The sequence below is a fragment of the Columba livia genome, chromosome 3 (genome assembly GCF_036013475.1).
Source record: "Columba livia isolate bColLiv1 breed racing homer chromosome 3, bColLiv1.pat.W.v2, whole genome shotgun sequence".
Lineage (NCBI taxonomy): Eukaryota > Metazoa > Chordata > Aves > Columbiformes > Columbidae > Columba > Columba livia.
In genome coordinates, this window is record NC_088604.1 from 18,608,205 (window position 1) to 18,680,293 (window position 72,089).

General features: G+C 39.0%; 1 protein-coding gene and 1 long non-coding RNA gene across 2 annotated transcripts; one reads left to right on the top strand and one right to left on the bottom strand.

Annotated features, from left to right (window-relative positions):
* Window positions 1–15,896: 15,896 nt before the first annotated feature.
* Window positions 15,897–18,358, bottom strand: SOX11 (SRY-box transcription factor 11). The gene has a single exon (XM_021293584.2). The coding sequence runs from the start codon at window positions 18,047–18,049 to the stop codon at window positions 16,838–16,840; it is 1,212 nt and encodes a 403-aa protein (XP_021149259.2). The 5' UTR covers window positions 18,050–18,358; the 3' UTR covers window positions 15,897–16,837.
* Window positions 18,359–18,832: 474 nt separating this feature from the next.
* Window positions 18,833–20,999, top strand: LOC110362118 (uncharacterized). Its single transcript, XR_002419180.2, has 2 exons — window positions 18,833–19,248; window positions 19,389–20,999. It is a non-coding gene; the product is annotated as an uncharacterized LOC110362118 (long non-coding RNA).
* The last annotated feature ends 51,090 nt before the right edge of the window (window positions 21,000–72,089 follow it).

Below are 72,089 nucleotides of genomic sequence, written 5' to 3' on the forward strand. Positions count from 1 at the left end.
TCTTGCTTTTGTTATTATGCATGTATTTCATGTATTCTTTTAAAAAATTGTTGTTATTCTCCTGATTTTTTTCCTTTTTTTTTTTCCATTTAATTATTTATCTCTCAGTCATTTTATATATCAAGTACATGTTTCTTTGCATGACTTTTAAGTTTATATGCGAGTCTGCCTCAAGCACATTCTTCTGCTTAGTCTTTCTAGCCATGTTTAAAAAAAAAAAAGACTGGTACATTGTAAGTGGAATTAGGGGCACTTGGAAAGCACTGAATGAGACAGAGATGAATCAAATTCAAAGGATGGTATTTCTCGTATCTGTATTTCCTTATGACCATTGCCTAGTACCACAGAGACTAGTTAAAGCTTGATAAATATTATCATTTATACATTTTACGCTGCAAAAACCTACTTGTTCTTAAAATAAAACTTTTGTACTGTTATTACACCCTTATTTGTGTAGATTCTTAATTTTTTTTTTCCTCTTTTTCCTGTTGTATTTAATTTTGCTTTATTTATTTCGTTTTTCTCCTGGGTAATTGAAAGAATGAAAGAGGTCTAGGATGTTTTCTCACTTTTTCCATTATCCTTCTAACAGTCTATAACTTTTCAAAACTTCCTTAACTTTGGAAAAAATTAAAGAGAAAATAAGCAAAATGAAAGTAAGCTTGTCACTCTACAACTTTTCAAAAATATGAAAACACTTTTTAAAATGTAACAGAGAGACAAAGTTATAGAATTTGAGTTTTCTGTTGCTTTATACTTTTCCAGAGCTAAAGTTTTTAAATTTACAGAGCTGAAAAAAGCAAAACAAAAGAATAAGGAAGAGGAAGGACAGAGGACACCATTTTTAATGCATGTTTTATAGAAAGAGAAAGCTAAGGAGCAAAAAGGTTGGGCAAAAAAGGGATGAAAAGTCAGGTCTGAACCTATGTAAAGAAAATTGCATCACTTTGTTCACTATAGAGTAAAAAACAAATCAAAACAAAAACCACCAGAATTTCCACTTACTTCATTATTGTTTTAACAACTTCAGTCTTCACTGTAACCAGGATCTATGGACCACTGGAAAGCAGTCTACAAGGTCCCAATTCAGAAAAGCACACATCCAAATTTATCTTTACATTTACCAGCTTGCAGGCTCTGGCACTCAGTGGGAGACTGTAAATAGCAGTGAAGTTCATTGACAAACAAGACACAGCATTCTCAGGGGCCTCGGCTGTGAACGCACTTCCCCAGGCACTAAATTTAAACAGGAATCTCATCACCCTCTAGCCCAAGAGGAAGACACGTTTCTTTGATGCTGCCATGATTTACACAAATAACTGTAGGACAGTAAATATATTGCTGCACATATTTTTGCTTCACCTGCCCCCCTGAATCTCGTGCTGGGTGCTAGTGGCCCAGGTCCAGCTATGGGGAGGGGGATCTACCCCAGCCCATGGAGCATCTCCAGAGTCTCCACTCAAGATCTGCAGCCCAAGAAAGCCACCAGAGAAAGACCTCTCACTTAGAAAAACAATCTTGCCAGGAAGGAACTGTATGAATGATGTAACTTTGTGCTAAACATAATGACTTGGTTGACCCCTCTTTTTTAACCCTTCTGAACTACCAGAAAACCCAGATTCCTGATTTCCACGGTGCTCCCTTGACCAAAGCTGCACATGTTGTACGGCCTCTGCGTTGGTCTTAGGGGAACCTCCTGTCCCAGCATGGGATTTTAATCACCTGCAGTGACTGGGGCTGAATGGTCTGATACCAAAAGACTTAATCTTCTCAGCAGGAACCTGGGTGGCTGTAAAGAGTCTGAATCCCACCCCAAATCTGCAAAGTCCCAAGAGATGCAGACACCTAAATCCCAAAATGATTTTTGAGACCATTCTCAGGAGACTGTTCATGAGGCGGGAAGGCTGTTTTCCTGAGGCTTGTCCTGTGGCCTGGGGGTTGGAGGTGGTGGCTTCATGCAGAAACCTCCCTTTTGAACAGCTGGAGCCTGGCCACATTCAGCCTCTGTGCATCAAGTCCTTACAAACCACAAGTTATTCCATGCCTGCTGGGACCAGGGGAGTATTTCAATATTGTATTTGAAAACAAACAAACACCATAGTCATGTATGGTTCTATAAAAAAGATATATGAAAGTGACTGTATTGAGTTGGATTTCTTTAAGCTCATTGTGTACCCATCAGCTGTAACTCTGAAGGAAGAAATATAAATAAGGGTTTCTTTTTGTTTGTTTTTCAGATGACAATGCTTTACCTGTGAAGCTGGAAAGACTGTAGGCGGTGATCCAGATTACGGGATAAATAATGCATATTTAAGAATATGACTCCAGCTGTCCCTTTTGCTGGTTCTTCATTTTGTTGAATGATTTATTTGTAGGATGCCTGTGAATCTCGTTGCCTCTGAGAGTGATGTCATCTTTCTCATGTCTTACACATGCTGCACCTCAGGGATAAAGGCAGCAATATGTCTCACCTTCTACTATTTCTCATTCCTCTTAGCGCATAGAGTTTATATACATAGTTGTTTCATCTGCCACTGGAGCATCTATTCAAAAATATATATTTATAGAAAAAGAGGAAAATTACAGATGCCTGTTCAAGTTTGTTTTCTTTATCACTGACATTTCAGATAGCAGACAAACTATTCTGTTTGTGTCATTCACATAAGCCTTGTTTGCAACATTATTCCCGTAGTACTTTATGTGTTTGATGGCTAACACTTAGCTTTAGAGAGGTTAATCAATCCAAAGCTAAATGGTGATAGCATGAAAGTAGCGAAGTAGCTAGTAGCAAAAAAGACTGAAGAAGACAAACAATCACACAAAAAATCATAGCTTCTCCTGCTGCCAATTTCCCAAAGGAAAAAAGACGGAAAGGAGGCTTGTTTAAAATCTGTCTGGTTTTCTCAGTAAGAGGTCAATGCTTACATTTTTAATGCTACTTTATTTACTTTTGATTCTATTACATACATGAAATATGTAAATCTTTGAATCCCATTGCAAACTTACCAGAAAGTAGGAAGACAAACACCAATTAAAATACCTTTCTGTATTTTTGAGGCAAAATCTATTTCTCTATGGTGCACTGGAAAACCCATCCCACACATTAACCTCCCTGTTGAGCAGGTTTACAAGCACCTCGTGGGAGGCAAGGAGAATTTCCAGTCCCTGTGAACTTTTGTGAGCCGGAAACTGATGCAGATAAACCATGGTTTCCCTTGGAGAAAATATTTTTTATTTCCTTGCCACCCTGTCATTTCTTACCAGATATTCCCTCTGTTTCAAGGCTTTTCAAAACTCATGATGGATTCAGACCTTTATGGTTTTATTGTTGTTGTTTGTGGGGTTTTGTTGTTGTTGTTTTGTGTGTGGTTTTGTTTGTTTTCTGCAGCTGTAACATACAAGTCATCATGTATAGCTGGAATTAAGTTCCTGGTTTAAAACACAGTTCATATAAATTAAATTGAAAATAGCTTTTATAATAATATATTTCTATGTGGCACCTCAAGTAACTGCTTTCTGTTTCCCATAAAGGACAAAATTCTGAATTCTGGGAATCTTTTCTCAAAGATCTGGTTTGATGTATATCAGTTCAAACGTCTCAGTTCTCTTAAATGCAAAAGTGACATTAATATGAATGAGAGTGACTTGTACAGAGAGAACACTCTTAGAATCAAGATGCATTAAAAGGTTCTTAAAGGAGAATTTAAGACAGAGAAAAAAAAATTGTGGAATTATTCAGTGAATACAGATTTGACTAGACAGGATCTTAATATGAGGTATACAGTAAGTGGTTGTTGATTTTTAATACAATATCCTAAACGAATCCTTGTTTGACCAACTGGTGAATATCTCTTTTAAATCTTCTATATCTGAAAATATTTGAGTTAAAATTTATGAGTATTTTACTTTTTAAATATCAATAGCATTATATATAAACATTTCTAATTTTATTAAGTAAAAATATATGAGACAGAAAAATGTATGTGTCATCACTGAGGAAAAGAGCTAGCTAAGCTTCAGATAAATATATAAGTTTCTGTTTGGGAAGCCTGAATCCATTAGTGAACTCAACTAATAGGTCAAGGAAAGTAATAGCCAAATAAATATTTTATTAGCATTTTGTGAAACTTGCTAATGGCTAATCCTACTAATCCTACACTAGTGGGAATCTTCATTCAATATCAGGTCATTATTCAATAGTTATTGTCTCCAATTTCATACAAAGTGACTTTCTGGGCATGACGGAAGAAAGGTATTTTCACATTAATTGAATTCTTTAGGATACAATGGAAGAAATCTGATGATGGTGTAACTTTTCTGTTAGTTAACTGATCATGGGGAATCAAGCAGCTGTATCAAGCTGCAGCCAAAAAATATGTCACACTTATTTTTCATCAGTTTTCATAAGTAAGTTTTATCTTGAAAGAGCAAATATGGAAAATGTTGGTGTCAGGCAGGAGGAATATCCCTCAGGCTCAAGGTTTCATTTTGCAAAAGTGCAGTGTGGAGACACAGCCCTCCAAGCACCTCCAGTGGTCAAGGACAGGAGCTGTCTACAAATCCCAGCATGGATATGGGATTGCATATCCCTGTCCTTTTCCCTTGTAGAACCAGGTTTTAACTTCTAGAGACATCATGTCCTCCCTTTAGGGCCAACTCTTTCACTATGAGAGACTGAGGTTGCCATGTGCCCCATGTGACACCGGGGACTGGGCAGCCACAGTTTATCTTGCTGGCTGATGCCCTTGGCACGTTCATTTCTTGGAAATGCCAACTAAGTAGGACTTATCCTGATGGACCTACCAGCAGAGGCAGCTCCCCAGTGTTCAGGGCACTTTGGGAATTATCCTGTTGAGGCAGCTTTCTCATAAAAGTGCTAAAATACAGAGTACAGACCTCAGTGGGCATCTCTTTGTAGGCAAGCTGTCTGTCTTGTCCTTCTCTTTTAAATTTGCTGGTTTTGATTCTTTTTCCCCAAGTCAGGCCTGCTCTGTTTTTTTCTGTTATCCACGGGCATTTAAACTTAGATGGCGTTTATTCTGTGAACAACACTGTCATACTGGCAGAACATGCATGGAGCAAGAAATCATTGAACATCAGAAAAGGCACTAAGATCTGGTGTGCTGCAGATGTACATTTTTTTCAATACTGGTATAATCTAAATGAGTCTGAAACTTGTATCCTGCTTTATGCTTTTCTAGCTTTAAGTTCATGCCTTATCCTTAGCATTTAAGAAAGAAAGAAACAAACAAAAAAACCACCTATGTTTGAAGGAAGGACTTTTGTGATGAGGTGATCACTGAGGTTAGACCATAACACTGTTGTGAGAATTCCCTTCTCAGGACACTAAATCAATTTTTCTAAATTATTTTATTATTTAAGCAAGAAAAATCCTTAATGATTCCCTTTTATCTAGTCCAGATGGATTGATTTCTTTTCCTAAGCGTGAAGTTTATGAAAATATTGTCTAAACTAACTGTGAGAGTGCTAGAAGAACATACACTGTAAGGTTCTTATGTATAATTTAAATAGCAATTTCAAGGCTCCAGTTCTACAGCTGTTGAACATATAAAATTCTCACTCAGCTCTGCAGTTGGAGGGGATTCAATAGAAGTGATTCTACAATTGATTTCAGTAGGTGTTTTGACTACAAGGGGAGAACAAAATTGGCCAACGGTATTTGTAAAGTGCTTTTGGATTCCTGTGAGTAAAGGCACTGCAGTGTAAATTGTTATCATTTTTATTAGCCAGAGCACTCTTCCCATCCTAAATTCTATAAGAAATTTGCCAGTTTTAAAAAATTTGTAGCCATGGTCTCATTCTGTGGTCCTCCTGTTAAACATGTAAACAGGATTGCCACAGTTGCAGAACTGACACCGTGTATAACAAGGGGCAGTATGGATCAGTTATACAGGAGAAAGGGGTTTAGGGCAAATTCCTCTTTGCTTTGCCTCTGGCCTCATGCCTTTTGGACTCCAGCTGTAGACAGTGGTGACAGCTTCTCTGCAAGAGTATTCCACAGATTGAGGCTAAGGTACTCTCCAAAATTATAGGAACCTTATGGTCAAAGTCCTGCAGAAGTAGGGTTTGTAACCTGTAGCTACATCTATGCCAGTAAATTAAACCAGGGTCTGTTCCTTGCTCTGAGGCCAGCTGGCATGATCTGGCCACATCTATGCTATTAAACTCTCTTACTTTCCAAAACAGAGTGGCTGAATCCAAGCTGCCTATTGGGAATGATCTTTGGCCCATGATAATTTCCAAATTGTTCCAGTGATTTTTTGGAAGAGTGCTAGCATTCACCAGCCAAAACGGTGTCAGGGATTTTTTTCTAACAATTTAACAATACAGACAGCTGAGTTCCAGTGCCTGGACTATGTGCTGACTCTGTTTAAATTTCTTAGCCTAGATGTGCTTTCTATCTCTTCCCTGTGCTTTCTATTTCCTGAGCAAAAGTTCTACCTACAGGATACCATACCAGTGGAAAGAATTTGTCATCTGTCATCAGAATAAAACCATGAACTCACTTGATGTCTTGAGTGGACAGGGATGTGTACTGTGAAATCCTGAGTCAGGTGTTGGAGACACCAAACACATCCCATTTTTACAGCTGGGCTGTAGACAGCTCCTCACCCAGCATGAATGCTGAGTTCAAAAATCTACCATGGATGGCCAGCTGGAGCCAAGTCCCTAAATTCTAGGTACTGCATCACTCAATGCACGTGCTCTCATGTCAGTATATTTATTAAAAAGAATTTGAATAGAGCTGCAAATGCATTTTTTTTCCTACATTGTTCCTTAACTTCATATGGCTGATAGAGCAGCTTTAGTAATGATTGTTTGTATTTGTGCATGAAAGACTGTGATACATATCAATATTTACATCTGTCCATTTATATATAAAATATATGCTCAGGGAAGGGCTGAAGGGAGAACATGTGTGCAAAAGGTTGCCATAAGGAAAGCAAAGATAAGTATTTTTGAAAATCTATTGCCATAGTCTTCTCAAGTGTTTTTAGTATTATAGTAAATACTTTCCAAATTTATGTTACTTCGTGTGTATATTTCCTTGTCTTCCAAATTCATAATACATTTGTGGAAAAATGCAATATTCTACATCTGACAAATATAGCAAAAAAAATGTAAAAATGTCTAGTCACAAAGGCTCTTTGAGGCTGGAGAAGACTGAAATCATCATGGCTACATCAAGATTTACATTTAAAACAAGCAATTATCTGGGGGAGCAGGTATTTTTGCTGCTGTTATTTCCCCTTATACAGACACTAATACCCCACTATTCTGTTTACAGATGAATTCACATTGACTTCAGGCAAAATCAGGATGAATAGTTTTAACAGTTTAAGTAGGCGCTTTTCATAAATGTGGTTGACTCCAGATGAATCTTCCTGTCTTTCAGCCTGCAGAACTATTGGCCTTGATAACCCACAGTTGATGAATGGCCACATACAGCTGAGGAATGCAAAGCTCATTTTGGGCTATGGCTGTCAACAGCCTAAAAAAGAGGTAGTGGTAGAACTTTCCAAGGACATAAACATATGGAAGGTAAGCAGTTCTCCATGATTTTCTACCCTTGAAAAGAGAAGGAAAGCACAGCAGTGCTACTGTCAGGGGAGCAGTTTGGTTATGATCTCTAAAGAGTATGATCGCTAAAAGTCAATGAACAAGGTGAATGAAATTAGGTGAATGAAAGTCAGGCTTTACAGAAATTCAGGGAATATCAGTACAATAAGGTTGTGCAGACAAATGAGGTCTCTCATCAAGTAAAGGCTAGGTGCAAATGCAAGCTACATTATAAACACACAAAAGACAAGTTCTTAGTTATAGTACTGACTTGAAAAAAGCAATGTGAACACAAAAATTTGTCGCAGAGTTTTAACTATGCATATTTGGTGTATTAGAGAAAAAAATACTTACGCATATGAAAGAGCAAAATGTCACATTAAAATGAAACTTAATGGAACAATTATAACTGAGGTCTAGAGTTTCTATTTTACTATGCATTTCTTGGATTGCATGTTGTGCTTGCGTGCAGATGAATCCTGCCTCACTCCCTACGTACCCTTCAGTATTTATTAACATTATAATTTGATAAAGTAAGACTTGTGTTTTAAAGTATATACATGAGTCAATTTTGGTTGAAGATAATAATCATCTTTTAAGTGAATTTACAGAATTGTAGAAAAAGTGATCTATCATAGACTCTTTAGCTTATGAAAATGTCAGAGTAATGCAAATAAATGTAAACGTCAGATTTTAAGGGAAAGAGCCAAGATCCTTTGACTACGGTGGGAATTGTAATTTCTAGAGCTGAAGATATTTGTGTGGTAGGTGTTTGTTTCATTTTGTTTTTTTTTTTTTTTCCTACTATTCTACCAACATTTTAATAGGCTGTGTAAATATTATCTTAAAAACTCTGAAACTCCAGGGATAATGCTTTAAGTCCAACAGATGAAAATCTTCTGAAGTTCTCAGAACCTTAGAGTATAGATTTTAATGGACACTACATTCCAGCCATTTACAGTGATTCAGCAAGCATTTCAATGAAAACACAACTACATATGTGTGAGCTTGTGTTAACTCTGTAATGACACAAATGTTTTTGGGTGTTTGCATGGCTTTATGTTACTTATATTCCATGTTTTCATGCATTTCATTTAGGGTTAGACCTTACATTCAAACCTGAGAACATATTAATCAAAACTGAAATGCCAAGTAAATATTTTTTCTTCTTTTCACCAAAAACATGCTTCTACCGTTTCATATAAAACTGAGCCAACAATTAGGCCACACAATACCTCCCCAATTATAGTTCTAGGATGTGATAGCTTGTGGTTTACCAATCCAAAAACACTTTCCAAAACTGGATAAGAAAGATTCCCAATGTGTCATGCAGAAATTCTCTCTGACAATAATAAGACTTGATATAGCAGAACTGAAACTGAGCTTCTTAATGTGATAATGATACTTCACACTCAGGAGGAACCAAACAGAAGACTTCACCTAGAGACATTTAAGATAGTATGGAGATAACCTTAGTCTGTTCTAGAAGAATCCTAGTTTGTGTTTGGTAATATACAATAGGACTTGAATAAACAAACTCTACAGGAACTAGGGAAAAAAAAAGCACCACCAACAAAAACCACACCACCATGGAATACTCTCGATGCATTGTTTCAAAACCTTCTAAAATGCCTTAAAAATGCTTTTTAGAAAAATTTCGATATGTACAGAAAGGATAGTGGTATGATGGCTGTATATAAAGATTTTATTTCACGGATTTACAACGACCAGTTTAAACTTCCTATTTTTACTATGACATGTCACATTCAAATCCTTACTTCACATCAGTTGCACATCTCCATTCACACAAAAAATAGTACTACAACAGACTTTTGAAATTATATAGATTGTTTCCAGTGTTCTCAATAGGTTTGATAAGTTAAACAGAAATCAGTACTTGTCATCCAAGAAGTATATTTTGGGGAAAGGATCTATTCAGCTAACTCTGTTGGGACAAGGAAAGAACAGGAACAATGGGAAGAGCTGTGCTCAAGAGTCATACAAAACTATCTGGAACTTTTTTATTTGGTGAATTGACTCTTCCCAGGTTTAAAGGCTCATATCAGCTGCAGCTGAAGTTGATTAGAATTTTTCTGTTATTTCTTGGATATTAGGGGTAACCAACAACCCTCCAGTGGGAAGGTATTGATTGATACTTTCACCCCTAGGTAAACTTGCAAAAGTATAGACATTAAATATGAGCAATAGAGAGATGTGCCTTGTATACTTTTTGGAATATAGGAATATGCCTACAGGAATAGATGGCTTGTATTAATTGCAAATTTTGAATTTGTAACAATATAATTCCACCATTTCTATAAAACAATATTTAATATACAACAAACTTTCACCACGTAAACACATTAATAACATCTTTTTATAGTTCCAGTAATTGATTACAGGGTTCCCATAAAAACATTTTCATAACTAGAATCTTAATACAGAATGACTTTTTTCTATGTCAAAATACATTTAGATGGTAAATTGTAGAAAAAGATACAGAGAGAAATGGGGTTTGCTGGCATATAATCCATCTTATTTCATTCATTCATGGTCAACTTTAAAGCAACATCTAAAATGTTTATCATGAAATACTTTATTGTTTTATCCAGAGTCTTAACTAAAAAAAAAAAAAAAAAAAAAATTAAGTTAATTGGCTTATTCTCTGTCTCAGTGCCTCCCAGGTGTGCTCAGAATAGCACTTACCCTCTGTACATACTACTTTGACCATAACTACGTGTTGAGGGTGTTTTTGAAAGACATTCCCATTGACTTTAAGATTTGGGTGCCCACAGAATGAAAAATGGATTCAGTATAGCAGCTGAACTGCATTTACCAAATGCAACAATGGAAAAAAAAATCCACATAAAAACACATAGGAAGATTGATCACACAATTTTATTAGAGTCTTTTGAACAATTGCATTATGTTGTTCCTTTATTTAAAAACTCTTGCAAAAAAGGACATTGGAGTGGACTGGTTTCAACCCTGAGCATTAACACTGCATATCAAGTACTGTAGTAAAGAAGCTGGTTAAGTTTGTAGCACTAGCACAAGTCACTGATATTAATCCTCTAGGTGATCAGGTTTTTACAAAAAAAATACATAGTTTTCAATAAATAATGCTTAATTTTACAACTTTGATACAGCAATGTCATACACTGTTTTGACACATACTAAACTCTGCATGCTATATAGTCTACTAGAAGACAAAACTTTGCCATGCATTTTCTTATTCTAGTGCTAGAAAACACTTTGTCCTCCAGTGCATTGCCTCAAGCAGCCTCACCATATTCCTTCTCTCACAGCAATAGGCCGTGCACTGGCATGCAAAAACCTCACGAAAAGGTTTCCCCCCCACCATCACTCAGACTTCTAAACAAAAGTACTTTTCAGCTTTCCCCCCCCCAAGACCTGGAGTGGCTATGAAAACTAATTTCATGTGGCCTTGAAAAGTCTTTGAAATTACATATTTTAAAAGTGTCATGCTTGAAAAACTGCTCTAAAACATTCAATTTCCCCCACCTGTGGCCATCATGCAACATCATCGAAATGTTGTAACCATCAAAAGTCCCACACTGGAAAACAGGCCTCCATTTTAAAACAGCCCACCAAGAAAATAAAAGGAAAGAAGAAAAAGAAGTATCACAGCATTTATGTAAAGACTCCAAAACGCCAACATATGTACAAGAGCAAAACCAGATACAAATTGTAAATGAAGTAACAATGGCATATAACTCTTCTCCCTGGCTTTGCCAGGAGTTGAGGCAAGTTGGTTTTGGAGATAAGCAGGATGATGGAAACAAAAACAAATTGTGACAATGGGAGTTCCTGGATTAATCATTATTATTTGATCAAATTTCTTCAAGTGGTAAATCAGTGTCTTGATTTTCTTGGAAGTGGGAATTACCAAAATCAAAAGCCCTAATTAATAACACATAATTTTGTTAGGGAATAGACTGCCTTAGCTTATTGAATTATTTTTTATATCAAACCTGCTTGCGTGTATTCACAAGTCGTACAAGTCTAGCGCCCTTGCACTTTTTCATCCCGCAAGATTGCACTTCACAGAAAACTCAGATGTTGTAGCTAACCACAAAAGAAGAAATTTGATTAATTAATAAGGATTGAAACCTCCATTCTCACACTTCCAGGTTGTTGTTCATCATTGAAAACCATTCACCCCTTCATATCCATATTGCTTTAGGGGTTTCCTTGTACCTACAGAAGTCATTCCTTTGAAATTCCTGTCAATCACAATTTTCTAAGAGTTTTTAAAATATTCCTATCTTTGCACTGGCATAAGTATTGGGTTTTCTAAGAGAATATCAACCCAAAGAAGGTATTACTTTTATACATGAAATATTATGAACTTTTGTTTCCCTTTTTGTAAGTCATTCTACACTTTCTGCACATTTGTGCTTTATATTGAATATAAAAATAGGTCTTTAAAACTCTATTTACTTTAAACTCACTAAAAAACTACTTGCTTGTGAAATTCTCTTACAAATTCACTGCATCCATGTAGAGAAAACTAATTAGGCAGTTAATTGGTATAGGTAGTGTGCAAAAAAATAAGAAAACCAGAAACAATCACAGCCTTAGATGTGGGTGAGGGGAAAGGAAATAAATCAAAGGAATACAACTGTCTAATAGGGGAAATGTAAGGCAACTCATTGTATTAAGCTTTTGTTGTTTGTTTGTTTGTTTGTTTCCTGGCCATGCTTACAAATGAAGGTTAGGAGGAACTAAGACACCTATTCTGTCAGGAGCCCTTGAGGCAAAAATTCCCATTAAGCTCAGTGGGAATTTTTTTTTAACCAGTGCAGGTTTAAGGCCTTACTAGGCAACAATTGTGAAGATGTAAAAAGGAACTTCATGAACTGCATTGATTATTAAATACCTAAAAATTATGTGGCCCTGACTTTGACCCCACACCAGTTTTACCTTGGTGTAACAACAGAGTTGCACTTTCCTCAAACAGGCATGAGTGAAGGATCAGACTGCACACATACAAATCACATTCAATAGACTTGAAGAAGTTTCACCTGAATGACATCGAATGCCTAATGAGCATGTAGCACTTATAGGATGCTTGGAATGAGTGTTTCTACCACATTCATAAAAGACTGCACTTAAAAGAAGAAAATATTTCTTAGCTGTGGTTCTTTTAAAAGCAAGAGAGGAAAAACATAGTAAAAACAACAAAAGGGGAAAAATGATAGGTTTGCAAAAAAAGTTCACTTTAAAATTAAAAAGAATCATCATGTTTGACTAAGTTTTACACTGAGTTGACATCTTCGGTGTTACCAAGTAAATTGTCTTTCCACATAAAAAGCTTATTTTTCTCCCGTCTGTTACTAAGTCCTATTACACTTGGAGTAGTATTGTACAGAGACAAATGCAAAGAATGTGGAAAAAAAGGCCACAGGAGATACTAAGTGTGCAACAGAACTGCTCTAGCATGTCAATAAGAATTGCTACATACAGTAAAAAATAAAAAGAAAGAGAAACAGAAGGTATGAGTATTATTAGATGTGACAAAAGCAAAAAAAAAAAATAAAAATAAAAGAGAGTAGCTTAACAGATGCTATTTTTCATGGTTAGAAGATTGTTTTCTGCCCTTACTGAGATCAGCAGGAGCTTAGGCATTCAACAGCATCAAACTTCAGCCCTAACAGTGTAGTGGTTTAAACCAAACACTACCTAATTTTTCCTTGAGCAATATGCAACAATAAACTCTGAAATAAAAGAAACTCAACTGTCTGGACAAAAATGTCTCCCTGCACCACATACCTTCACTCAAAATATTCCTCTGATATAATATTGTATAATTCCCATCTAGAAGATATACTTCTGAGCGGGTATTATATTCTTTGACTAAAGTAAACCTGTTGCTCTTTTAAAATATGCCCAACTGCTCTATACTTGGATCCTTTAAATCAGTTATCCTTGACTAATATTTTAAATGGTAACTTTAAAAACATCTTCCAAAAATATACAGAAGTCAAAACTTTCGTAGGCTGAGACACAGACCTTATTACAATGCAAACTAAATGCAGCCCATATTCAACCATAATCATTCATAACTCATTGAACATCTGTAAAGCACAAATGTTTAATGACACTGCCTATTATCACTTTAATAAACAAGGATGCGTATCAGAAGGACGGGACTGGAAGTACAAGTCCCCATACTCATAATAGCTTGAAGAATTGCTAAGAGAATTTTGGCTCAGTTTTAAGACTTAGAACCTGATCAACTTACTCCATCACCCTAGCCCCAAACCAGATTTTTGATAGCAGGAGAGTGAATGGCTATGCTAGAGCACTTCAGTGTTATCTATTTTCTTTCACTCTTTTGCCTTAGAAGAGATAAATGTCATTTGTTTTCAATCTGTTTTCTAAGTTATTACATGGAGAACACACTAATCATTTGAGACCAAAAACTGAAAATTCAAGAAACTCTGTTTTATTGAGGACTATCCATTGCCAAGGATATCTTGTATATTGTAATTAAGTTTGTTTTAAAACACAGTTTCTCATAAAGAATTATCACAATGCAAGACATAAATTTGAGTTCCCAGATATGCTAATCTCTTTTCTGATAGCAAAGATTTAGGCCAAACAACTTTTATTTAGAATCATGAGTGTTTTATTATTATTATTAGAAAGAGATCAGATTATATTAATCATTTTACTACCAGTTTAACTAACCTAAAGTAAGATATCTCACCACTTAAATGCCTAAGAGTTGTCTTTGATTAAACATAACATGCATGCAGGTTTTAATGTTATGTTTTATTATGCCTTACAAATGTGTATGCAGGATTTTCATTTCAGCAAGTCTGAAAGCCTGTAGCAGTGGTTGCCATCAAAACACCAGCACAGTGAATTGTCCCTGTAAACAGCTGGATCATTAATTAGTGGGGAAGGAAAAAAAAAAAAAAAAAAACAAAAACAAAAACAAACAAAAAGAGTTTACCAATGCCTATCAGATAAAATGTAAACTTGAGAAACTAACTTCCACCTTGTGAGTCTGTTTATTGCCATCAGCAGTTATTTCAGAGCGCAAACTGAAATCTGATGGCTCCTAAGATTTAAAAGAAAAAAAAAAAAAAGTAGACACTGACAAAGTCTGCTCACCTACAGCAAAAGCTCGTACCTCCCTTCCTGCCCATGCCCCTGCCCGGGGCTGCTCCCCCGAGAGGGGCTGGGGCCGCCCCGCCGGGCGCTGTCCCGGTGCGGAGGAGACGCAGCACCGCTACTCCGAGCATCTCCGCCTCACGTCTGGCCCAGGCTATTCATCCAAGAAAAAGGGAGGGGGAGGCTAAAGAAGCGTAGCGCGGGGAGGACCGGAGGCAAACGGAGGAGAGGGAGCCGCGTTCCCCGTGGCAGCGGGCACCCCGCTCGGTGCCCGCCTCCCTGGAAATAGGATGCAGGGGACGGTGGGGCGGCCCCCGGGGAAGCCGGCCTCATGCACCGCCAGCTGGGGGGAGGCGGGGGAGCCGAAAATACCCGGGGCGAGCCAACCTGCCGCCGCCCGGCCCAGCCCAGGCCGCAGCGAGCGATCCCCGGCCGCGCCTGACGGTGACCCCTCCGCCGGCGGGCACCCACCAGGGCCCCGCGGAGCAAAGTGGAGGGCAAAAAGGCAGAGGGGTGGGGAAGTGTGGTAAAGGAAGAGAAAAAGAAGCAGTCCTTACTCTCCTGCTCCCCTAACCTGTGGTCATGCACAACAGCCTACAGCTATCGCTCCTCCGCGGGCGAGGGGTGAGAGCACGGCATCTCCAGCGTTACCTCTACAGACACTAATAGCGATACGAGTTTCTATCAGTTCCAGCTGATTTATTAAAATTGTCAAGATACAGACTTTCAGCATTAAAAAAAAAAAAAAAAAAAAAAAAATCCAAAACAGGCTATGATGTTGACAGTGCATAAGTCTGCTTTTGCCATCATTTGCTACAAAATATGCAGATGGTCTGTACTTTAGATTATATTGCACAACATGAGAAACTTTTTAAACTATGTGCCTTTTTTTCTTTTTTTTTTTTTCTTTTTTTTTTTTTGCTAAAATCGAGAATCCAGTTTCATACCTTCCATCTGGGGCCCCATCCACATATCACAGCGTATGAGATACATAAAGTCCTACTATAGTACAGTACATATACAATCTTTTAAACTAAGATAACAGCTCTGAGGTCTATATCACCATTTTCAATAAATCTTTACCTACAAATATTGAACAAATCTGAACTATAGCTGTACAAAAAAAGTGTTCTTTTTTTTTTTAACCACAAGGCCTTTAGATGCAAGGATTATTTTTTTAAAATTTTAATCCTTTTAAAACCAGGACGTAACGTACCAACAAACTTGCATGCTAAAAACAGAGAAAAAAAAGAAAATAAAAGGGAAGAAGTGCCTGAAAAGTCTTACTGAAAAAACACAGCAAGAATGTTCCCTTTTCACTGTACAAAAATACGCCTGAAAATATATTAATTTTTAAAAAAGACTGAGGTCTGTTATGTATCAAAAATGTTTCAATACCTTTTTGTACTGAGGTCTAGGCTGTCTGGTATTCAATCAAGGAGGTATAAGGGAACAAGTTACAAAAAAAAAAAAAGTTGGCAAGTAGAAATCACATTTGTAAAACCATAAACAATTTGATCTGAAAAGTAAACTCTGATCTTAAGTCAGTTCAGTTATTTGTAAGCGTTTGTACAGTCTGCATTTTTTCAAGCTCCCTGCAGCTTTGTTAAGAATCGGATGCATAGAAGACATCAGTTTTCTCCCTCCAAAAAAAGTTGCAATGGTCCCTTTCAGAAAAAAACAAAACAAACTCAGAACAGTTCTTTAAGATCTCTCACGGGAAAACAAAAACTAAAACAAAAAATATCCACAAACCCCCTTGAGTAACAGTTGTGCTGCCAAAGACTTCTTTGCAGACCATCTTCCAGACTTCAATCAGAGACTGACAAGCTTCAAACAGCGCCTTCTGTATCATTTTTTCCCCCAGTCCCATTTGCCTTTGCTGTTGTTGTTGTGATAACCAATGCAATAAAAACTAAAAAACACAAAAATTAAAAAAAAAAAAAAAAAATCACAACTCCCGGGCTCGGAACTAACTTCGAGATTTTTTTTTTTTTTAAAGAAAACAAGACTCTTTTTTTTTTTTCATCATCAGCATCATCATCATCACCGGCGACGCGTGGCTCCAGCTCCGCCGCTGCCTCTCGCCCGCCCTGGCCGCCGCCCCCGCTCAGTACGTGAACACCAGGTCGGAGAAGTTCGCTTCCAGCCAGTCGCCCGCGATCATCTCGCTCAGCTCTGGGGTGCAGTAGTCGGGGAACTCGAAGTGGGAGCCGAGGCTGCCCTCGCTGAAGGAGTCCAGGTCCTTGTCCACCAGCGAGAGGGAGAGGTTGCCGGCGGCGCCCCCCGCCCCCAGCTCGGCGGCGGCGTGGCCGTGCTGGGAGAAGTTGAGGCTGAGGTCGAAGAGCAGGTCGTCCGCCTCCTCGCTGCCGGCCGACGAGGTGGAGATGGAGCGGGAGGAGGCCGGGGAGAGGCCAGGCGGCTGCTGCGGCGGCGGCGGGCCCTGCTTGGTGATGTTCTTGAAGCTGTAGTAGAGTCTGCTGCCGCCGCCCGCCGCCGCGGCACCGCCCCGCACCTCCTCGTAGAGGCTCGTCCCCTCGGTGGACTCCGCCGAGGAGCTCAAGGTGGGACTCGCCGGCACTTTGGCCACGTTGTACCGCCGCAGCTGCTGCGGCCCCGGCTCCTCGTCCTCCTCCTCCTCCTCCGCCTCCTGCTTGATCCGCAGCTGCAGCTCGTCCTCGTCCTCCTCCTCATCCTCCTCCTCATCCATAAAGACGCACTTGACCGTCTTGCTGCTCACTTTCAGGGTGCCGAAGACGTATTCGTCTCCCGCGTAGTCCCCGTGGTGGGCGACTTTTGCTCCCGGCTTAGGAGGCGAAGAGGCGGAGGAGGCTTTCAGCTTGCTACACTTCTTGCTGGAGCTCTTGGAGCTTTTACTGCCGCCACTGCTGGTGGGTGCGTTTTTCTCCGGACTTTGGCTGGCATTGGGCTTGGCCGATGGGTCCATTTTGGGCTTTTTCCTGGGCCGGTATTTGTAGTCGGGGTAATCGGCCATGTGCTTGAGCCGCAGCCTCTCCGCCTCCCGAATGAAAGGGATCTTCTCGCTGTCCTTCAGCATTTTCCACCGCTTGCCCAGGCGCTTGGAGATCTCCGCGTTGTGCATGTCCGGCGACTGCTCCATTATTTTTCTCCTCTCGATCTTAGACCACACCATGAACGCGTTCATCGGTCTCTTTATGTGCCCCGACGCCGTTTTGCACCAGTCCGGATCGCTCTCGTCCAAAGCCACCGGGCTGCAAGCCATGAACTCGCCCTCTTCTGTGTCCATCGCTTCCCGGGGCAGGTTGCTCTCCGCCTCCGTACTTTCCGCTTGCTGCACCATGGTGGGCTCTCGCCGAAGCGCCGCTCTTCCCGCCGCGCCGCTCCCCTCCGAGCCAACAATGCAGCCGCTCCGCCGCCCCCTCCCACCGCCGCACCTTGTCCCTACTGCGAGCCGAGCTCTCCGCCGCGCTGCAAGGCGGAGCCCGCGGGGCGACCGGCGGGCGCTTCGGCGCTGCCCGCGGCCCCGGCGGCTGCTGCGGCCGGGCCGGGCTGGGGCGCGGCTGGGCTGGTGCGCTCGCGCTCTGCCCGTGCCCCGGCCTCGCGCCGCCGCCCGCCCTGCCCCGCCGCGCGCGCTCCCCCTTCTGCGAAACTCGCGGCTCCTCGCCCAACTCGTTATCAGCGCCTCATATGGGTGACATCACTCCCCGCGCCGGCCAATGGTGGCGCTCGGCCGCGCCCACCGCCACGCCCACCTCTTTTATCAGCGGCTCCTCCCGCCGCCCCGTGCTGACACACCCCCGCGCGCCGGGCGGCCGGGGGAGGGGCCGCTGGCTCTCACCGGATCGCCCCTCCGCCCGGGATGCGGCGGCGCCACAGGGGGTTGTGTCCGCTGGCTGCTGCTGGGCGCGGCGCGGTGCGAGGCGTTGTAAGGCGGGAGGGAGCTGGCAGCGGCGGCTCCCCCATGGCCCGCTCCTCTCGGGAGGCCGCAGAGCCCCGCGCGGCTCAGGGCGGTGGGCGGCAGGGGGCGCTGGCGCTCCGCGGCGGCGTGACGGCCTCTCAGGCGGGAGCGGGTCCGGGCGGCCGGTGCCATCCTCGCTGTCTTCCCGCCGGACCGCACTCCGCCGCCTCCTCCGGCTCGTCGCCGGCGGGTGTGTGGGGCAGCCCTCGCCGGGAGAGAGTGTCTGCCGCAGAGCGGCCGCGGTGATCGGTGGCGCGGGTCCGCCCACGGGCGTCTCCTCTCTCTGCAGCGGGGCTGGGGCCGTGAAACCCTGGAGGAACGCGCCGGGCGCCTCGGTTCCCTGCCCTCGAGGGCTGCCCTGAACTTGGCTCGGTGGCTTGTCGGCAGCGAACGAGGCCGCAGCACTGGGCCTGGCACGCTGCTGGGGCGGAGGATTCGGCTGCTTGCGGATTCGGACTGTTCCTCGACGGCCCCAGCCTGTGGGGCGGCGGTGCCCGCTGCTCCTCAAGACCGGGCCTGCCCGGTGGCGGCGAGGCGGGGGGAACCCTGGCCGCTGCAGAAGTCCGAGGCTCCCGCAGGAGGTGAGCCGAATAGGGGGAGGTTATTGCACCCACCTGGTGGCATTTCCCGTGTGGTGTAGGCAGAGGATAAATGTAGTTTAGTAAGGGGTGATAGCTTACAGAAAGCGTCTAATAGTCCCGATTTTTTGTTTGTTTTCCAGAAAGCATCCAGTTATTCAACAACGTTGTGATTATGGTAGAACGCCTGTTGTGGATCCAGCCATTCCGGATAATACCATGTTTGTTTTCATCACAGAACCTATGAAATCCAAAGCTGATGGTGTACTCATCTGTGGTTATTTTGCATTGCAAAATGTGTGCTGAAAATGAATTCACATACTGTTCTGTGGATCCCTTTGTGTTTTTTTAGCTACCACTTACAGTTATTAGCAGACAGAAGTTTAATAAAAAGTTAAAAGTTTAATAAGTTTTGTGGTGGTTGCTGGCTAGATGCAGATGTGGCAGTGAGAATGATGAGGCCTGTCACAGCCTCTGCTCTGTCAGAGCGCATCCTATGAACTGGTGCTAATGGGGCAGCAGTTCCCTTGATACATCATCCTCTAATTAGCACAGTGGTTCATTTTCCTCAGACCACAGCAAAATTAGTGTGTTTGGATGATGTGACTGTGATATCATAGGGCTGCAGAGTGACTAGTGCTGTTAGAGCAACAAAAAAAACCAAACCAGGAGTCACTAATTTTTTTTAGCTTTATTGATACATTAGGGCTACCAGATCTCAGCTGTACTTCCCCAGGAGTCAGGAGGAGTTGGAAGGAGTAGACAAGAGGCAGTTACATAGTGTCATGTCGCTTCCCCTGCCTGACCCCAGCTGGGTGCACAGAGTAGAGCAAAAGGAAAGGATGTAGCTTAAGAAGGTTCAGTTACTTCATTGCAAAGATGTATTTTTAAAAATACCACTTTGCCTCTACATGAGTGTCTACAGAAAGGATTTTTCCTTTGAAACTTTCTGCCACCTCTTTCTCCTTGTGATTTTACCTGATGGTACAATCTAGCCCCACAATAATGGGGCTCCTTTGGGAGACTGAAGGTAAAATGGAAAATTTGCCTGGCAGGGTTCTCAAGCTGTTGTAAAACATTACGGTTTAGAGAAACCACATGAGAAGAGGGTGCAGTACCTTCATGAGTACTTGAGTTCAGGCTGCAACTCTGGTGAGCTGTGGTCTCTGAGGAGGGCTGTTGGCAGGGCAGAGCATGGCATTTCTTCCAGGAGGACTGCAAATTTATCACTTTTCACTCTTGTCTGGGTGAGAACTGGCTCAGATCAGGCACAGTGTAGAGCCGTCTGTGTGGCAAGGGTTTCAGAAAGGGTGAGAGTACATTTCTCATGGTGGCATGGACAGGAGTCTTGGGAGACTCCTGTATGTAGCTGGCTGTCTGGCTGCCTCCAGGGAAGGCAGCTTTATTGCTGCTGGGATGCTGTTACTAACATGATACCAGGACAGCAAGTTGTCTCAGTTAATCCTATTTCATAGTATTTTTCTGTAAATATCAGTAGCCAAATTACAAAAAAAAAAAAAGCCCATGTGGGAAATTCGGAGATTTTTACATGTATTTTGAACCCAGGTAGAAATAATGCTGTAGTTTTGCAAAATGAAACACATTTAAATGTTTTAATTTGTTGTCAGTGTTTCAGCTTTTATGGGAGATTTCATTATGTCATAATCGCATAAATTTCAAGCTGATGAAATGAAAATTGAATGTTTCCTCACTTTCCTGTGAAATGAATAAAAATGATGAATTTTTGTAAAATACTGTTATGTTGTCTAATCAGTATTTTCCAAGAGCCATGAACTGTTTTGGAAAATTTGCAGTCAATGGAAACCATATAAGAAGTTTTGGTGACTAGAACTGCATCCACTGGGATGATGAATTCTGATATTTAATGCATTAAGGTTAGGAAAGATAATTTTTAATAAAGCTTTGGTGTAGAGTTAAGCAGATACAACAGACATTGTCTGGGATGTTTTGTCTTCATCTGTGTCCCTGTGAAGAAGCGTATCATACTATGGGTATCACATAACTTTCATAAATCCCGTTTCTCTATTTACTGTTGTATCTCATTCTCTGAAATTTCTTGGCAGCATTTCAATTTTTCAGCAGTGATATTTTAAATATAAGTAACATTACTGTTTCCTCATGGTTGTTAGTATTATGTTCTGATTGTTTTTTTGAAGGGTAGCACTAGGAAGATAATGAAGCTGAAAACAGACTGATAAATAATAGCCACACTCAAGAAAAAAATTATCTTGAGGATTTTAGAAATCTGATTAAAGCATGCACATGAATAAGTAGATATTACTGTTAAAATGAAATAATTTACTGTTCTAAAAACAGTTCAATAATTGCATGTGTGTGTGCTTGTATATTCCTATTAAAGCACAGCAGTTAGAACTAACAGGCCACTACTCACTCTTTTGAAATTCAAATGCATAATCATCATTATCTAGGTCAATAGAAGGCTGGGCTACCCCAGAAAGTGGGAGAAAACAGGTAAAATGGGATTTACTGGAGAGCTTACTGCCTGGCCCCTTGGATGGAGGTTGGTTTTGCAGGTCTGCATCTACACTGGGCTTCCTGGTGCTCCAGTTTGGGGGAGATGTATTAACCTGGGTACAGTGCAGCATGAATATACAATGCTAGTGAAAGCACTGGGGTCTTTGAGTCTAGAAGCTGGTGAGATGCCTCCAAAGGCCTGAAGTGAACCTGCAGAAAGCACTTCACGCAGGAATGTGATTGTCCTCCCAGTGTGGCCCTGTGTGCTGATATCAGCCCCTATTCATGCTTTCATGCTTGAAAAGACAAAGTGATCCATCTTTTTTTTTTTTTTTTTTAAGAGTCTGACCTTATGCTGTTCTTGCAAGATTCTGACAACAAAATAAGAACTAAATATGGGCAAAAAAGAGTTTCTTGTTGAAGAAACAGGGTTTTTTTTTTTTAGAAAAAGCAGAGGATATTCCCTCTCCTTACAGTGTCTGCTCTCTGTGTTAGACTTAAATAAACTGAAAAGCCAAGGTTTTTACTGTTCTAAGTCTGAAGACAAATAGTGCTATGAGTGCAGTGTTCTCTCAGTTATTTCATGCCTGTTCTGAATTGTGCTGCAGATTTTTGTCTGTAGAGCCCAAAATGACTTTGCATGGGGAATGTGTGAGAAAACTGGAGTTACACACCTTCTGCAAGGTGTGGGAGGTGGTTTCAATCACAAGCTGTAGATTCAAAGTGGAAGAAGAAAGAATTACAATGTCAAGAGATTTTTGTCCTAATGGGAAACAGATGATGAGTTCTGAATGGGAGAGGTCACACCCAAGGTTAGATCACAGACACATTTCCTAGGGATCTTTTCTGGAATAAACATAAGTTCCTTGAGTCTTGCAGTCATGAGGAAAAAATAAGCTGTGGCCATTCCTCATGTTAGCTAATGAAAGGTTAAATAGTGAAAAGGCACATGGGCTGTGCTTTTTAAGATGTGGTGAATCTTCCCTTCCCTAGAGTTTTTATCTTAAGCTGCTAATTCACATAAAAAATTCAACTTCCTTGTAATTGCTAGGAAGATGGCATCCTCTCCTCTCTTTTCAGCTACTGAACACTAGCTGTGGCACGCTCCCAGAGTTGAGATTATGTAAAGCTGTGGTTTCCAAAGTCTTTGTTTTGAAAATAAAAATATGTAGGTGCCTGTAACTGACACATGTAACAACGGAATTTCAGAGTGAGGTGTGAAGTGTGCTCATTAACTAAAATAGACTAATCACTTGAGATGATAAACTGGTTTAGTTAAAATCCAGAAAAAAAAACACAATTTACATCCAATTTGAAACTAAATATAGACAAAGGTATCCAGACATACTTAACCTTGATTTTATGTGCTGAAATCTTTATTTTGCCAAAAGCACGTGTGTCAGCTACAGCTGTGGTGAAGGCAGCACAGGGGTGGTTTGCTGGCTGGCCAGCACAGTTTAGCATCTTTCCAGGCGGTGTGGCCCTAAGCTGCTGGAGGTGTCCAGCTGGATCCCAGAGAAGCTGTTGGTGGTGCAGGAGCAGCTACTCCTAGGTCACCTCCTGCCATACCTGAGAACTTACTCATCGGCGAATGCACAGCCCTACTGTTTACATAAGAGGAATCTGACAAAAGAACTGCCCTTGAACTGCTCTCTGCCTGTAATGTAGCTCTAGAAACATTGTTTATTTGTGAAAACATGATCAACAAAGACATCTTGGGTCAAAGAGATTGTGTGCATTTGTTGTAAACAGAAACAATCCAGGAGTTACAAGCTGAGCATCGAGCAACCTTATTCTTGCAGCGTATGTTGTGTACAGGGTGTGTGGCTGAGTCTGCCTCGAGGTGTCTGAGTCTGGCAACCTGAAGGGTGTTGTTGCTCCACCATCCTCCTCCAAGACATTGTTGGACAATAGTGGTGTCTCACTGGGACGGTATGGATGGACCATTTCCTCTCAGCCCCAACATATTAATCTTATACAAGGAGATATTTTAAGATACCAAGATGTATCAACATTTTTCGTATTATCATTCTCATACCAAAGCGCAACTTATTTTAAAAAAATCCAAATGTGTTTTTTGGCCATTGTGTATTCTGCAAAACTATTTTATGCTCTATGAAACAGCATAAAAAATAGCATTGGGATATTCCATGTACATTGCAACCTTCTCAGAATTTTTGTTTGCAAGACAAAATATGTTTTTCTTCCTAGTTGTGAGACTAAAACCCAGCTCTGCAAGTCAGACGGGAACTCTTCCATCCCACAGATCACTGTTGTACTAGCAGTTCTGTTTGGCAGATAATTTCCTCAGCCACTTGTGTGTAACCCTATTGATTTGAACGTCTGCCCCCAGCAACACCTGTGCAAATTCACGGATGGCAGTGGGATTGCACAGATGCCATGGAGGGCATATTCTGGCATACAGGATATTTATTACTGGTGGTGATGCATGAGATGGAAGGGATCCAGGAGTCAGGCTGAGTTTGTGCAGCTGGCAGTTAGAAATTTACTTGCAAACTGAGCTCATTGGGCAGGAAAATCAGTGTGATAATGAATTCAAAGCCCTCAGTGCCATTTTTACCAAATCACTTTTTAGGGCAGGAGAACAATTTTGAAGAGATGTGTCTCTTATTAAAAGTGTCTGAAAATTGTACTTGAAAAAAAAAAATGAAGGCAATCCCATGAGAGATTATATTGCAGTTATTTGATATCAGAAATTACTGTTACTAAGCTTGCTTAAATTGGATGTTTACTTGTTTCTACTGAAAACTTGAAATATGTAAACTCAATGTGTGAATTTAGCATAAAAAAATTCTGAATTGTAATTAAATATTAAGTAGTTACATGAAATTAAAAATAAAACAAATATTTTTAACAGGTTTTATTTTGATTGATATGAAATTTTCCACAAAATACAAAACCTTTCAAAGTGACAGAGTTTATTTATAATACCATACATTTATATTGTTGGCCTATAGACATTGAAATCCACAGCGTTTTAGCAGGTTTCTTAGGAAAAAGTGTTGTACCTTGAACCAATTATAGACCATCTCTTGTTAAATTGTAGAGCTGGTTTGTTTAATGTGGGTAATGTGATGTTGTAAAGTATTTGTCAGTACTCTAGGGTAGCCTCTTAGGGCACACTGGTTTCACTGTATAATATTTCACACTCATATGTGCACCAGTTAATCTTCTTAGGTGAAGGCTATTTATGACTCATATAGGATTTGTTACATTATGTACTTAATTTATGCAATATGTTTAATGCTTCTCTTTATCAAGTCTCAAATTATAGTCATAGTTATTGCATGGGATTTCCTTATTATTTTTAGGGAAGGAAAAAGTCTATTTAGTCCAGCAGGATTCTTAGAATGCGAAAATTTAGCCAGGACATGCCAAAAATGTCTAACAGAATGGTATAGCACTAGACATCATGCCAATATACCCATTAGAGTTATAAAGCATGTTTACAGTTGAATAGAGGCAGACACACAGATTTACCATTCACCTTTTCCTCCCTGCTAAAGAACAGTGGAGGGCTGCAGCTGGCCTCACCCTCACTTACAACCAAATCACATTTTAACCTATAAAATGGACACAGGGTGTTTTCTTTGGCTCCGCTGCCTTGAAGGAGGCAGCAACGTGACCTGCAGGAAAGACACCAGTCTCATGTCACACGTGCTCACCTGCCTGGGATCTGCTGATCAGCTACCCTTTGTATGTACCATCACAGAGTGTGTGAAAAGCCACTCTGCAGCCACTTCCTGAAAGATTTTTAATTTGCAGGACTCACAGAGTGAGCAGGATTCTGCAAAATTCTGCAGGAGTTTTACTAAGAAGGACCTTGCTTTGGCTGCCGCCTAGTCCCATGTCATTTCCTAATCACAAAATTAAAGACACCCAAGGACATGACCATAATGTGACCTGTCCTCTCAGATTAGCCATGGTGACCCACCAGGGAACAACTTGGAGGTTTGCTTTAGCCATGCTTTCGTATCCGTGAGCTGTGAAATCATTGTGGGTGATGTGTGGAGCCCAAGCCGAGGACCTGGGTGGTGTGTGTGCTGGCTTTGTGCAAGGTCACCTCCTTCCTTGACAGCTGGGAAGCTTTATAGTGCAGGCAAGAGCTACTTGGTGCTTTGACTGTGTTCCCATCCCAGGGATTTCTGCCCACTCTTGGCAAAGCTGGGGTTGTGGGCTTCTTGAGCTGCCCTGGCTTCTCCCTCCAGGCGGAGTTCTCTTGTTGGCAACCCCGAGCCTGGGCTAGCAAAATTCGGGGGAGAGAAATGCAACAGCTGTATGTTGGAAATGGAAATTAAAGCTTCATTGCTCAATGGAGGAGCAAACCACATAATATTCTTATTGGTTGTATATATTTGGGAAAAAAAAAAAAAGGTTATATGAAGGTCTTTATAAAGTTCTTTATGTCCTTGTTTTGTTATGTCTATGTAAATCTTTCTATTACCATTGTTTTAAAAAGAAATAAATTTAACAAATATTTCATTGCCTGATTTTGTTTTGTTTTGTTTTGTTTTTCCAAATGAAAAACAAACCAACAAACCCCCTAGTAATAAATAATATCAACAGTCATGAGAAATTGTACAGTAGCTAAACAATGAAGGCACATAGAAATGCTGCTTGTTTTATTCCCACACAAAGCCCTGCTGAATTCACAGAAATGAATTAAATATACTGAGTGTGACTGGGAGTCTGGTAAAGCAGGACTTCAGTTGACACTGGTTTTAATTTTACATTTTTGTTAATTTGTTGTAAATTTGGATAATAGTCTTAAAAGGAAAGCCACTGTGTAACTGCAAATGTATATGCATATAAAAGTACATTACTAATTCCTGTGAAAATCAACTTGTGTTCCTAAAAGAATATCCAGCAAAATTACTAAATATTCACCAAAAATAAGTAATTGCAAAAAAAAGTAAAATACTGTTCCCTCTGGTAACCTTTGCTTTGTAGTAAAAATGAGAAACATTTCCTTATTCCATCCACTATTTCTAGTTTATGAAATGCTGTAGGAGGTTCCAGGTGCATGCAAAACCCTGACCATTTAATGATGATGAACACAACATTAATTTGGAAAAGATTGTTCACCTTAAGCCAAAAGCTCAAATTATCTGTTCTTCTCCCCCTTCCTTCCCTTACATTGTAAACTGTACACGGTTAGTCTTAACACCACCAAGATACTCAATAACATTAGAGGTTTGAAGGTTTCCTGATGCTTTATTACACAATGATGAAAATATCATCGTGCCTCTAACTTCATCAAATCAGGCATTTCATTACAGCATCCTGCAAGTATAGAAAACTGATTGTCTTCTGTCAGCATGGCCCGAATCCAGTTCTTGCATGCAAGACATGGTTACTAATGATCTTTGTGGGTCAGCTGAGACTTGATCTTGTTCTCTCAGTTTGCTGCACTAGGAATTGTTAAGTCAGAACAGCAATCAGAAAGAGTTTATTACAGCTTATTATATAGTTGTTTGTTTGTTTGTTTTTACAAGATGGTCAATCTGTAATAAACCAGAAATTAATAATTAATTGTACTTGCAATTTTCACAGCAGTTTATATCTCACAAGGTGAAGTTTTAGGTAAAGTACTATTATCTGCAGTTTGTGGAAGGGAGCTGCAAGTTTTGGTGTTCTCCCTGCACCATCAGTACCGTTTGGAAAAGGATGATACAGGAAACTGGAAACCTCTTCCTGATGTCTGTTTTCTGCTTTACCTGGAAGGGCCTGATCTATCTGTCTGGCTGTGCTTCCAGTTAAGTAGTGTATAGAGGGAACAATTTTTTAAGCACACACTTGCCCTGAATACTGAATGCATACCCAAAGACTTAAATCAGGTATAAACGTAGGCCAGTGTATTCCTCACCTTGCAGGGTAGATTCACTGTAAAGAATCATATCTCTAATCTATAAGAATTAGAAGCCCTGTTCGAGCCCTTCCACATACCTTTCTTCTTCACTTCCCAAACTGCAAGAGAAAGAAAGGGGGCATCTGACCAGCTATACACAAATGGAGAGTCCTCTCTGAGCTCTTCGTTTGGCAATTCAGGCATAAAGCAACCAAAGCAGAAAAGGAAGATTTGAGGCGGTGCTAAGATAATTTATCTAAGGCTATACAATGAGCCTGGCAGAACAGGAATAGCCCTGAAATCCTCCCCATTACAGTCCTGGGGACTCCTCACCACACAGTCTTGAGATTGGATGAGTAAATATGCTGAAAAGTCACGTTTGAAAAGACAGCTTGTACAGTGCAATTGCTCCCATTTTGAGCCAGGGTAAAGATCAGAATTGAAGAATTGGAGTCAGCCCAAGGAGTGAGATATATGAAATGGAAGCATGCTGCTTTTTTTTTTAATTTATTTTTTTCCTTGTGAACAGTTTTCTCTTGAAACAGATAATTATTTGGGAGAACCATCTACTTTTATTCTCAAGCAGAAAAAGAAATATATTGTCATGTTGTTCCATTTCTGTGTTATTCTGGTAATGTACTTTAGTGACTGTATGCATTTCTGATTATTCAGAATTGCTTCTCAGAGAGATTGAATTTACATTTTATCTAGACACCAGTCTTACCCAGAAAGATCTTTTTCATTTCAGTGCTAGTTTGAAAATCCATTATTTGGTGTTCATTGTATGCAGGTTTTCATTTCCAGCAAGATTCCTGTGGCAGAAGAAATATAGACAAACTCAATGGCTTCAGTAAGTATAAGTGTTCTTGTAATATACAAAAAGCCTTTCTAGTTTCCTTGAGCACAAGCTTGCAAAATGTGGGCCTACCCCTAGAAAAACAGGATTTGTTTTTGGAGTGCAGTTTAGCACCCTCACCTCCCACTTGGAATTTGCCTCCCTCCTACCTGGGCCCCTCCTGGCTTTCAGGATGGCTAATATTGGTTCCCCTGAGGAAACAAAGCACTTTTGTATTTACACTGTATTTAAATATAAGATTATTAATCAACTGGAAGTGCTGGTCCTGCAGCTCTTACACAGTGTAATCTCAGTGATGAGAGCTGCTTTGCCAACCCTGATCCTCATCAAGTCCTTCTATGAGTGCTCAAGAGTTAAAGCTGTTTCAAATATGAAATTTGATTCCTGTAAGAAAGTTTAGCATTAGTCAGTTCCACTGGCCATTCAAGAACACCAGTCTCAGTTATACTGTTAAGCCATCTAGTCCAAGTCAGTAAAGTCGCTGTTTCACTGTCTCTCTAGGGAGCCCAAAGTATTTGTCTACCACCTGGTGCCTCTGCCTGGTTCAGACTCTGGGTAATACCTGGCACACTGATGCTTTGGTCCAGGTCGGGGGTCTTTTGTCGTTTTCAGAATGCAAATATGTCACTGTGAATTTTGAAAGAGTGCCTGTGCAAAACTGAAACTGATGGTTGAAATGCTGCTCATGAAGAATATTATGAAAGTTTCTGATTTAGAAATGCTAGCATCAGAACGTAGTTATTTAAATTTGTATGTAAGTGATATAACTTCCTGTCAACTGTTCCATTTGAAACAGGCCTTTAAATTAAATTAACAAGAAATGTGAATTTTTAAGTTTATTCAGGTTTTCATTATGGAGATTTTCTCATTTGTAACAGTAATTTTTCACTGCTGTTGAAAGTGATGCTTTTCTAGTAACACGATTTTTACAAAAACACGTATTTCTGGATTTTACTTTGACAAGAAAATGTCAATCATTCATATTAGACAACAATTTTACTTGGTCACAAATTGTACAACACTTCAACTCATCTTGGAGACCATGCTGGTGTTGCTATTAGGCATTTTAATGGTGAACTAATGAGGAAAGAGAGGTGAATCAGGAGCTGATGCAAAGGGCAAAGAGGGTGAGGAGAAAAGGTGCAACATGGATAAGGGAGAGAAATGCAGAGGTCAGAATGTTCAGAAATAGAAGTTATCATATGCCACTGAAAAACACTGAATTTTTATAACAAGACACTGAGATGATAAATCACCCTGATAATGCTTACTCTATATAGATTGTTGCTTCTGATCATTGTGCCAAGTTTCCCGTTAGCATCAGCAAGATGACTGATGTAGAGTTCAGGGAATATGAGAAGTGCACAGATAGCTGGGCCATACGCTGTAATTCCCAGGGGAGCGCAGTCCTCTCTGCATGTCAGGTTTGGCACTTACAGGCTGGAAACTAGAGGTGGAAAAATCCTGAAGCACAGGAGTAGGGGTGAGCTGCCATAAACTGGTCATGTCTGCCTTCTGCTCTTAATGCAAAAGGTTTCTTAATTGTGATGAGAAAGAAAATAAGTGTTCAAAATGTGTAAAACTCATGGACGGTCAGAGACATAGTTACTTGCCCCTTTGGAAGGCACAGAGAAAAAGCAACATTTCACAGCTTTTCACTGCAATGTTGTCTTCAGGCTTAATCTGGTAGTGAAATGCTTAAGCAAATAGTTATAAGAAAGTGAGTTCTTAGGGCAGCCCCAATATCATCCACATGTGCAAGACGAGGTTAGCAGTCGCTCTTGTTTTTTAAGTGAAGACATTCTGCTGCTCAAATATTAAGTTAAATTGTAAGCATAGGCCATAAGTACTTATATTTAAACAAAGATAATGTACTATTTTGAAATACATGTCTTCCTAGTGCCTTTTTTTTTTTTTCTTCCAAAAAAGGGTCCCATTTATTCTTCCAGTCCTTCTGCTTTTCCTGGCTGTGGGCACTTGCTGGCAAAGAATGAAATCTCTCTCTCTCTCTTCCCAGAAATGCCCCCCCACTTCTCTCTACTCTTGACAATAACAACACAGAAGAGTGCTGCCTTAAAACAAAATTTTCTACAGTGTGTCATGTTGCTGCTGAAATTTAATGATATTCAGGGCTAGGAGAAAAGAGCAGCTGCCCTCCAGGTGGTGTTCCATAAATGCTCCCTAGAACCCAGCAGGAAGCTGTATAAGTTCAATTCAGTGAAGCAAATTCAATCATTTGCCCCTTTGTAAATGGAGCATAAGCAAAAAAAAAAAAAAATCTTTGAAGGATCCTAACACATGTACACTACATGTACTTAAAAACTCACAAACGTTTTTCGCTAGTGTTGCTTATATGTCAGATAAGCTTAATAGGATCTTACCAGCAGCAATTTAACTTTGGAACATTTCAGAATATCCCATAAATATCCAATATTTGTTTCATGCAGAACTCAAGAATCAGTGATGACTGAAATTCTATAAGGTTAAGCAGTTGTCTCCATAATACCTTTTTCTAAACATTAAGCAGCTCTTCCAAGGAGCTAACTTTTTGTGACAAACCTAATTAGTACAGAGTTATTTGATTAAGTATGAACACTGTTGTGGATTTTCAGTTCAGGTTATTATTATTCGGTTATAGACTCTACTTACAAATTAGAAGTACAGTAGTAAACTTCTGAGCCATAGCTCCTTTTAATACTAATTCTTGTGTTAATGCCTAAGATTCACAATTATCCTTTGTATCCACTGTCACAATTTACAACTGGGTTTATTAATACATTATTCAAAATTATACGCAACCATCTTGTTATGATATTCTGCTCAGACTGTTTACTAGATACAAGTAAATGACAATATTTTTACCTTAAAATGTTTTAGCAGGCTTGAACTTCACCTTGTAAACAATATGAAAGTGAATGTTTTTCCTCTAAATTGCTGAACATTTGGCCTGATCTGCTTTTCATCTTAAACAGGTATGAAATGTATTAGAAAGTGATAAAAGATGGTCTCTGTCCTCATGCAACTAAATAACTAAAAAAATAAACAGCTTTGATTTGAAAATAGGAATTTGATAAACGATTAATACATTATCTCTTGTGGCCCTTCAAGGAGGAAAATCGCAGTGCTGAAATTTGGTGTACTGGAAACCTTCTGAATTTCACAGTGGATTTTCTGTTAGTAGTGTTTTAGAAAGGCTTTCAAATTCACCAAATATATATATGGAGAGGAAGCAGCTTTATTAACCCAATATCAAATTAATGTTCCACTTTCAAAGAGTGCTTTTAGGAAGGAAGAAGGCCTGGTTTCAAATCATGAAAGGACATTCAAGGTCTCAAAACCTGGTTTTGGTATTTTTTTGAGTGGCACTGCATTAAGATGGCAAACCACAAAATCTGTAGTCCAGTCCTTGAAACTGTGTTTTCTTTATGGACTATTACGCTGTCAAAACTCTACTTTTATAAGGTGCCCAAGTATGAATTTATACAACAGTAAAATTTCTAAAGAAGCCATAAATGTCTGAGGGATAAGTAATGATTGTCATCACGAAAGTATGCATACCAGAGTATGTATTTAACCAATACGCTCACTTTCCTTTACCAAATCGATAGTCATATATTTTCACAGCCCTTTTTTCACACTGTGCTATTTTGCAATAGGATTAACTCTGCTAGCCAAACAACCAGACACCGAATTCAAACCATCAGAGTGGATGTGCAGACTGCCCCATTGCCTGCTGAGCTCTGGCTCTCGCTCAGGCTCCCCTGCCGTACCCAGCGAGAGCAACCAGCAACCCCAGCAAAGTGGGAGGATGGACTGACTGGTTCAGGCTGAACTTCCCATTACCACCATCTCAAGCCAAGTGCTTTGGTAATTCACACCCCTCTTCAGCTTGAGACACAATAATGGTACAAGATTAAATGATTCTGTGATACTCAGGCTTATTTGTGTGGGCTGGAGCATGCACGTGTGGAGGAGTCACATAGCTGCACCCTGCATGACGATAGGGAAGATGCAGCAAAGAGGTGTCAGTCACAGGGATGCTTTCATCACCTTTTTTGCAGTAACGTTTACCTGGGGTTGTAACAGCTTTAGTCCATTTGATGGAGAATTTCAAACCTTACTCTGAATTTCCTTATTTTTTTTCCCCAGTTTATTTCCTGTTCTTGTGTTGAGTACATATGAGCATACACTACTGTTTGTTTGCTTGTTTGTTTGTTTGTTTTGTTTGGATTTTTTGTTGTTTTGGTTTGGCTTTTTTAGGAATTCCCTTTTGCAAAACACACAGAAAAACACCAACTAGTGGGAATGCTGTCCAGCCGTCTGTAGCTTCTGGACCTTAGGGTTTCCCTTACTTCTGATGCTGGGAAAACAGCCTTGTTTCTTAAACGAATATGTCTGAGACAGTCATAGAAATCACAGGTTTTCTAAATTAAATGGAAAATATTTGCCCAATTAGCTGAGAACACCAAGAACAACTGTTTGACCATTAAAGCTATGAACTGATAACTTTGTCAAAAAATCCATAAGAATTGGACTAAATATTCTTCTCTTACAAATTGTTTTCTTAGAAGATGAACAGCATGTAAAAAGAACAGGAATAAATATTTGACAGGCTCTGTACCTCTTTGCATATTAAATTGAGAAGCTGTCATAACCCCACTGAAAAAAAAATGCTGCAGTTCATTATCCAGTCCCCTAAATTTTCCATCTTTATTACGTACAAACAAATACACATTTGTAGAGATATCTCCAGTTTGAGACTTCCCCTAGTATGAAGAGGAAAAAGGCAGAACTGCTTAACATAATAAGTAATGTAGTCTGAATACAAAGATGTGAGCTGTGGCTCCGTCTATGTAGCTGTATTAATTTCTGTGGAACAATTCCTAATTTAAACCATTTTTTTTTTTCAGGAAAATACAATGCTTTGAGTGCTTTGGGTTTTTTTCTGTGTTATCTAGGAAAGCACATGTTTAAAATAAGGATGGACCCTGCAGAGGTATAGGAAACTGTCTCTTGAAAAGCATTTTAAAACTCTGAAAGCTAAGCATGAAAAGTAGAATTGGTCAAGCAATGTTATTTTCTGAACCAAAAATTGGATAAATGTTAGCTTTTGAGGAAGTTGCAATTCAGCCAGGAAGCATTTCCCTTATCTGCAATTTTTTAGCATTTGCTAACTTTTTTTTGCCTATAAGGCATTCCAGACCGAATTGCATACTGTTCAGACTCTCCAGGATAGTCCACTGTTCATTTTTTTATACTCCTTGACTGCATGACTAAAGCTACAGTTGGACATTTTTGGGTAAAATACACAGGTTTGGTGTTTTTGGTGTTGTTTTTTTTTGTTTTGTTTTGTTTGGTTGGTTTTGTGTCGTGTTTGTTGTTGTTGTTGTTTTCTGTTTGTTTTGTTTTGTTTTGTTTTTGCTTTTGGTTTGTTTATGATTTTGTTTTGTTTTTTTGTGATGCAACTTTGCATTGTGTAATATACATAATAGAAAGTACTTAATTTCCTATTTTTTTCCTTTCCCATGAAAATCATTCATTCTTCAACTCCCAGCACCAGGGCAGGATATGGAGACACTGTGTGAAAAGCAAGGGACTATTTATATCAACACCTCTACAAGCAGCTCTTTAAACCAGTGTGCAGAGCTAAGTGCACGTCTCTCCTTGACCTTATGCTCCCTGTGCTGGCTCACTCAGCCTTATCTGCAATCAGAGCACCTGACCCTCCACATCCTGCTGTGTCACAGGTATTTCCTTCCACATGGGATCTGAAGGGTACTTCTAATTCTAGTAGCTAAACCACATTTTTTTCCCTGTTGGATTTCAACAATGAAGTTTTACTGACATAACCCTATTTATTTATTTTTTTTCTCAAATCAGTCTGCTTTTTTTTTTTCCCAATGACTTTGTTGCTATCTGACAGTATAAAAAAAGAATTATTAAGCTTATCCTATTTTCTTAGTTCTTACTGCAAATGTTTTCCTGTTTTGCTTACTGCTTATTAAAATGTTGCATGAAGCCAAATATACTTTACACTAAATAGTATTTCTGAATAATTGATGTCTTAAAAACAAGTCACATAAAATAGTCTCAAAATTCCAAGCAAAGAAGTGTCATATTGGTTCTCTGAATTAATCTAGTTCAATATAACTTGTCTGAATTTCTCTGTTGAGTTTAGAAACTAGTCTCAAACCTGGCTACGTTTGCTGATATTCCCTTTCTGAAGGTCAGGTTGATCAGACTACAGATCCCACAGTTTTTGCATTCCAGTGTCAAGACAAATCATAAACAGAGGGAAATCTCATTGTGTTTGGAAAGTGAACATTGCAGGAGACCTGTTTGCCTTTTGCACCATTTTGTTACATAGTCCACTGCATCCTGTGCTGCACCTAGCAAATCAAAATGCCATTAAATGACCTTTTAATATTAATGTCCATTTTTCCTATTTTTTAAAAATTGAATTTGTGAAGCAGGGTGCAGATAGTAGGCTGAGAGGGTAGTAGTAAGAGAGGATGAAATGCTAGTCCCTGTGAAATTGGTGGCAAAGCTTCAGTTACACAAACAGGAGCTCAAGCAGCAACCAGAGAAGAGAAAACATGAGTATGGTAGCTGCCCTCTCCTGAGATTTCTGCGGATGTGTGCTGCTCTCATGAGATCCTGCTGCAATCCACATAATGACTAAGGGCTTCTTGCTCTGAGATCTGGGCAGATGTTGAATGTCTTGTTCCTCCACCACCTGTCGTAGGTCATGATGGAACTTCTGTGCCGGAGGCTGTGGTGACAGGTCTGTCCCCGCCACTGTTTGAGCTGCCAAACCTTGGTTTCTGTGAGGTCACCAGAGATAACGTGGCCATGACCCTTATGGTAGATGTTCTGACTAATTTAGAAGAACAGATAAAGATACACAAATCCAGATATTCAAATATGTCCCTTCCTTTTAAAAACAGTGGGTTGGTTTGAATTTTTATACCTTTTCTATAACACCAAATCTCTAAGTATACACACTCCTGAGCCTTTCGTGTGAGGGGCATAACACCCAATTACCTGCTGTGCAGTTCATCTCTAACATTAATGTAGAAACAAAGTAGACAAGCTCATTTTTATTGTGACTTACAAAGCAAATCCTAAGGACTTCCAGATGTGTGTTTGTTTGTTTGTTTTTAATATGACACTGTGACTTAATATGTAGAAAACCCTAAATCTCCAATACTGAATTTTTCTCTTAAAAACATCTGTTAACAATTCAAGAGTCTTCTTTCTGATTTTGAAGAGTTTCTGAAGGCAGTACAACCTATATTTCTGATAGATAGAAAACTATGGATTTATAAACAGAAATTTTGTACATGTGTCTAAGTAAGCACTCAGTAAAGGCATTTCTATCTAAATTTAAGATTTTTATAAATGTCAGCTGAGAGGGATATTTTTTTTTTACATGCAAGTTGTAAATTCCTGAAATTAGGGGTTCATAATATGGAATTGTTTAGAAACCTTTATTTATAGCAGCACTAGCAGATGCTGCAATAATGAACAGTAGCTCTAAGCTGTTCTCATTCTGGTATTCCAATCATTCATACCAATTTTTATTATAAGAACTCTAATGCAATGTAATGTAGTGTCTCTTCCATACAATCGACACACACGTTTTTCACATGTTTATGTCTTTTCTTGTTAGTAGAGCTCTGTAACTGAAAGCATTTTATCACCTCTGGAGTAAAAGACATTAGGGGTGGGAGGGAAGGGATTTAGGTACACAGCTCATGTTGATAATGAGAGCTTCACTGTTACTAAATGTTTACTAAAGATAAGAACAAAATATATTTGTGGCATGAACTTCAGATAATATTTTACCTGCTCTTTGAGCAGGTAAGCAAAACAAACACTTTGCTCTATCATTTTCAGTAGTGAATTCAGCAATAATTTGCAGAGAGAGAAAGAAAGGAAAAAAAAAAAAAGAGCAACCTTGACTCTGCTTATACTGTGCTAAATGGTGCTATTTAGACAGGGGCTAAAGCAGGGGCAGGGTAGAGCCATGCTTCCTCTGGGAATATTTGGAAAAAGGCTGCACAAAGTGCCTGTGATGACAGAGATTGCTCCTTTGTGTGTTCTTGACATGCTTTGGGATGGGCGGGGAAGGAGTCTCACTACTCCTTTTTTCTTGCCCATATTCTTTCTGAGTGTGCTTCTTCAGAGCGGCCAGACCCTGACTTCTCTCTCTGCCCAGTTGGACTCTCGAGCCCTTTCTTTATTCTGTGCATCCATAGCAAACATTCACCACCTTAATACAAGCCCTGTTTAGCCCACTGGTTCTGACACTACCTAAGACAGTCCTTTGACAAATACTGCAATTTCTGGTCACTGTGTGTTTCCAGATAATGCCTTGACAGCTATAAAGCCCCTGTGTCTCAGGTGCCCTCACAGGTGGGTGAATATCAGACATGAGAGCCTTTTTCACATGAAGGCAAAAGGGCTGATTTATCATTGCCCTAACACCATCCAAGCTGGCACAGAGTACTCATAGACCAGACTTGGGGGCACTGCAGCTTGCTCTGAAACCAGCTTGCTGTTAGAGCTGTGCACAGCCTGACCCAGCAAATCAGGGACCACACTGCTAGGGTGTTCATGAATATAGGGAGAGGGAACTGAGGGGAAGAATATATCTCTTCTTTTGTGCCATGCCAGCGTCTGAACTAGAGATAACTGTGATTGGTAAAGTCTAATTTCTAAATTTAATTTAGTCTTCACAGTAGCCCTTTGGAAATGTGGTAAAATCACCAGCGAGGAACTTCTCTGCCACTTTAAGTCTCTGGAGAGCCTCACCTCTGGGGAAGCTGTTGAGGGTCTTCATCTGCATCCGGCTGAGATAGCTGCCAGGGCCCACACTGGGCAGGCTTGTTTACTCAGCCATTTACCTGATTACTCACATGACAGTGATAAGGAGTGTATTTGTTGGCAAACAGGTGTAACTCATCAATAATGGTAACAGGAGGTCATTTGATGACATACTTGGACACACTGTGTGTTTGTTTAGTTTAAAAAGTACTCATCTGTCAGGGGACGGACAGCTGAAGAAGCAGCCTGCATTAATCAGAGGAAGGTTACTTCAGCACGTCCCAAAATCTGATAGATGCTTTTTGGTGCTCATAGTGGCCATAACAGTCACCTTCCCAATCGCCAGCTAGGTTGGTGTGGTCTGGAAATGGGCTTTGCTTCTCTGTCAGGAGGTTAATGCAGGTGTGGCTCCTTGCCCAGGGCACAGGAAGCGGGGGGATCCCCAGCTATAGGCAGCGCCAGCTCTGTCAACCTTTGTTTTCTTGGAGTAGTTTTTGTGGGCAGATAGGTTAGACTGTGTTTCTCTATAGGGTGTGAAAATAACAGTCATTATGGATGGTCGTGTCCTATCAGATGTTCCAGAATCATGGCTCTGTAACAGCATAAACTGGATTGATGATCAAAACAAACTACCTAGACCTTTCATCCTTTCCAGATAAATTGTATTTGGTCTTCTTCCAAAACTCTCGCATGATTGTGATGAAGTGGGCAACTCTTATTCCATAGGGCTGATAGAAAGTACCAGATATTTTCCTTCCCATGGTAAAAAAATCCCATTCATTTTTGTCCTATGGCCCAAAACCATTATGTCTTTCCCCACATGGATAGTTGTATTTTTCTCATGTATACTGACAGTTGAGTCCCACCCTGATTCTGTAGGCAGCTGCATATTTAGGATGCTCTTTCTGTTAAATGCCATTACACACTCCCTCTTCCACGTCAGTTTTATGCAAAACCTGTAAGATCCTGAAATATCCTTTGGAGACCAAGCCCAGTGCTGGCATTTGCAGATATAAAGAGCCTATCACAATGGTAATATTTGTTTTAACCTTGTCTTTCTTTATAATAAGAAACTGAGCCCTTCAGATTGAATACTAGAGGTTCTTCTTGTTTTGTTTTTGTCAATGCATTATTCTCATCCTGTATGAATATGTACTATTGCAGGGGTGTGTTGAGGATAATGATATACTAGCACTGATTTTTTTACAATGTATACCTATGTGTGTGTTTGTACATGCATGTATGTAAAGGAAGGCCATGGAAACATTTCTCTATTGGTGCTGTTTGAAAACAACAATGCAGAAATAATCGAGCAAAAAGCAACAAGCAAAAATAATCAAGCAATTGAAAAGGGCATGTGTGTGCAAGACAAGAGAGAAGAAAAAAAAGCAGTAAGATACATTTCTGGTCAGTCTCTGTATTTACTTTTTTCCACTATGGTTTATTAAGTCAGTTGTTCAGCAGTGGGGATAAAAAGAAATTATCTTATCACACGATTGTCCTAGATAGATGGATGCACATGCAATTTAAAGATGGGAAGTCTGTATCAAGACACAGTAATGTTTAGTATTTCATTTAAAAGGTCTTATTTTAGTATTTCTTCATCCCTAAATTCCCCTCTTCTTTCCTCCTGCCCCCCTCCAGTTCTAGATAAATGCAACTGTACTATATATAATAAGTATATTAAATATACATAGAAGAAAGTATATTACAGAGTTTGAGACATTTTTCAGGAGATGTAAATTAAAACAGGTTATAATTAAAATGTGCAATAACAGAGTGAAATACTTACATGCTTATGCTGCCTTCCCTAAAAGGAAGATACATTTTTTCTTAAATAATTATTTTTTAAAATTCACTTTTTGAAAATAGCTGTCAAGCATCTTATCGAAGTTAAAATTGCTGTGAAAAAGTTTTGAATTATTTTCATCTTTTTCTTTCAAGCTTTCAACTATGTCTTTACAAAACACTCTTCAGGGCATACAATTATATAAACATGCCTACATATATACATACAGAGAGAGTGAGAAAGAGGGAGAGAGCATCAGTAACCAATCACAGATTTGTCAAGAAAATGATATTATTTTCTTATTTGTGAAGTCCATAAATTTGTGCAGAATAATTAACAGAGCTGCCCTAAGAAATTCACCATTAATTCACCAGATAGTAAGCCAGTATCCCTTTTTTCCCACTAGGGAAAGGTCACAAACTCGCTGCTGTTTGTTCACTCATGTAGTCATGGGATGGAAACCCAGCCTCTGAACTGCCAGCACTGAGATTTGTGTTTGACACAGTTGTTTTAGCTGAAGAAGACCAGCAGCCAAGAAAAAGAAAAAAACTAAGAGCGCAGACCACAATTAATGTATTTAAGTGTTTAATTTTTATTTCTTGTGGATTTTGTCATCAAATTTTATAAACTCATCCTAAGCTTGTGACCTTGAAGAGATTCCCCTCCTTCATCTTCTTGTTTTGGAAAACAATAAAAAAAATGAATGGAGTACCTTGCCAGGTGTTTATTTTTTTTTCTCATAATCCTATTGCTTACTTGAATTCAAATGATTTGCACTATGATTTTGATGTGAAAGCAGATAGTGCACACATTAAATAGGGCAATAAGCATCCTTCTGATGAACACTTTGCCTCCTCCTTGCTCAGTCCTTGCATATGCATGTTTGTGCACCTTGCAGCAACAGAAGGTTTGTCAGAAAAAAAGTCATGATGAAGCCAGGAAATTACAAGCAATGACGAAAATTGGAGGGAAAACAAGATGAACAGGAAGTTTCAAACAACAAGAAACCTATAAAGTAGATATGCATGGATATTGTAATCTGAGCATCACCAAATAAACTGCTTGGATTTGTTGTATTTTTCTCATCCTTTTGCTTGGAGAAAATTTACAGAGTAAAATCGTCAGCTTTCATATCACTCTCCTCTGAAGTTCAAATTCTCTTAAATTCTCTCATCTCGAACTGTAATTAGAAACTGAACTGGGACAGTGTAGACATCCCGTTTGCTAACTGCACAGTCAGTGCAAAACTCTTTTTATAAGGGTGAAATGTAATTGCCTCCAGCCCTAAACAAACCTCAGGGATACAATTGCCCAGCTCATTCAAGTTTGGGAACCTCAACAGTACCACAGCTAAGGAGAAAACCTTATCACTCACCAAATGGCAGTGCACAGACCCAAAGCATTTGCTCTGAAGAGTCAGTTGCAAAGTCTCTCAGTCAGTTATATATGTTATCATATGTGTTATCATTTTCTTTGTTTAGCAAATAGAGTGGCTGGAATAGACTGCTTTATTTACAATGTGCAGGGATTAAATTTTTCTTCCTCTTGAGACCTAATTTAAAGGTCTGTTTTTCCCTCGGTTCTCCATTTACTTGTGTTTTGAAAAGTAAATTGAGGAACCATTATGTTAATGCATGAAATTCGTAATCTTGAATTAACATCTCCTCATCTCCACTTTGTTCACATAGTAACCAAAGGAAGCCTAAAGAGTGGGAATCTGTCCTGCTGTTGTAGGCACAGAAACCACCACAGAGGTAATTCGCTTGGTCCCACCTTGCTAATGCAAGGCTCTCTAGCAGCTGATCACTCTCTGAGGAGACTGTTTACTTGCCCTTGGATAACATAGATATGAGATAAAAACAAGAGAAAGCACAAGTTACAATTGTAATTCACTTGACTTCTTCAGCCACAGAAAACATGATTTTCTGGCTGGAACTTATTTTCATCATTAATTGATTTTCTCTTTGAGGAAGATGTCATCTTGACAGGTTTGGTGACTGATATCTTCCCAGAAGAGATGATCACCAGGGTGCGTGTTTCCTCCCTTTCTGGTACTGTGACAACTATGCTCTGCAAAGGCTCTCTAAGGAGCCCTTTAGTCTCTGTCTTGGTTAGAGGTAAAATTCACTGTTATGCAAAGAGCACCCATGTACCAAACCCAGAATTAAATGATACATAAGTATCTAGTTTTCTATGAGGGATAAATTTCACCTTTGGTCCTTATATTCTGTTGAGGCAACCAATAGGGATGATGACATGTTGCACCACTGCTAGTGTTTTCCAGATGTGGGTTTAAACCCTGAAATCCAGTGCCAAATTTATATTGCATTGCTACATTGATAAATACAAAATTTGTCATGGAAAGGATGGTGAAACAGATTTGTAAGACTAAATCAAAATTATCTATTTACAAAACACTGGTCCAGCTCCACAGAAAAATACTGTGATTTGCAAAGGCTCAAGTCAGTCCTTTTCTTCTTTTTCAGGTAAAACGGAAATACATCTCAGTATATAATAAAATAAATCTAACTTTTCGGGTGAGAAGATTCCTAGTATCCTGTTTTTCTGTATGTATTAACCCAGAATTTCTTAGGAAACAGCAAGAAGAGTCAACCATAATGCAATCCACAATCATAAGCATGAATTACAGCAGTTCTGATTCTGCATTACAAATATTTCTGCAAGAAAATATGTTAATTTTGGACTGATATTGGTCCTTTTCCCTGCTTACCTTGTTGCTGCAACATTTTTTGTAAAGTTTTAGGCAGAAAAGCATTTTCTCAAGAAAAATATGAACTTTTATGGGCTGTACTTAAGTAGAAAAGGTGTGATGGAGGACATCATTACAGATTATACTTCATAGTATGGCTACATTTTTCGTACGATGACTTTAAAGAAGTAGTGGAATAGTTAATCTCTACATTGCTCTTTTGAGACAGATTGTATTTATTTAAACCACCCTACCCACTACTAGAATCCAGGACAGTTAATTTCAGCTGCATAACAGTACATAGAAACAAAGCCCACTATTTTAAAGTAATGAAGAATCTAATGACATAAAATTGAAACTTCAGGAGGAATTTACAGGAGTAGGATATAATTACAAGAATTGGAATCTGGCTGAAATGTTGACATTAACACCAACTCTTGTGAAATGTCATGAAATATTTAATAGCAAGTTGCTAACCCAAGGGAAGTGATCCCAGGACAAGTACCTAGTCTTACACTTCATTTAAAAAATGTAAAAATATAGAGACAGAAAGGAGACTGATTAAACCTTTAAAATATATTTAGCACATTTGTATACAATATTTGAACTCATTCTTGCTGTCTCTGAACTCATCTATGGAAGGAAATGGACTCAAATAACTCTAGTGGAATAAATTAGCCAGCAGTAGCTACTTTGGAATACTTCCTTTCATAGGCAATATATTTTAGGATAGAAATTATTTTATTCCACAAAAATTGTTGCATTCACAACATTTATCATGCAATAAAGAAAAACAAAGAAAGAAAGGAATGTAATCCAAAATAGATTGTCCACAGGGGAAATTGTAACAAACTCTTCCAAATAGATATTGTAGCTTAAAGTGTTGTCCAACAGTTATTTTGGTCAGTACTATTATTGGAAAGAAGTCCCCAAAATGTGCTGTAGAACAGGCAATGCAAATGCTGCAGCCAGTGTAGCTGTGTAAATTATATTGACTCTCAGGATTTAACTAAATGTTCAGATCATCTTTGGTTCTCAGAGGCTGTATACCAGAAAGCTGGATTTAGTATCATCTGTTCAAATACAAGATATTACATTTATATATAACACCAGTCTTACACCATTACAGCTACAGCAAACTTCTACTGAAGGGTTAAAAATAGAAAGATTTAACTTACCACAAAAGTTGTCATGTGCTTAACAGTCCTTCAGAGTATGCTGTAATTCAGAATAATGATTCATTGAAAGACCAATCGTTTCTAGTCTGCAAACCTTTTTCTCAGAAAGTTAGTGATGACTGAAGTAAATGAAAAGAAGTGAGATTCATAAATATCTTAACTCCACTATTTAGGTACAAACCAATTTTTTTCATGTGTCAGCCAAAGATCTTACTTTCTAAAAGTGTAACTCCAATGTAACTAATTGAAATCAATCTTAATTGATTTTTTATTTTTCTATGGAGCTTCTCACCTGGTGCCTGTGAATAGTTTTAGATAAGTACATCTATAAGAAGTTTTAAAAAAAACTACTGTGAAATCATGACTCTCCACTGAAGAAAACCACCCCTTGTGTGCACCTCAGACTGCCCTGCATGCAAGAGTAGAAGGTGGCAGAAGCTTATGTGAGCATGGAGTATGCATTGACTGCAGAATGACAGATGTACATTAACTGTCAGCATTCAAATAAATCACTTAGCTACATACACCCTACTTTAATCTTCTTCCTGCTGCTGTTAAAGCACAAATTCTCTGCCATCTTATTTTTAATACAGGATAACAATCCCTTATTTTGCTTATCCCAATAGTCAGATGTGTGCTGTACCAGGATTCTATTGCTTTACTTGGGCCTTATATAAAACTGCTATTAGCATTTTAACTTCTGGAAAAAGAGACTCTGGAGTCTTCAGTAGCTACAAGAAACCAGGATCTCAGTTTTATGTTTCATGAGGGGCACAGCTCTAGTAGCACACTGATTCTTGCTATGATGCTGCAAAACAATAAAAAAAACTTGTTTTCCTGAAGTCCTGACCCATCATTCTACATTCTGAAAAAGTTTTAAACAGTCATTTTAGTGCAATTTTGAGTTACACTGAAACAGAAAAGCAGAGTGACTACTTTTCTTTTTGTTCTCTAGGTCTCTTTCCTTAAAGACCTCAAAGCCCTCAGCAGCTTCAAGAAGGGAACTGTGCAAACTACACAAGGAAAATGCTCACAGTAGTGTGGGGAAAAAGTGGGAAACAAGCTTAGATCTTACAAGGCAAATCTTAACATGATACCAATCTGAGTGTGAAATAGTCTCTTAATAGAATTGATTAAACTTCTGTATTCTCATTTATCATCAAGCATCACGAAGCATTTAGGAGTATAGTATCAAAAATTGTCCATTGGAAAGGGATGAATTAGTTGAAGCAAGAAAATGTTTCACTAGAAAATGCTTGACTTCCGAGAATATATTTCAATTATTTTAGAGATGCACAGTATAAATAACTCCATCTGAATAGTTTTTTAATAGTCAGTAGAAAGAAGTAGACACTTCTGGGATATTATTCATCAAACACTTAAGTTTTTGTGCTAGGATAAATATCTAAAATAAATTGGATTATTTGTGTCCAATAAGTGACTCTCTCTCCTGACTATTGCATTAAGGTTGTGTGGCAAGGTTTTGGTAGCAGGAGGGCATCACTACTGAAGTTCAGCAGAAAGTAAAATTCACTGTAAATAGTGAAGTTAAGTAAGAGGAATGTCACCTGTTGTGCCTACCAGCTTTGCTATGTGGAAGGTGGGAAAGTCTACCCCTTCTCTGTTACCTGCAGAGGAGACAGACACAACTGGAATTCAGATACTGTAGGAACTCTTCCCACCTGAAAGAGAACAGATGTGGCCCTGTCTCATCGGCTGGGGAACCTACCAGAGCTCTCAGCCCTGCAGAAGGAATGGAGCCATTGATTTGTTCAGCCTACACACAGATGAATTTTAGGATGAAATTTTTCTTCATGCTGTCTCAAAAGAGAGGATACTTTTAAAAGTATATTTGCATATGCTACATATATAACCAAAAAGCAAGTGCAAAATAAACTAAATATATCATTTACATGTGAATTGGTGTATTTTTGCATCTTCTGTTTACCCATAATAAAGTCACTGTGTTGGCCTCAAGACTGTTAGGTAATTTTAATTCTGTTTCCAGTGACATTAAACATGAATAACCTAATTGTTCAATTTAAGTGATTTCAACAAGGAAAAATGACATGTAAATAGTTTTATGAAAGAAAAAATGCATAACACTTCATAATTTTGTCAGATATGTTCAGAAAGTGTTCTTAAAATACTTTTTTCCTTTTTGTTTTGAATCTATTCTTATGAAACATGCTTGACATTTTTTGAGAGAAGCCCTTGTAAGTTTTGGGTAGATTTTTTCCATCTTTTGTGTTCCCCTTGTACTATTGAACATCCATTCAAAATTTTCTTAACTTGCAGTAAGGTATGAAATAAAGAAAGAAATCAAACAGCAACTGAAAATCTCTAACTTTTCAGAATTCCATTAACTTTTGGAAAGGTAGTTTGACTAGTTTACAGTGTTTTGTTTCGTTTCTTTTCCATAACTTTTTGTAAGCAAAGGAAGCATGTGAACAGCTGAGAGTGGCTAAAGGAAATAAAAATGAGAAGTGAGGTGGGAGAACCTAGCCACAACTTAACACAGCTGAATACAGCTCCTTGATGACAGCCTAAGAGTAATATATGAAAAGGAAAAAATAAAAGGCAAAAAGTGTATGAAAATTTAAATATCTTTAAACTTAAAATTAACTTGTGAAAAGAAGCAAATTCATTGGAAAAGTACAAATCCACGGATGTCAGTTATTCAGCACTATTTTGCAGAAGAAACCATTATGTTGATGCAAGTACAATTTTGCTGACTATGGCAAAACACCACTCAATTCAGTGTTTCACTGATGAGGCCAGGTTTAAATTTAGCTTTAGGGCTTTCACAAGGATTATTAGGAGGACAAAGCCTCCGGGCATTTTCTAGGTCATTGCTGAACGTTTTTCACAAGTGCCTGTTCTGTTTTTGGAGGGTGTCTCTTCACAGGTTGTTGCTTCTTGTCTAGCTTATTTGAAGAGAACGTGCTCAAACAAGCAAACCACTACTGAGTTCTTTGCTTTGGGGAGGTGTGTGGAAAAATCTGTTCTCTTCTCTGGTTTCGTACTTCTCTGGGGTAGTATTAAATTATCAGAGAAATGCCTGGGAGAAGCTCACACAAGGGTGATGGAAAACTGCTGTGGTGTCTGTTTAAAAACAACACCACAAACTTTTATGTTTAAAGTTATTTATCTGCTGAATGGCCATCTTAGTCTGGTTATTAAGGTCATTCAGAGCATAACTGCAATCTCGATTGATTCAGTATTTCTCCCTTCGCAGGTCACAGAAAGCACCAACACACACTTTTATAATAATCATCTGCAATTAGTGAAGAGAATGGGGTTTTGAGTGTGACTTTTACGTTTCTCTGTCATAGCTGTCTATTTTCATATGCCTATTTATAGAGTTTAGCTACTGTGAAAAGCAAGAAAATATAATTAGTGCTATTTTCACTGATGGAAAGCAGAAATGACCTTATTACAAAAAGGCCAAGTACATTTATCTACCAGGTGAAAATCATTCTACATCTTAAAGGGTGGATTTTTTTAAACACAGATTATCCTACTGGTCTTCTGTGTTGGGAGTATAAGGGATATATGTGTGTGTTTCTTTGGGATATGTTTAAGTTGAAATTTTTATATAACTAGTCTGCAAAATTTGTTGTTTGCCCTTAGTATTTCTTGTGCTAAGCACATTTTTTTGTCAATTATTTCAAAAGCAAATGCTGCAGAAAAGAGTTGTAGAAACACTAGCGGCTAATTTTCTTTTGAAAGGCCATTTCCAAAGGAAAAATAGAAGTGGTGTACATAAATTGCCAATCAACTCTCTGCATTGCTAGAAGACCATGTCAATCTCTGTCTCCCTAGGAGACCATTAGCAATAACTTTTCTATGGCAGAGTGTCTGCAGTTATGGCGTAGGGCATATTCCACCTTTGTAATTTTTGAGTAAGTTCTGTGTGAGTGCTGCATGGGGCAGGGGTGTGGTAAGTCACCAACTCAGGATCTCTGCTGTACAAACGGGACTGTAGTTTCCATCCTGCCCATGTGATGACAAGGCACGTCCTCCCCACGCTGGGGTAGGCATCTGCTGGAGGAAATAATTTTCCACTTTTAGCCAGATGCCTGAGTGCTGCTCCTAGATGGATTTGAACAGCCAAAGGGGAAAAAAGGGGTGAGTGGCCAATAGCTTTCAGAGGCTTTTGTACCAGGGAAAAGTAGGGAAAGTAAAGGACATCAAAGCCCTGATCTTGAAAAATGATGAACACTTCCTATGAGTCATTGAATACCTCTAATTTACATTACTGTCTGCAGGGGTAGTTACACACCCATTACAGCTCTCTCTGAGTTGATTTTAATTAAAATTTGAATTATTTTTTTAAGATTTGCAATAGTTTTAATATTTCTCATTTGCAAAGAGGAAACTGAGGCCTTGTAAGAATCAGGACTGGATATATAGAAGAATACAGATCTAATGCTCACACCTCTGTGCACCTCTGGGTTTTTAAGAAAAGCCTTTCCCAAAGCAAGTGTCTCACAGTTTCTGGCGGGGGTAGCGCACTCCTATAAGGTTGATGGACACAGGGTTCTCCTGTGGGACCAAGAACAGCCTTGTCTCTGTGGGCCTAAGCTACTTCTTTTCTGTACTTTAATATACAACCATTGCACATAAAAATGAAATATGATTGAAAAGAATGACTTTGACCTACATATGTTCAGCATTTGCCAATAGTTAAAGTGTATTGCGGATCAGCTGGAAGAAAGCTATAAAATCATGTCTCATGAAAAACTATAGAAAAACTCTAAATAACAAGAAAAAACATTTCAAGCAGGGGTTATTTTATGGGATTTTTTTTTCTTTGTCAAGCTTGGATTGTTTCCATATAAAGTTAACAGGATTATAACCTGTGTGAAAGTGTCAAAATACTTTTTATTGCATGTTGTTTTGTATAAAACTATTATATTTTCCACTAATTATGAGAAATTCCGCCTCTGCAAACATGAGGATATGATTAGCTGACGTGAGAGATATAACAGAAGCAAACAAACACATAAAGTTCCTCAAACTGGGCTTAGTTAGTTAGTTAACACTGGCCATGTGCAAATCAGCTTTTATTTGCCCTTTTCTCACATTTGCACATTTTCTTATTTTCAGATCAACGTATATATTTTTCAAATTTTCATCTTTTATTACCTCTAAACCACTTAAAGGTTTTCTGAAGTCGCACATAGCGGGGTCAAAAGCCTCACCCTTTGTCTTCCACCATTATGTGGAGGCAGTGGCTGATGGTGGGAAGTTATGGTGATGTTCTGTCTCAGGGGTGGCTGTTAACGGTACAAACCCTTTACAAGCAAGTTCTTGGAAGAAAGAAGCTGTATGTCTTTGTCCACTATAAGACTTGAAGCCTCTATCATTACTAGGTTCACAACTTCCTGCTAACTTAGTCAATATTAACACGGTCTCAGGAGATTGCCAAAGTGGCCATCGCTCATTATGAAATTTCATAAATGAATCGTACTGCTTAATGTAAACTGGGATACAATTCTGTCAAATGATCATATACAACCACTGTAGTCTGCTACTAGGTTTTGATCCAACATATCTGAAGTCAACAAAATTTCTTGGCTAAATTGTCCTTGGGTGAAGATTTTCTTCTTATTAAAAACTCATGAACCATACAGAAACATATCTTCTCCAGATTAAGCTTTCCAGGAAAACATTAATTCTTTGCTACAACACAGGAAATATATAATATCTAAGATTTATTAGTGGGGGTGGATTTTTTTCTCCAAATTTTACTTGTCAAATTAAAGATAGCTTGTTGTTGTTGTTTTTGTTGTTGCGTTTTTTTTTGTTTTGTGTTGTTTTTTCCAGAGGCATGTTAGATTAATTTGATTTTCTTATACTTCTATTTAGACTCTTATACTTTATAGACTCTTAGACTTTTCTCATACTTCTATTTAGACTCTTATTCCATCTTAGCAAAGGTAAATGGTAGGCACTTAGTCTCTCATTTTGTCTTCAAATAATAACACTTGCAACTGTCTTTCTAGAGAATTTGAATAAAGCTGCTATTCAGTAATTGCATGCTTACTACATTTAACTTCCTTCTGCTAAATGATACTTCTGGCTTGTAGACTGTTACCCTTACAAACAGAGTTAAGGCCTCTGTTCCTGTAATTCTCACTTAAATCTCAGAAAAGACCGGCTGTTTGTATGGCTGCATTGCCGGAAAATATGAATGCTGGTTTCCATAGAAGGAGGAGGTGAGTTAAGAGGAAAAAGAGACTGGATTTGTTGCTGGGTCAGATTGTCATTAAGACTATTATCTGTAACAGTAGCAGGTCCCAAGCTCTGCAAATACAGCCATGAAGAAAATCCCTGCTGAATCCATGTTACTACCAAAAAAATTCCAGCCAGGTATAAAATTCACATTGTAGGAACGTCAGGGTGACTGTATGACTTGTGTTTACATTTTACAGAAGAGAGTCCTCGTAGCCTAAAACCAGGGATTATTTTAAGTGAGTGAATATTTTGAAACCTATGTTTTAATATTGAAGTACTTAAGAAAAAAGGAATAAATTTTAAAAAAACCCAAAATCCTTACAGCAGTTTACTCATCTTTATGAAATCAAGATTAATTCCTGTACAGGCAAGAGAGCAGTTTCTAGTATACACCAGGAGGTCACCACACAGCATTTCTGGTACCACCAGATGACAGACATGATAACGTCTGATGACAGACATCCTGATAATTAGCTTTTCTGTGTCTTTACAAAAACATCTTTCTGGATTCATAGTATGTTTTCCTTGCTCTTCTCTTTTTTTTTTTCCCCTCATTAACATTTCAATCAGCTGTACTTTTCCTTGGAAACCAAACTGAGAATGTGAGGAATTAATATTTTTAATGTCTTTTTAATAGGAAAAAATGTACTCTGGCTGACTGTGAGCTGTCTATTGCCTTTTGTTGTTGTTGCTATAATTGAAGTTGCACAGTATGGTACAGAGATGCATGATTTTCTTCCTCTGAAGGGACTATGTTTTTTTTAATTGAGTCTAAAGTATCCAGTCTGAAAAGGAAGATCAACACCAATCAGCACTGAGAATTCAAGTAGACTAAATGTGAAGACTCACCTGTGGAAAGAGTAGATTATAAATCCAATGATCAGGAGTCTGAGATTTTAGGTGCAGCATGCACAGTCTGTTTTTCATACGTGATAATTTTTATCCCTTTATTTCATGGATCTGTTTCTCACATAAGATCTTTTTCTATATTGAGTCCTGGCAGAGAACTTCTCTAACAGTTTTAATGACATGGCTAGGAGGATCGTGACCTCCTCTTTGGTGCTGTCCAGTGCACATAGATCTTTGTTACTGGAGGACTCTGCCTTAAACTGTCACCTTCTGCTTCCAATACTCAGGCCACCTTGTTGGAGAGCACAGCTGCATGGTCTGGTGTCTGTCCATGTGTCAAGTCAAAGACTTCTGGCACACATTTACCAGAGTGATACAGCTCCACTTGCTTAAAGGCAAGAGTCAAAATATTGGAACTTTCAGTTTTGGCAGATTTCACACCTAGTGGGTCTCCTATGCTCTTTTTTCTCTGCTCAAAGTGAGTTGTGGTAAAGTGAGGGAGATGAAGAAGAGCTCACACATGAGCAAAGTATAAATAAATAAATAAGTATAAAGAAATACCATAAAATTAGACATTTTTTTTGTTTTGCTGTTGTTTTGTGGTTTGTTTTGTTTGTTTGTTTGTTTGTTTGTTTGTTTTTATGAAAACTCAAAGTGTTAAAGTAATTTATTCAGATTGACTCAACAGGGATCTTGGCAAGGTAGGTCAAGGTGGATTTTCTGGTAGAAAAAACTGTTCTGAAATCCTTAGTGGAACAAATCCCGCAGAAAATGAATTACAGTGCTTTCATATTCACACTGGACAATTGAAATGCAACAGGGAAGGGACTGTGGCACATTTATTAGAGATCTGTGGGCCAGCTATTAGTTTACACCCTACTAATTCAAACGCGTATTTCTCAAAAGAAAAATTTGGATTATTTAAAATAAGTCAGCAATTTAAATATGCCAGTTAAGGGAAATGCAGAATCTTGATTTAATCAATCAGTGAATGCAGTTACCATAACTGCATACACATAAGATATATGACATATCATATAAACACTATAAAGGAGGCTGTGGAATACCTTTGTGTTAATTAAATGACAGTTGGATTATTGGTTAATTTAAGAATAGTAATAGGAATAGAAATTTTCCTCATCTTTGGTAAAAGGTGGCTGACTGAAGGGGTTAAGAATGTCAAAGTTACAGCAAAATGCTAAAATAAATGTGTCTGTCTCCCTGTTTGACTGTTCCAGAGCAATACAAATAATATGATGAGTGGTAAATAAAACAAAGTACAGGGTCCTTAAGGAGCATGTGGAATTCATTGCTACAGGAGGCTGTAAAGTGGTTGTAAGGTGGTTGTATTTAAAAGAGGATTATTTTACAAGCAATGAGACTGAGCTAAATTGTATGGAGCAATGGAGCAACATTCTTCACAAGACCCCTGAGGCTGGCTCAGCATTTTCAGCTATGGTAGCAGAGCATTTCATGCCAGCAGAGAGCAACGAGAATGTACGTAGAGGGGACCCAACAAAAAGCTAACTAAATGTCAAGGAAAAGCCAAGAAGAGTGGAGAAGTAGGAAGACAGCATAATAAAACTACGACTTGTCCAAATTCATCTGGGCTTCTGTCCATATTCATCTTTTCTCCCCATGTTTTCTTGTTAACTGACTCAGAGCTGCAAAGGCACTTGGCCAGTGGGAAATTAAACCCAGGAGCCGAGGTGGAAGGCAGTCTGGCTGCGTCTCACCAGGGTGACTCAGCTTTGGACTGGGAATATTTTACTGATATGTTGTGATATTATATAGATCTGGGTTTTTTGTTTTGTTTTGTTTTTGTCATTTACCATTTAGAACGAACTGCCTTTTCGCTGAAACTGAGGTGAAAGCTGCCACTTGGGGAATGGATTGTGAGAAGGCAGCTTGGAGAAGGCATGTATTCAGGAGGAGAAAACTATGTGGGTACTAACAGAGAGGTGTATCTAGGGCAGTAAAACCTTTTCAGAAAATTCGACTTCCTCTCCTCTGGGAAATGTTTGCCTGCACTTTTCTCAGCAGGTTGCTGCTCCTTTTTGTCCTCCACCTCCTCCTTCTGTTTGAGCTTCGGGGCCATAAATCTCTGTTTTGTCCCTTCCTCTAAGTCTCGGCCCCATAGCTCCTTCTTAATAACCTGTTTGGTCACCCTTACACTTCCCGTCTGGCTTCATGTACTCAGTGAGTGTATGTGGGTGAGGTGAGAAGCAAAATTTATCTGGGGAAGGAAATGGACAAAATTTTAAATGGAAACCCAAGAACTTTGTGTTCAATAGGTAGGATCACAAAGAGTCAGAAAAGAGAGATGAAGCCCAGGATGGTGTGGGTGAGGAAGATGCTTACTAAATTATAAGCACACTGTCCATTGTGTTTCATTGCCAAAACAACTGTAGGAATTATAACTGTAAGCAGGCACGCTTCCTTGAGATCACATTTTCCTTGTGGTGCATTTTAGCACAAGGTTAAGGGGAAAAAATCTAATAACCAAACATACTAGCTGTGAGCATGCTAATTTACTTTCATTAAGAAAAAAAGTGTCGCAAACCTTACCTTGCTGGATACATAGACTTAGGGAAATAAAACTTCAAAACGCATAATTAGATTGTCATTTATGTAAATCAACCCACTCATTTTTAACATTTGCCCATATCAAGATTTGCTCAGGTATCTTGCTGTTTAAAATATGATGGTAAGGGGCTATGATATATGTTAATGGTTAAACACCTATTTTTGGTAAATATTCATGGGATTATTTTAAGATTAAATTCTGTTTGAACAGGAGTTAGTTTTACATCCTCACATTGCTTATAAGGGACTTGGGAGATAGCAGGTTAAAAATTCATGAGGAGAAAGTTACATATGCCTTATTCCCACTTACAAAAAACTGGAGCTATTTTAATGTTGACATATGGAGTTATTGTAGCTTGCTGAAAAAAAAAAAAACCAACACTGAGCCCTGTGTTAGATACCAGATCTCTCTTCCTATTACGTAATGCAGGGAAATATACATACACAGTATAGTTATTTTAAATACAAAGTTTAGCAAGAATTATTGTAGCTTATGTGGAAATGGAGAGTCTGAGAAGTTTTATAAGTTTCAAAGTTCTGTGGCTGATGGAAAAGCTCAATTTATTGTGAACCTATATGCAGCTGGTGGATCTGCAGGAACTGGGAGAGACAGAAAACAGTGAAAATGCAGACTGACAAAGTGAAAATATAGGCAAACTCTTTGTGATCTTCCGCAGCACTGATGTGCAAGGCTAATAACAGCAGCTTCACTCCACGCTTTTCCTGTCCTTAACTAAGAACAGATCCAGATGTTGCAAGAACGTCACCACAGGGAAGCAGGAAAAGGAAGGGTGAGTTAAACAGAAAGTGTTTGGGCTGAGAGTGCACTGTGTCAAACTGCTGAGCTGTGTGGGAGAGGCACAGAGCTGGGCTCAGGTGGGCTGGTGGAGCTTTCTCTTAGAACACTCCCACTGCCTCTGTGTCTTTCCTTGAAACAGCCAACCTGTCTCTTAACACAAACTACTTCTGAAAGGTTTTACTTCACAAGAACAAGGGCTGCTGACATCCCAAGTCAGCTGTCATTTAGGCAAGCTGTACAGGTCTTCCAATGCTGAATGAGAAGTCAAAACCAGGCTCTGAGAGGGCCTTGCTCAGGTGAGCATATGAGATATGGCTTTTTCTTAGAAGCTAGCCCATACTAGCCTCAGTTCAGAGGGCACTGACTAACACCCAGCCAGATGCAGGAAGTTAGCATCTGTACATTTGCCCCACTGTCAGTGTTTTCTGATGTATTATGAAGTTTTTCAAGAGTGGACAAGCCATGCAGTATGTAGTCTCTCCTAGAGGGTTGGTGACCACTGGTATTAAATGCTGAGGGCAGTAACTCTTGTGTAAGATTTATTTTCAGATATTGTGAACTACAGCCTGGAATTAATCTTGGTCTTTAAATACACATACATTCTCCTCATTGCATCCAGATGCTTCAGGAATACTCTCTCTGTATACAGCACAAAGCTCATTGTGCTAGGATTTCGACCATTGGTACTGGTTCTAGACTATAAGGACACGGCTGGCACCGTGGGATCCCACGCTGTTTCTGGTCCATACATCCCATTTTTATTTCCTCTTCTTTGTATATCTTAAGCACTACTGCATTTTAAATGCAGATGGTAACACAGAAATCCTTTTTACTCAAGATGATTTGATATTATAACACTTCCCATTGTCCCAAGATGTTTCATGCCAGAGGTGAATATCTTTACACATTTAGGGGGTGCTGACATATGGCAGGTTTCACTGTGTTGGGAACAGTGCCCTTGACACTGTTCAAGTGTTCACAGGAAGCAGGCAGGAACTGAAACCTTCTATATCAACCTTATTGAGATTTTTCCTCTATGAGTTCTTCAAATATGTGAGTATCTCCTGTGGTCCAGAAGTTGGATTATTTGCTAAATCACATGATCCCCTGTCAGTCCTCACTTCATAAAGATCATCTCTTAATTCTGCCACAGTATAGATCTGGATATGGTTGATTTAGGCCACCAGCTTACCTCTTTGTAAGATAGCTGTAAGCTCTTTCGGGTCATATATTTTGCAATATTTTCTCTTTTTGTAAAAGGCTCTTTTTTATGCAATCTACTTTCCCTACTGATCACAGTAGCTCTGTTCTTGATTAGGCTGTGCCTGATGTCAGTGGATTTTTGAGAGATCATATACACAGGGAGATGAACAAGTAAAGACAAATCAATTCAAGCAAATTAAAAACAAAACAGCAGTTGTAGAGCAACACAAATCATTCAGTCTTGCATAAGAGACACTGGCTTTGGTTCTTCTTCTTGTAGAGTTTATAATTCACTATAAAAAAAAAGTCTAGTGGAAAGTATTTTTATTGTAACCACAAAAGCCCGGTGGTTGAATATTGTGCAGAGGAATAAGTAAAGATTTTTCTCAAATGACATCAGCATTCATTACTTGAAGTTATCATCTTCCACTCTGTTCTCATTCTGCACTGACTCATGAAAGTTTTTCAGAGAAATACTGTATATTTAGCTGTTAGGTGTGCAAGTCAAATAAATTCCATTAATCTAAAAGCAGACTCTTTTATGATTTTTTTTTCTTTCCCCAAAGTGTATTCTCATTTGTTTTCTTCTTCCTAACCATTTTCTGTTAGTCCATACCATCTTCTCTCCTTTTATTTATTCTCTTTCCCCTTGTGCTTTCTCTTCTTTCCTTGGAAAGTTTTGTTTTGATTTTTATAGAATACTACATTTCTTTTTGTTCTTTCACTTTTTCATTACTATTTTCTTGCTCTCTGGTCACTTCACTTTATGTTGCTTTTTTGTGACATAACCGTGGTGAATTCTCTATAAAATGGAGACAGCACTTGCTTCTATTAGGCATCGCCTTGTCAGATGCACAATATCTGTTGCCATTTTGTCAGAACTGACCTTGATCTGATTAATGTTTTTTGTGCTCATCAAAAGTAATTTTTTTTGTATTTGATGAGAATTTGGGTCTGCTGCATCAGACTATTCATAGAAAACAGTAAGAAGAAGGCCTCAGTTCTTAACCATTTGCTTTTGACATAGTTTACATAGTACATGAGAGGGAGGATCTTATGTTAAAGAATGACAATCTCCTTTCCCTGTTGGCTTTGTAGGGAAATTGGTCTTGGATAATGTCGCTATATCTGGACTGGCACCAGTGCACTGGCACTGTCTCTGGAAAGCAGCTGTCTGTGCCGCTGGATTGACAGGAGAGTCTCTGGCAGGCTTTTGGCTTGTGGCAGCAGACCCTGTACATGTGAGAACATTCCCATGTGGCCACCCTGTTTTGGAAAGCTGTAGGGTGTAAGAGTGTGGATGTGGCCAGGCCGTACTAGCTGAGTCAGGGTCTGGCTTTGCCTGCCTTGGGTTGCTAGAAGAGATGGAGACTGGGAGTGAGCATCCCTGCAGTCACAGTACACTGGAATGCATGTTGCAGAGCCTCCTAGTGCCTCCAGGAGATATGCATGAGGAAAACCGCCACCATCCTTTCCCGCAAGAGGCAGCACTCACATGGGAAGCAGATGATCTTTTTACAGCCAGGCTGACTCCCAGGAAGAGCATGTCAGAACTCAGCCCATTACTAGGATGACAGCTGTGGTCCCTACCTGTGCAGCTCTTCCCTGTATATTTTCAATGCAAAATTAAAACACCTAGAATACCAGGAATCTCCGAATCTTCCTTCAGTCGCAACTCTTGAAGCATTTTCTTGAAACACTTCAGGACTGGGATTCGTTCCCACGTCTGTTGTCAGACCTCTGTGAGTCATCACACATTCACCTCCCCAACATGTGGTATGCATCAAGTAGGAGAAGATCAGATACGGTAGCTTCCTTAGGCAGTTGTCCATTTCTCAGTGTTGGGAAGTCAAGTCGCATTATATTGACAAGTACCAATAAAAGACACCTGCTCAGGAGCACAATAAGCACATGCAGAGCAAAAGGAGCATAAGGAAACATACCAAGAAAGGCAGGAGAAGTGGATTGAATATTTCTAATCCCCAGCTTCACACAGGCCCATTTCTTTCCTACTTCTGCTACTTTCACACAATATGTATCGGGAATTATCAAGAAAGTGGACTGCCACAATATATTCATGGTGCATTTTCATTAAAAATATGTTTTGAGAAAGTTCTTCATTGAAAAGCCTGCTAGCCTTACTTTCCTTTTCAAGATATAACACATAGAAGCCACTTGTGTTTTGATTTATTTTTTATTTTGATTTATTTTTACTTTGTTTACATTTAAGAGAGGTAAAAACTGCTTATTTGTCTCATAGACTGAACCCTTTCTTAACAATGGAGAATGAACTGGTTAGTGTGAACAGCTCAAGATCTTTTTATATGATTTTGCCCAAGAATCTCAAACTTCATGGATTTCTTTAAAAAAAATACAAGACCTCTTCTAAACCCATGTCAGTTCAAGTCTGTCTTTTTCTTTTGTGATAGGAAGCATAAGATTTTTTTTCTGCAGTGCTTTTCTGACATGTATGCCATTTGAAGTCAACAGAAAACACCATTTGTCTCAGGTAGTTTCTCATATAAAGTAAAAGAACCCTTATTGTCATTGGAACTGGTTTGCATTGGTAAATAGACCTAGAGCTGGCACATTGTTTTCTAGTACCTAATGATGCACTTAGAGAGTTCCCAAATCAAGGGAATATTCTCATTTTAGAAAACTTCTTTGCTGAATGGAAATCTGTGAATAAAAACAAATGCACTTACTTATTGATCTAAACTTGTTAAAAAAGAAGTGATTAAATTTTATATCTAGGGTGAATCTGACTTGAGGAAGATGAGATCTGTGTCTTGAAAAGGCCATTGAATACTGTCCAGAAGAAGTGCACTTATAACCTACAATCAGCAAAATGATGATGATGAGTGCTGTTAGTTGTTCCCTTTTCTTGTCTATTAATTTCTTTTTATTGTTTTGACTTCTAGACCTAGTGTCCTTCTGATTTGATCTGAATCAAAGTCCCTCTGGCTACTTCCAGTTTATTTGCATTTTTAGGTGTATAATTAAATGCAATATTGATCTCAGTGTGACTGCAAACACAGTTGAAACAATGAAAATCCCATGATTATGATTACAGAATCACAGAATGTTAGAGATTGGAAGGGACCTCGAAAGATCATCTAGTCCAATCCCCCTGCTGGAGCAGGAACACCTAGATGAGGCTACACAGGAAGGCATCTGGGCAGGTCTTGAATGTATCCAGAGTAGGAGACTCCACAACCCCCCTGGGCAGCCTGTTCCAGTGCTCTGGCACCCGCACTGGGAAGAAGTTTCTTCTGAAATTTAAGTGGAACCTTTTGTGTTCCAGTTTGTACCCATTACCCCTTGTCCTATCATTGGTTGTCACCGAGAAGAGACTGGCTCCATCCTCGTGACACCCTTTATATATTTGTAAACATTAATAAGGTCACCCCTCAGTCTCCTCCAAGCTAAAGAGACTCAGCTCCCTCAGCCTTTCTTCATAAGGGAGATGCTTCACTCCCTTAATCATCTTTTTTGGTGAAATACATAATAAAATGTATTTCAAATGTTGTAACATGTCCCCTTATAGTCTAGTTAAACTCTACAGTTTGATGACGGATCTCAAGTAATGGCAGTTATTAAGAGGAACACTCTTACATTATCCAAGAGAGAACTTTGGCAGTTATTGTAGATAATGTCAAACGTAAGCAACATATGTTTTGCTCTTTGTTGGCTATAGCCAAGAATTTTACAAATACAAAATCTTTCATAGGTCTTATTACAAACAAAAGGTGTGTTAGGTCACTATTATTTGTCCATTACCAGTTTGAGAATCATTATCTAGATAGTTGCTTTTCTACTTCCCAGCAATCCAATGCAGGTTGGTATTTGTCTCTATCTGTCAAAGTAACACTCTCTCCTGAAGACTTTACAACCCTTAGAGAGAGGTACTGCTGCTGTTAGCTACTTAAGCTATACTGTTGCTTAGATTTCATCTTGTTCCAGGAGCTTAAGAAAATGCTTATATCAGCAGATGAAATATTCCTTGCTCTTGACTTGCAAGAAATTCTCTATTGCCAAATGGCAGCCTCACTGTAAGCAGTGGAAGGAATCCTCATGAAGCAGTCCTCCATGGTGCTCCACAGGAGCTGGAGTTTCTCGGCACTTGAGACTGTCACATGTTATTAGTTTGTATAATAACTAAAGTAAAGTATGTTCTATGTCCTTAATAATTTTTCCAGTCAATCTGTAACAGCTGTCACCTTTATGTCCTGCAGACCTTTTCAAGTCTAACTTCTGATGTCAGTTTCAAGGGCCTTTTTGCAAGGACCAAGCACTGCAGCAATTTTTAGTTCTTGAAATATTAGAAAATATCAGAAAATGTCAGAAAATAAAAAAAATTCAGATGCAGAATGGAGTTAAACTAGCAAGCAACAAAATGTGCAACAATAAAACATTTCATGAGAACATTACCAGCAAACAGAAAATGAAGAAAACAATGGGTTCACTATTCGAGGGGACAAGAATGACAATTGCAAAGAGGCAAAAAAATTTAATGCTGTTTGCTTCAGTTGGACAATATAATCCTCATATACACTAAAAAGGCAAGAATTAGAGACAGAATAAAGCAAAACAAGTGAGAGAGTACCTAGATAAATTGGTTGCTTTGGGCCAAATGAAATAATTGGCGGCTGCTTGAGACCATTTTAAACAACACAGACGAGGTTACACAAAACTGAAATGGAGCAAACAGCTGAAATTCACCTTATCTGGTTTTAGAGATCTACAGAGTGGGTATCTATATCTGCATAGTCATTAGAAAGAAACTGGCACCCTGATGGTGAGATTCATTCGGCCTGTTTCAGACGCTGACTCAAGGATGTTATGAATTGTACCCTAGATCCCACTGACTCTTGACTAAAACTACTCTGAAATGGGTCCACAAGTGGTTGAAAAGTTGTCCTTCAATAGTAGTTATCAAGTACTTGCCATTAAACTGAAAAGACGTATCAAGAGAACTTCAGTAAAGATCTGCCCCATGTCTGGTAAATTGTTCAGTAACTTCATTAGTAAAGGGGATGACGGAAATTAGTGAGCCTGGTTGCTACTTTGTCAGGGTGACTATAATAGAAATAACTCCATACACAGAGCAGGATGGTGTTAGAATGCAAAGTGATCCCTATAAACTAGAGAGTGAGCATGGGAAAACATGAATAAAAGTCATAGAAGAGTAGTGCAAAATACTTTACCAGAGTCAAGTAGTCAACTACACATATACAGAATAGGGACCACCACTATCCACTATCCTACAGTCATGTAAAACAACATAACAAAGTAGACCAAAACCCCAACAGGTAACACCTAATGTGTAAATGGGACTGCAGTGTGTAAAACAAGTGAAATGATACTTCTGGTAGATTAAGCACTGATGTAACTTCACAGGTTTATAGATTGAGGTATCAAACAGGATAACACTACTTTGCATGGCTGTGAGGAGCGGTCAGTGTCAACCTGATTTGTCAGAGCAATTTGGGCACCTCCATCCTACAGGATGCACCTCATGGGGTGGAGGAAGCATCGCAAGGCCTTTGGAAATATGTCAGCTAATGGATGCCTAAGAGCTACTCATCCCATACCACAATTTATAGTTACAAGGCCTGTGAGAAAAATAAAGCTTCATAAAACACTTTGCTGACCTACTGAATTATCTGGAGGGTTACAGGTAGTCTTGCCTAGATTTGGGGGGGGTTATTTGTGGCTTTTTTTTTTCTTTAGTGTTTCTTTGTCTTTAGTCCCTGTATGAGAACACACTGATGTCATATAAAAATGCAAGTCCTGGTTCCTGTCTTCTGTCCTGGGAGAAGGGAGGGAAACCTTCCCCTTTCCCCTTTTATGGGATGATTTCATCCACCGAAATTCCACTGAGCAATTACATCAAAATGTAAACAATATTTTAGCTCATTTTACTTCTCTGTGGTCATCTGTTTACTTTGTACAGCTGCATGTTCACTCTTACAGTCACCATTCATCTTAAAATTAGGGTAATCTGGTTTGAATTTACAAATATTTTTTCATTTACATTTTTCTATATTTCTTAATTCCCAATTCATAAATGAAGCTGTTGCATTATCAATAATATTGTTCACTAGGAAAAGCTCTTTTTGCAATTTAATGACCAGGTCCTGCTATAATGAAGGCAATGATAAGCTTTCTGTTCACTTCAGTAGGAATCATCTTGGGCCTTGGATTAAACAAGTTTACCTGAAGCAGTGTTTGTAGCAATAAGTAATTTATCTTTTTTAGACCACTGTATGGTTGGAAAACCAGACAAATTCGGGGACACGGAAGCTCTTCTTTAGATCTGAAAAAGATGTGTCAAACTCTAAGTGCAGGTTAGGAACCTGCAGGTTTGCTAATCTGCCTATGATTTGTTGTTGTTAAACTTTTAAAGACAAAAAGCATGACAGCTGTCAGGTAAAGGATGGGTAAACTATAATAGTAAATGTTACAGATAATTGAAGAGCAGGACTTTTTTTCCTCTGCTTTGTATTCGGCAGAATAAATACTAATTTAGTTCTTCAGACTGGGTTTACAATTGCTTGACACTATTGTAGTTTACATTTTTAGTTTTCTCATAGTGCTAGCTAAGTGATTCTGGGAGTTAAATGTGTGGCTATGTGGACACCTTTTTTGTTTGCTTTTGCAAGGACTGAGGTACTACCACTACCCTTCTGAAATAGGGAGACATTTCATTCAGAACATCCTTCCTCCTAAAACTACTTATGATTTTTCAATGAAAGAAAATCAGTATTGCCATCATTGTTATTTATGTTTATCAACTTTGTAGTTGTAAACCTTTATGTTACTCAGCGAAGATAAACAGGACATTTCATCTGTTACTTTGTGACTCTTACTCTGAGTAGGACTCTGAATGAGAATCTCAAAGGCTATTTCGGATTGAAAGTTTTTCGAAGTCCTGTTTGGTGTGTCCCACCCTCTCTGGAATATATGTAGTCCTTAAACATACTTTTTAATTGCTTTACATGTTGAATATCTTAGCTCAGTGCAGTTTACATTTGCCACCTTCAATTTTTGTTTTTGTTGTTATAGTTTAAATCCATTTGGAGATGTCTGTAATGTCTTTGACAATTTAAAAAAATAAATAAAATGGTGTTGTCTATATTAAGATTTCCTGAGGAATGAAGGTTGACTTGAATGAAACTGCCATGTGACGGGCAAGATCTTCTTATCTGGGATGAGGATTACACCAATGTGTATTTTAATATCATTATTCATAACTTACCAAAAGTGAAAATTCTCCTGTGATAAATATAAAATCTGCCAGCTATTTAAAAAATGTGACTCAGACTGCAAGTCCTTTATGTGATTTAACCAAACATACTTGTTCATAGCTGGGAATCCAGTGTATGTGAGAAATAACTCTTGCCTTGGAGATTGCTGATCCCATGGTCAACAGCTGGAACATACACAGCACATTAGCTAGTAAAATAGCAGCAGACCGGTTAGTGACACAATTTCATTTATATATTGCTAAAGGAGTAAACGTGTATGGAAACATGAAGGTATCTCTTAAACAGTAGGTGGTACCTCAGTTTAGCCATTGGAACCTGTCCCTCTGAGCTATGAAAACTGCCCTGGCTTTATGGTTTTGAGATCTGCCACAACATTTTTGACCAATATAAGAATCACAGAATCACAGAATGTTAGGGTTTGAAAGGAACCTCGAAAGATCATCTAGTCCAATCCCTGCGTTGGAGCAGGAACACCTAGATGAGGTTACACAGGAAGGCATCCAGGTGGGTTTTGAATGTCTCCAGAGAAGGAGACTCCACAACCTCCCTGCGCAGCCTTTTCAAGTGTTCTGATACCCTCACTGTGAAGAAGTTTCTTCTCAAATTTAAGTGGAAACTCCTATGTTCCAGTTTACACCCATTGTCTTATCATTGGTTGTCACCGAGAAGAGCCTGGCTCCATCTTCATGACACTCACACTTTACATATTTACAAACATTAATGAGGTCACCCCTCAGTCTCCAAGAAGACAATAGAGTCCTGAGAGAAAGGAGATGCTCTTTTCATGCATTTCAGAAACCTTCAGTTTTGCATGGTGCTGAATCCAATAAATAATTTTACTGAGTGATGTGCCAAAACGGGAAAGTCCCCCACATGAACCCAGTTGGTGAGGGAGGTGCCACAAACAGGGACATCTCAGGGAGGATCTGTGAACGAGTAGAAAAATCCCAACACAGAGAGGAGATATAAATGAGCAGTGGAGCGTGGGAGCTCAAGGAATCAGCACAGCACCCACACAATGAGCATTTTGAGGCACTTTGCCGTGCAACACAGCTCTGGTTTTGGGTGCGGGCTGAGAGATGCTGGGGAAAAAAAAGAGGGAGCAAAAGTCAGTCTGCCAGCCCAAGCTGCCTTACCTGAAGAAAGGGATTCAGCTGAACAAGGCATCATGTCTACAAGTAGGATATGGATGATTTCCCTAGTAAAAATTGGTTTTGCTGGCCTGTAGTTCAGTTTGAAAATGAGGCCCATGTCAAGAACATAAGGTGTTTTAAGGAAAAGGAAAAAGCCATCTGGCCTCACATGCATGCTTTTTTTTTTTTTTTTAATGTATCTTAAGCCAACTTCCCTGCTTTTTCACTGTACTTTTTAATCCTTTTCTCCTCTACGAAAACAAAAGAGAGAAAGGAGAAAAGAGAGGAAAAAAACCTGCAGAGGTGTCCCTTCAACTCATTTCTGTGCTTTGCTGCAGTAGTCATTCCTGCTAACTTGTTCCATATGTTTATTATCCTTTATATAAAATACTTATATCTGATTTCTTAGTTTCCTCTTTATGTGAAAAAAAAAGTCATTTTCGTTTAATGCCTAATCAGTTTGGAAACCATATATTGATTTTAACCATACTTATATATATATATATATATATATAAAATACATATACAGACTTATACATATATAAACCTGATAATATTTCCAGTTGTCCAGGTTGTTGTTTTAGAAGTGACAATAAGTTTAGCAATTTTCCCTTTCCATTATCATCTGTGTTAGTGAAACCAACAACTACTTTCTTCATTTTGAGAGTTATGTGGGAAAATTTTTACCATTATTAACAGAATAGACAGTACCAATATTTGATGAAAGCATCATGTGCAAACAATATACAGATGATGATTCAAGAAAGAGAGAAACAGAAGTGTATCTGAGGGGTCCATGTGGAAAAGCTAGATTTTGAAATAGCAAATGTCAGATTTCAAGGCAAGGTTTTGATTTTGAAGTTGCAATAGCACAATAATGAATAGAACTGATTTTAGTATGTTACTCAGAAAATGTCTGAGCTGGCACTATGTAGAAAAAAATACTTACATTTTGGGTAAAAAGAAACAAAAAAAAGAGTGAAAGCAGCAAATATGTATTTTGCTCACAGTTTTTTTTAGGTTTTGTTTCCTGCTTGTTACTTCTTCCCTTGGAAGAAAAGACTAAAATGACAAAGCATTCTCATTCCTTCCAAAGCTGGAAATTAAAATTTTCCAAACATTTTGGTTTAAGGCATAATGTCTATTATGAAATAAATTACTGTATCATTGTTGGCCAAAGCAGTTTCCCCTCTAGCATACTTATCCTGAAGCCTGCAGAATACCAACTTAGAGGTTTCTAGTAAGAGCACTTCTCTGCAACCCTGCCAGCAGGCTTACAGTAGGGTTCTCACTCTGTAAATTACTCCAGTTTGACAGTAGTCCTGGATTTCTGAAACCAAAGACAGTCATCGGCAAACCAGGCACAGGCACAAGTGGCTCAACAAGAGACTTTCTGGACATGAGCCATTTTGCTGATGGACAATAATTTTTTTCAGTGTTTACAAGTTCCCCCCAGTCAACTCATATGTGTATCTAGGATGAGTTTGCTGAAGAACTGCATCAAAATTCTTTGGACAGCTTCACATTCAGTGTGTACCAGCTGATGAGGTGAATGCATTGGAATGTTATACTTAGTGATTTATGAAGAAAACAAGTCTGTAATCTTTCCTTTAGGTTAGAGCCACCTGGCAACTGTGATGTGGTGATCTGCCCAGAACAGAGTTAGAAATGCTTGCCCACTGAAGGCATTTCAGCCCTGCAAAACAAGCGGATCATGAGTATCTTGTGTCTTTTTGAAGTCAAAACTATTTGTGTGGTAGATTCTTTCTATCTATTGACATTGTTACTGCTTCTTCCCATCATTCCAACACACATTTTTTGTTTAGCTGGTTTTTGTTTGCTTGTCTATGAGTGGTTATGTTGTGTACCTAAGGAGATCTGAATTCTCCTTTGGAAACATCCTTCCATTGTCTGCATGGGGAGCCTAGCAAAATTATATTTTAACTTAAGAGAGTCTAAAGTCAGGGAAACTGAATCTAACAGATCAAGACCATTTGTGAAGGCTAAATCCACAAAACTCATGCCCACATTAGTGAACTAAAATGAACCAGGATATGGGTTCATGCCCTGGCACCCAGTTGTCTGTACAGTTTACATTTTAGCATGATCTCTGATGTAGTTTTGGCCATGGCCAGCTAGCAGTCCCAGCCAGTGTCTGGGCATAGCTCAGAGGTTCGCACAAGCCAATGGGCAACCTGAACAGTCTCTCTGTTTTGGATTAAGGTGATGGTGGGGAACAGACAAGACAGTTTAACTGTATGGATGTGAGTGATTACATGCCAGCTGGCCTCAGGCTGGAGAACAGTCACTGGTCCATTGTACTTTCTAAGGCAGATGTAGCCAAAAGGACTTAAGTGTTGCAACCCTTAATTATACGTGCTCTATCACCAAGTGGAAAACAGCAAGGCCCTCTCTTCAAAGCAAAAGGAGTGTTAGCAAAGAGAATGATCAAAGAACTCCTAGAGCTATAAAGCAGAACATGCTAAGGAGCAGAGTAAGACTTGGGCCAGATCTCCAAAAGTAATTAGATGAGTGTTTTCACTTGGGGTTTTCAGCTATGACCCCTCTTACTGAGATAGGCTCCTTAGGATAGATCTTTTCTTATGAAGGGTCAGGCTGAATGCTTTCAGGCAACAATTTAAGTCAAAATAATAGATGAACCAGGAAGAAGACTGAAAATTCAGGTTAGGCTCTCAGTCCTTAATTAATACTAATTTATACAGAATGCAGAAATTTGGACTGAATTAGATTAAGAACAAGTTTGATGCTGTACCTTGGCAGTTAGAAAAACTGCTAGACACACAGGAAAGTCAAGTTTCAGTCACTCCTCAAACACACTGGTGCAAAAGGTCAAGAGAACTGTCACACTGGAGAAATCTTGGTTTTCCTCAAGCTTTTTATTCTGATATATCCTACCTAAATCAGACCATGTAAAGTGTCTTAGCCTAAATGTAAGCTAATCTGTGCAGTGGAGAGTGCTAAGATCTTGCTCTGTGACTCATCCAGACTGAAGATGTGGTAGAAGGGCAGCGGGACTCCTTCACCTGCTTCATCCCATCCCTAGATGATGAAAAAAGGTAGAGATAATTGAGGTGCTTGCCTGGGGCTTGGCTCAGCTCAGAAGTAGATATCAGCTCAGACACATTTGTAGTTGAAGAACTAGTGGGAATTATGCTAAGAGAGAGCCTTCTATGTTGGACTTAAGTCTTGTTTAATAAGTCGTATTAATAAGTATTGCATTTCTGTGCTTGTCTTTTGAGATGGGTGCCCTTTAAAGCAGAGAGCATTTTTAGGCCTATTATTTTGCCCATACAAGTTATCTGTAAGAAGATAGCATTTATTTATAATGTTAGTACTTTATCCAGCACAGAGCTAGCTCATGCTGGTACATATCTCTTTAGCACTCTGAGTATTTCCAGCTGGTGACACCAAATAGCCTCCATTTCTTCATGTGGAACACTCACCAGTTGTTTTGCCCCCTCCTCCTTTCCTTTTTATTTTTGCTGCTGGAAGGATGTGGGTGATGATTTATAGAGCATGTCCAATTGGCTCTGTTTGTCTGTGCTGGCCTACTTCATGCACACTGAGGTCAGTACTGCATTTGTAGGTAGCCATCCAAGGAAAACACCTCACAGGAGGCAAAAATGCTAACTAAGTAAAACAAACTCAGGAATGTGATCATCTGTTTAGTGAAGTTTTCAGCAGTCTTTTCCATTACACTAAGCTTTCAGTCTAGTTCTACAAACTCAGAAGTGAACATGGCACTGAAATACCTCAGACATCCTCAAATATGTGGGAGACTTGATTTGTTGGAGAGTGTTTGGCTGGGGGAACAGGAAAAGTTCCTTTTGAAAGATGGGTTTAGCAATACGTGTATTTTGGTCCAAAATGTCCAAAGAAGAAAAAAAGGGGGGGAAAACAAAAGAAAAAAAGAAAAAGATAGTTAATTAAAAGCTGTAGGGTTTATTAAAGTTTTAAAAAGCAGAACTATAATAATGGAAGAAAATAATCTCCTGTTGCCCCATTGTTTAATGCATAGTGGCCCTCATTACCTACTTCTGATGTGATCCTTAAAGAGAAATTCTGCTGACATCAAGTGAGATTTTGATCTCATCCACAGAGCCCCAAGCTGACCCCTCTCTCGTGTTTTCTGCAGTTGTAAGGTCAAAAGTATTTTTCACCATGATTCAGTGCATAGGGAGTGCAAGAATCTCCACTTCTGCACAAGGCAGAATGCAATGGCAAGCCCTCCAATAGCAAGTGTGCAGAGACAAGCGTGTACAGATGAGTGTGCAGAGATGAGTGTGCAGAGATGAACGTGCAGAGATGACTGTGCAGACATGAGCGTGCAGAGATGAGCGTGCAGAGGCTGCTACTTTGGGGAACACCAGGGTGGATGGGGGAAGAATTGAAGTCACAGTTACAGCTTTCTTGCTGGAGCAGGCTGGCCACAGGCAGAGCAGCAGGCTGTGTTTTTCTAATGTGTGGTTTCCTTGAATGGGTATAAAAAAGAGCACATGGGAGGGTAATTATGTGGAAGCATGTGATGCACAAAGAGTTTCACAGCAGCCGATCCGCTGCTGAATCCCCACAGCATGGAGTTACTGGGCCAAGTGGTAGAAAGGCTGACAAAAATGACAGGTAAACTGCAAGAGATACATACCCCTCTGAATATCAGGTGGCATATGCTGCGCTCTTTACAAATTGCCTCCCCCCGCTCAGTCAGGCTCTCAGCCCCTCTTTGAGGTCCGGAGTCACACTGTTCCCATCTGGCAGAGCCTGAGGCTGTGCCTGGCAGCTTGCTGTTGCGGTGGCTGCGCTCGTGTTTGCCTTTGCAGTAATTGGTTTGTATCTGATTTCAGCTCATATGGAAGGGTAGAGGGACAGCAAATTACTTGCAAGTAGTTCGTAGACTCTGTGAATGCTTTTTTTTTCTACTTTTTTTGCCCAGCTCTGTTACCCAGCTGAGGATTTATCCCTGCAAAAGCAAAGAGCTTTTTTCTGTAGAAACCTACAGCTGCGTATATTCCGCACCATTATCTCCATCCCCACCCAGTGATTTTATACTCACTTCCACCCCTCGGTTTTCTCAGTACACTTGCTTCTGAGACAGGAAAGGCAACCACATTTTCCCAGTTTTATAAAAGCTCCACTGTTTTTGACAGATGAATCCATACCGGCAAAACCATGTACCATCATTTCTAATTCAGAATATTGGTTGCAGCAGTCTAATTCTTAAAACCCTTACACAAGGCAAACTCCCTCCTAATTTGGAGAGAAAACCACTTCAGATAATTCAGAGGAACTTGATCTGATCTGTAATACCATGCTTGTTTTTTATGGACATACACAGAAAATGAATCTGCCAGGTCCAACTCTGCAGGTATGTCAACACTATTTAGGTCCTGGTATCACAGAGGTGAACTAATCTGGCCCAAGCCAAAGCAATGAGTTTTGCTTTAAAGGAGTCTGTAGACCTACATGATAATGGAAGGAGAAGCAGGAAATTGGTAGGTGCTCTCAGATCCCCCAGAGTTTTCTGCATTAGCTAGTGCTTACACAAGGAGTCTTATTGCCCCTAAATGTGTCGGTGTTCCAGAATCAGGGGGTTACATCCTACTTTCAGGCTTTTCATGCCATTCATTCTTAGGCAGGTGACAGGCATCTGCTAGTGATCACATGGCCTTATAGAACTGTTTCCATAATCCAATCAATTCCTTTTAAACTTCATTATTTTTGACCATAGAACTGTAGGTGCTATTGTGCTCCATGAGCCAAGTCTGTTAGCGCTAGATAAGAAAGACATGGATCAAATTTGCATTTTTACATGTGCAAATGAGATGTCCCCAGCATCCCCTCCCCCTCTTTTTTCTAATGCTTTTCCTTGTTTTTTTTTTGTTTTGTTTTGTTTTGTGTTTGTTGTTTTTTTTTTTTTTTTTTTTTCCTGAAATAGTTGCCAGGTGGTTAAATAGCTTGCTTTTCTCTGTAAACACCATGAAATATAACACAATTCATTGCTTTATTTTCAATGATATATTGGTTTCTATGTATTTATAAAAATAGTTTTGAGGCCAGAAAAAGCATCTACATGATGGTCATTTTCTCCAGATTTATTGCATATATTATACTTTTTCTACTTCAGTGGGCTTCTATCTCTGTGCTGAGCAGTGCAAGTGTCTATATGACAAAACCCTTCCTTTTGCACACATGCACATACACATGAAACCAAAAACCTGCTTTTAATTAGCGTAGCCAGCACAATGGAGGCAAGAGTGGAAGCAAGGAGAGAATTTGAGATTTATGGCATCAGACATCTCATGTGAATGAATGTTCATGCCTTAATGTAACTAGTTGCAGATAGAAGATAAGCTTAGGACTGAAAAGAAAGCTGCTGTTTCATATTGTGAATATACACACTTACATTGAATTATTTTTTTTGGTAACTTCTTATTTCATTCTAATTTACTACTTACGGCATGAATCCCAAAGCACATTGAATTATTCACACTGGATGCAGATGTGCAAACACCAAGCACACATGTGGAAAGGTAAAACTTCTAGTGTAGATGAGAAGAGCTTTGTCAGCACAATGGCTGCAGAGTTAAGGGCTCCAGGTTAATGCACAACACATACAGAAAGCCCTGCACACATCTTACTCTGTTTACAAAAACTCTGATAATTTGTCTTCATACCAAAAAAATACATTTTAATCATATGTTTCTTCTCTATTTTATTTTAATTTTAGATGTCAACTAATAACAGCACAATATATTTAACAAGAAGAAAATTTTTAGTATTAAAAAACTGAATATCATTAACAAAATATTTTTTCACATTCAGCTAAAGAGTAATTTAGAGAATCTCTGATTTCTGCTGAGAAATTGAACCCAGATACGGTTCAGCTATCTGAGTACAGCATTAGTAGTCAATAATTCTTGAGGACTTTTTTTTCTTGTGCTGACTTTCCCTGGAACTGTGACCAGGTTGTTTCTCCTCTTTGTTCATAAATGTTTTTTATAATACAGTGAATTGCATCCACATGTTCTGAACATCCGTGCATTATAGGTATTAAGGAATTAGAGCCAGGCTGCATGCTAATGGGTCCAAGCTGATGAAATTCAATGAAATTCATTCAGGATTCAGTGGCATATCCATCATATTTAAGTTTTTCCAAATATTGGCAAAGCAGCTTTGAAGATATGTGTTGTTAAATATGATTCTTAGATGAGACTTACAGGTCAGCCAATGTCCATTCTTAGTGAACCAAATTAATCACTGGGGTAAATACTATAGTTTTATTAGAGTTATACCAGCAGTTAATTTAGTTTAATAACTGTCAATGAATGAAAGTTATTGTGTGCTTTTCAAATCTGAATACAAATTTAGAAAAAGAGAATTTTCATATTTTTCACCCCAAGAGTCAGTGCTGTTAGGTTACTTGTTTCGGGTTCAACAGCTAGATTAAGAATTGTCTGTTGGACTCTTTCAAAGTTTTGCCACTACAATATTCTCCAGCTGAGGCTCCTTAACTGCATTGCTTTTAGTCTGCAGCAGCCAGACCTCTCAGAGTGAAGCATGAAGCAAGAACTAGTCTGTGTGGTGAACAAAACGAGTATAGTTTTGGCATATTAATATAACTGAGTAACATTTTTAGAAAACAGCAAATTCAGCCAAAAATGGATTGTCCCCTAGACTGTGAGTTGAGCTCTCAGCATGGCTCCATGTGGCTGAAGCTTGGCTGGTTGATTTGCAGAAGAAGTGGAAGTGCAGCTCTTGAAGGAGGTGGGAGCTTGAATCAGCTCCTTCCCTGGCTGTAGCCTGTGATATCTTCTAAACCACCTCATGCTATAGCAACAATTTCTTTCCCTGGAACTTTTTTGCTTCTTTTAAAACACTGGAGCTTACACTGAGTGTAATGGCAGCAGTGATGGTGGCCAAAAGCATCCTGCTGCTGCACAGCTGCTGCCAGCCCAGGGACCAGAGCACAGCCTCAGTGACGGGCGACTGGTATTCAAACTTCTGTAGAGCCAATGGGAAAGTTGAATCTGAATTTTTTGTATCCTGAACTAAACACAGGGAAGCACTCTTTGTCTTCTGCTCTCAGTTTTCTGTTTAGTTTTATGATTTTAGACTATTTCTTCTGTTTTTTCTGAAGCAAAATTTATATTTCCTGTTTTAGGTAGTCTGAAACATTTTTTGTGATTGATTTTAGGGGGAAGTGGGCATTAAGACAATAAAAATTGGTTTGATCTGATTTTTTTTTTTTTTTTCATTCAACAGCCATAGTGAAAAATCAATTATTTGCACAGTGCAGAAGATTAGTGACCATGACACGGATCCAGGATTGGAGCAGAACAAGTGCAGAATATGATGAAATCCTGTATTGGTTTATGTCATTTATCAAACACCTCCTGAATCTGTGACATAGAAATTGGGTCTTCATTGGTAAAGTATGCTACCCAGGTTCTCTCTTTTTTTTTCGTTATTGATCCTTGAATGAAAAAAAAAACCAAAACAGTAGAAGTGCAATACATCATTATTGCTATTACAATATTTATGTACCAGACTCACGTTAATGTGTCTTTCTTTAATTTATCTACTCAGCTTCTCTCTATAAATAGGAATGGACTACCACTAGAAGCCTGGCAATTGGACTGGCAAAAAGAACAGATTACTGTGGACATGGAAAAAAGATAATGTTCTCTTTCTTGTCCTCTTCATACTTTTTATTATAGCTCATATATATAACTACAAAAGAAAGATATTCAGAAGATTTGGAGCAACAAGAGAAGGGAAAAGGGGGGCTAGGAAGGAATTCACTGGATCGTGATTGCACGTGGTTTCGCAATACACACATTTCGTCAGAGAAAGGAGTAAGTTAAATGAAAACTAACTATCTCCTAGATATGGCTATGTGGAAGACATTTCTATAAGAAGAATTTTTTAAAAAGTAATTTATTTATAGAAAATTAAGACATCTCAAAGGTGGGGTCACCTTGAAACATTTTAATCCTTTTTTAATAGAAATATGTC

What these genes read in the sequence shown, in the direction of transcription:
- SOX11 (XM_021293584.2), bottom strand. Translation starts at nt 18,049, where the DNA reads ATGGTGCAGCAAGCGGAAAGTACGGAGGCGGAGAGCAACCTGCCCCGG.